At 44.1% G+C, this 72089-nt stretch overlaps 1 protein-coding gene across 1 annotated transcript; it reads right to left on the reverse strand.

Annotated features, from left to right (window-relative positions):
• Positions 1-3792: 3792 nt before the first annotated feature.
• Positions 3793-38534, reverse strand: LOC309558399 (uncharacterized protein; the record flags this gene model as incomplete). Its single annotated transcript, XM_082261473.1, has 4 exons — positions 38204-38534; positions 27098-27224; positions 16720-16793; positions 3793-4208 (listed from the first exon to the last, which is right to left on the reverse strand). The coding sequence occupies exons 1-4, from the start codon at positions 38514-38516 to the stop codon at positions 3793-3795; spliced, it is 930 nt and encodes a 309-aa protein (XP_082117599.1). The 5' UTR covers positions 38517-38534.
• Between the last annotated feature and the right edge of the window lie 33555 nt (positions 38535-72089).

Consider the following 72089-nt stretch of genomic DNA (forward strand, 5'->3'; position numbering starts at 1 on the left):
ATAATTCCACTTTTGTTGAGGAAAAAAACATCCCCCTCTGGGTGATCTCTGTACATTACAAGGGTTTTACTAAACTTTGTTGCAGATTTCTACCTTTTGTTATTCTGAAGAAATCATTGTTTGTTCCTCTGTGCTGAGTGGGTCTAATGGGAGTGGTTTCATAAGTATCTATCAGCTGTGACAGCTGCAGGGCTCTAATGAGGAAAGCTGCTGGGCCTGCATCCCTTTAGACATGTTTCTATTGAGAATATCTCACCAAAAATTACATTTTTGTTGCAGGGGATGCCAGAAATCTGACTTGTATCTTAGTGCAGACTTCTGGGAAAATTGGTGAGCCAATCACACAAGCAGGAAATGATGTTTCTGGGGGTGTGGTCAGTACACATTCTGTGTACAGAACAGCTCCAGGTAGCCATATTGCATTTATTTTCAGAAAATTACAACAGCTGCAAATTGAAAAGGAAAGGTAATTTTTAATAGCATTCAATAACAATATGATTTGTATACACTATATTGTTTTTTCTTTATTTGCTGATATTTTTCCCCTACGAAAGTGGAGTTACCCTTTAATCAGTGACATTGACATCAGGGGCTGGATAGCTGCTTGTAATTCAGGACTGATTCACTTTGACAAATTTCAGTCGGTCAACGGAGTCTGTGGACAGAAGCACTCTTTTATCTGTCACAAGCAGCAGCTCCATTGCATACTGGGAAAGTCCTGGCCAGTGGTCTATTCTCAGTGCATTGTTGACTGGAAAGCTCTGAATGTTGGTTTTCGTTCCTAGAAAAACTTCCACCATATGTTGCAGACGTTGTCGTTGGGATGTGACAGCTGACAGCCATGGGCGCCAAGGAAAAAATGTTGAAATGCATAACTGAGGCAGCCGCCTTCTCCACTGCTCTTTCTGCTCTTTCTTTGATTAATGGAAAACTAGCTTTTCCATGAGACTGTAACCTAGCAGAGTCTTAAAAGGTGTTACATAAACTTCTCCTCAAGTTGTGTTCTAGATATTTCATCCTCTGCTCCCTCAGTGGGGATGGGATGAGTTCCGAGAATTTCCCTTAGTAATGGTGGTCAAGGAGGGTTGCCAACCAATAATGTTCCTTCTCCTTGATGATACGAATTCTCAAGTCCTTTCGCAGACGTTGAACCGTAAAGAAGCCCATGCACCGCAAGTTTGAGAGCAGAGACCTTGGGGTCACTGATTATTACAGTTTCTGGAACTGCCCCCTCCCAGCCACGTACTACTCCCAAGGGTACCGGAGACAGAAAACCATCTGGTCTTAAGGTTTTACGTAGGTCTTCCTCTGCTTCAATGCTGCCAGAATCATCCTTCTCCTTTCCTGCCCTCTCCTTTTGTGTGTTCTGTGGCATCGCAAGAATGGTGTCTGCATAACACATGAAGATGGCTGCGAGTGACGTCACATGACTCCTTTCCATACGTGTTACGTCCTGGGGGCGGTACTTCCTCAGCGGATGTTTAATTTATTTGTTTGTTTAGCGCTGCACCTCTGGAGGAATGCCAAGTTTGTAATAGCACCAGAAGCAGTGAAGGCAGGGACTCACAATAGTGGAAGGCAAGTAAATAACATATGGCTGTATCTAGGGGGGTTCTGGGGTAGGCTGTGCCCCCCCCCCAGATTTCAGTTGTGGCCATCCCCAAAGCCCCTGCCCACAACCTCCCCTCTACCTCCCCATCCAATCCCCTTATCTATTATTTTTTTTAATTCTAGCATTGCTTCCAAATCGCAAAAGAAAACAAAACCCCAAAAAAAGAAAAGTTGCGGAAAAAATTGTTCAAGGAAAATTATTACTCAAATAAGTATATTATCTATATTAGTGACCTGCCCAAATTCTTCTGCTCATCAGCTCTCCTTATTGTTAGTGTATACTCCTTTCCATACATGTTACGTCCTGGGGGCGGAGCTTCCTCAGTGGACGTTTAATTTATTTGTTTGTTTAGCGCTGCACCTCTGGAGGGATGCCAAGTTTGTAATAGCACCAGAAGCAGCGAAGGCAGGGACTCACAATAGTGGCAGGCAAGTAAATACCATATGGCTGTATCTAGGGTGGTTCTGGGGTAGGCTGTGCCCCCCCCCACCACGAATTTCAGTTGTGGCCATCCCCAAAGCCCTCATCCCACAACTTCCCCTCTACCTCCCCATACAGCATATAGTTGAAATCCAATCCCCTTATCTATTATTTTTTTTAATTCTAGCATTGCTTCCAAATCGGAAAAGAAAACAGAACCCCAAAAAAAAGAAAAGTTGCGGATAATATTGTTCAAGGAAAATTATTACTCAAATAAGTATATTATCTATATCAGCGACCTTCCCAAATTCTTCTGCTCATCAGCTCTCCTTATTGTTAGTGTATTTTATGTGCGGCCCAAGACAATACCTCTTCTTCCAGGCCCAGGATGGAAGGTCAGAAGGTTGGACACCCCTTCTCTAGACCTTGCACCATTTTACTTTTTGTAGGACACATGATCACTTTTGCTTTTCAATTTTGATATATATTTATTGCACTTGATATATGTTATATCACATTTATAAGAATTTGGGGCATGTACAGCATTATATGCTTTCAGCACTGTATCATTTTTTGTTTTTATAAATTAGAAAGCAATTTAAGTGAACAGGAAATCTTCAATTTCACCTTAAAATCAGTTTTGACGAAAAAAAAATGAGATCTCTCCTAAATATATGTATAAAGAAAGGGGAGGGGGTTTCTAACCCTGTCCAATCGGGCAGAGGTAGAACCAAAGGGGATTTAAATGTGCCACTGATACAGAAATTTATTCCAAATTAAGTCCTCATTTAAAAGTTAGTAAAAAAGATTTTATTCAACATATATTAAAAACAGACAGACATACATATTAATTGCAGTTTTATATACATATATTGTACACAGAAACAAGTGCTTATATTTCAGCAAGCCCACAAGGGGACTATATGAAACTGCGAAGAGTTGCTGGAACTACGCGTTTCGCTATGAGTGCTTCCTCAGGCTCCAGCTGTTTCAAAATATTCTTAGTATATATAGACAATCTATAGAACAAACAGTATACATATTAGCACATAATACAGATATTGATTGAAATACATACAAAACTCATACTTTAATCTTAATATACTCAAATTTTAAATCATAAAAATCAGAGATAAACAAATAGTTTTTTTTCCTCATATGAATCAAGCAATCGATTGCTTGATTCATATGAGGAAAAAAACGATTTCTTTCTCTCCAATTTTTATGATTTAAAATTATACATACATAAACTATATACACTAAGAATATTTTGAAACAGCTGGAGCCTGAGGAAGCACTCATAGCGAAACGCGTAGTTCCAGCAACTCTTCGCAGTTTCATATAGTCCCCTTGTGGGCTTGCTGAAATATAAGCACTTGTTTCTGTGTACAATATATGTATATAAAACTGCAATTAATATGTATGTCTGTCTGTTTTTAATATATGTTGAATAAAATCTTTTTTACTAACTTTTAAATGAGGACTTAATTTGGAATAAATTTCTGTATCAGTGGCACATTTAAATCCCCTTTGGTTCTACCTCTGCCCGATTGGACAGGGTTAGAAACCCCCTCCCCTTTCTTTATACAAATTTTACAATGGGGAAGGTGCCAATTGACTACTAATGATTAGTAAAGCCAATATCTCCCCCTCCACAACCATTCTCCTAAATATATTTCCTACTATGTAACCTTAATACAGAACATAATTATTATTCATAACTTGATCCCCAAATGTGGTCTTCTTGTTCCAACTGTGACTCACAATATTGGGCACACTCCATTGGCCTCCCTGGCTTGCCGTCTTGCGCGGTTCATTCTTATCTCCATAACTTGTTGCCGTGCATGGTTCATTCTTATCTCAATCACTTGTAGCCTTGCATGGTTCATTCTTATCTCTACCTCTCTTTCATGTGCAAAATCCAGTAAAAATTTCCAGCGATCAGCCCTCTCTTGCTGAGGATTTCTCATCTCCTCCATGCGGCATTCAACATCTTTTAGAACTTCATAGAGGAATCTCAGGATCTCCTCGTGGGTGGCCCGGACTCTATTGTGTTCCTCCCGAGTGTAATTCTCCACGTGGAATATGTAATCTATTCCCATGTCTTCAAATATGTTTCTTATTTGTGTCAATCTCCCCTGAGATGTATGTGTCAGAACCACGAATGGTTTGATTCCTGGAAAGAAAAATAGCAACTGGATTTTTAGGACCTGGCATAGAACTGTGCTGGGCAAAGCAACACAATTTACATTCTCCATACAGCCAGCACTGCCAACACTCTGCTTTTAATTAAAATGAAAGGACCATGCTAAACTGAATTACAGGAGCAATCTTCCCATAATGGACATCTCTGTTTTGTAGATGTTGAAAAGTTAAATTAACTGAAAGTTTGTTCTAAATCATGGGGGCTACATTGGTGAGATCTCTTTCCAGGTCTGTACACCTGCTGTACCCCCTATGAGGGGTTCCCACCATCCCATTCATGGAGTTTTCTGGTTGTTACAGCTGCTGTGCCCATTATAAAGGTTCTCACTATTCCTATGCTAAGTGCCCGGGTCTGTACACCTGCTGTGCCCATTATAAAGGTTCTCACTATTCCTGTGCTAAGTGCCTGGGTCTGTACACCTGCTGTGCCCGTTATGAGGGTTCCACCACTAGTGATGTCGCGAACCTAAAATTCGCCGTTCGCGAACGGCGAACGCGAACATCGGCAAATGTTCGCGAACCGGCGAACCGGGCGAACCTCCATAGAGTTCAAAAGGCAGGCGAATTTTAAAACACACAGGGACTCTTTCTGGCCACAATAGTGATGGAAAAGTTGTTTCAAGGGGACTAACACCTGGACTGTGGCATGCCGGAGGGGGATCCATGGCAAAACTCCCATGGAAAATTACGTAGTTGACGCAGAGTCGGGTTTTGATCCATAAAGGGCAAAAATCACCTAACATTCCTAAATTGTTTGGAATAACGTGCTTTAAAACATCCAGTGTGTGAATACGATCAGGTATGATGTTTTATCGGTCAAGTAGTGTAAGGGTTACGCTCGCTTCACAGTGACAGACCAAACTCTGACAGACCAAACTCCCCGTTTAACAACAGTTAGTCAGTCCATTTGCACAACCGCAAACTCCCCATTTGCACAAGGTTGGATACCAAGCTAGCCATGTCCCGTTCCTTGTCCTCACTGACATCATTGAAGGTCTCTTCCTCCACCCAGCCACGTACAACACCAAGGGTCCCCGAAAGGTGAGAACAAGCCCCCTGGGACGCCTGCTGTGGCTGGTATTCCACCTCCTCAAAGCCACCTTCCTCCTCTGACTTCTCTTCTTCAGACTCCTCTCTCTGCGTTGCCACAGGTCCAGCAATTGACAACGACAAGGCTGCTTCTGGTGGTGATGGGGAGTGGACCACAACTCTTCCTCTTCATGCTCATCTACAGCCTGATCCAGTACTCTTCGCAGGGCACGCTCCAGAAAAAATGCATATGGGATGAGGTCGATGATGTTGCCTTGGGTTCGACTGACCACCAGGGTTGTCACCTCCGCAAAAGGACGCATGAGCCTACAGCCATTGTTCATGAGCATTCAGTAACGCGGCCAAAAAATACCCAGCTCCGCAGAAAGAATGAAAGAAAATGAATGTTTTTTTCTATGAAAAATTATCCTGCGGATCGCTTTTGGTCTGTTCACAATGAAGCAATGACCTTATCATCTGGGGTGTGCCAACACACTCCTAGAGGTGATCGCTTCATTGTGATACGCAAGCCCCTTCACCACGACAAGGTAACGATCACGAAGGGGAATTGACACATGTATGTGCCTTTTTTTTTGTTTTTTTGCAGCCACAGTGTAGCACCAGAGGCCAGAAAAATTAGGCATGTACACATGCATGAAAAAGTAGCTATTGTTGCAGCCGCTGCTGTAGCAGCGGCCTTAAAAATTGAGGTTTTCAAGGCAGAAAGTGCACTAAAACATTGCGGCTTGAACCGTAGTTGGTGGCGGAGATGTCACGTAAGTCATCCGGCATCGGCGGCATGCAGAGAATGATTAAAGACAGCAGCGTGTGGACCATTTTTAGGCCAAGGCATCTCAGTCGTCACCAGGCCTTTTTTAGTCAAATGCATCCCCCACTGTCAGTCCCTTCGGGATCCATGCCTCATTCATCTTAATAAACGTGAGGTAATCAAGACTTTTTTGACCTAGGCGACTTCTCTTCTCAGTGACAATACCTCCTGCTGCGCTGAAGGTCCTTTCTGACAGCACACTTGAAGCGGGGCAGGCCAGAAGTTCAATGGCAAATTGGGATAGCTCAGGCCACAGGTCAAGCCTGCACACCCAGTAGTCAAGGGGTTCATCGCTCCTCAGAGTGTCGATATATGCAGTTAAGGCAAGGTAGTCTGCTACCTGTCGGTCGAGTCGTTCTCTGAGGGTGGACCCCGAAGGGCTGTGGCGATGCATAGGACTAAAAAAGCTCCGCATGTCCTCCATCAACAAGACGTCTGTAAAGCGTCCTGTCCTTGCCGGCGTGGTTGTGGTGGTAGGAGGAGGATTACTTTCACCTCTTCCCCTGTTGGATTCCCGTTGTGCTGTGACATCACCCTTATATGCTGTGTAAAGCATACTTTTCAACTTATTTTGTAGCTGCTGCATCCTTTGCGACTGCCGGTAATTGGGTAACATATCAGAGACTTTCTGCTTATACCGGGGGTCTAGTAGCGTGGCCACCCAGTACAGGTCGTTCTCCTTCAACCTTTTTATACGAGGGTCCCTCAACAGGCATGACAGCATGAAAGACCCCATTTGCACAAGGTTGGATGCCGAGCTACTCATGTCCAATTCCTCGTCCTCACTGATGTCATTGAAGGTGTGTTCTTCCTCCCAGCCACGTACAACACCACGGGTACCAGATAGGTGACAACGAGCACCCTGGGATGCCTGCTGTGGTTGGTGTTCCTCCTCCTCAAAGCCACATTCCTCCTTTGACTCCTCTTCCTCACACTCCTCTTCCAGTGTTGCCGCAGGTCCAGCAAGCGATGGTAAGGCTGTTTCTGGTGGTGGTGATGGTGACCACAACTCTTCCTCTTCACGCTCATCTACGGCCTGATCCAGCACTCTTCGCAGGGCACGCTCCAGGAAAAAAACATATGGGATGATGTCGCTGATGGTGCCTTCGGTGCGACTCACTAGGTTTGTCACCTCCTCAAAAGGACGCATGAGCCTACAGGCATTGCGCATGAGCGTCCAGTAACGTGGCAAAAAAATACCCAGCTCCGCAGAGGCTGTCCTAGCACCCCGGTCATACAAATACTCGTTGACCGCTTTTTCTTGTTGGAGCAGGCGGTCGAACATTAGCAGTGTTGAATTCCAACGTGTCGGGCTGTCGCAAATCAAGCGCCTCACTGGCATGTTGTTTTGCCGCTGAATATCTGCAAAGTGCGCCATGGCCGTATAGGAACGCCTGAAATGGCCACACACCTTCCTGGCCTGCTTGAGGACGTCCTGTAAGCCTGGGTACTTCTGCACAAAACGTTGCACAATCAGATTCAACACATGTGCCATGCACGGCACATGTGTCAACTTGCCCAAATTCAATGCCGCCAACAAATTGCTGCCGTTGTCACACACCACTTTGCCGATCTCCAGTTGGTGCGGGGTAAGCCACTGATTCACCTGTGCGTTCAGGGCGGAAAGTAGTGCTGGTCCGGTGTGACTCTGCTTTCAGGCAAGTCAACCCCAAGACAGCGTGACACTGTCGTATCCGGCATGTGGAATAGCCCCTGGGGAGCTGGGGGGGGTGCAGTTGGTGTGGAGCAAGACGCAACAGCAGAAGAGGACTCAGCCGAGGAGGTTAGCAAAGAGGATGGAGTAGGAGGAGTAGAGGAGGTGGCAGCAGGCCTGCCTGCAAGTCGTGGCGGTGTCACCAACTCCTCTGCAGCAGAGCCACGCATTCCATGCTTGGCAGCCGCCAGCAGGTTTACCCAATGCGCAGTGTAAGTTATATACCTGCCCTGACCGTGCTTTGCAGACCAGCTATCAGTGGTCAGATGGACCCTTGCCCCAACACTGTGTGCCAGACGTGACATGATTTCCTTTTCCACAATAGAGTACAGGTTGGGGATTGCCTTTTGTGAAAAATAATTTCGGCCGGGTACCTTCCACTGCGGTGTCCCAATAGCGACAAATTTTTTGAAGGCCTCAGACTCCACCAGCTTGTATGGTAAAAGCTGGCGGGCTAAGAGTTCCGACAAGCCAGCTGTCAGACGCCGGGCAAGGGGGTGACTCTGTGAGATTGGCTTCTTACGCTCAAACATTTCCTTGACAGACACCTGACTGTGGGCAGGTGACGAGCAGGAACTGCTGAAGGTGAGAGGCGGAGGGGCGGGTTGTTGATAGGGGGCATGGAGGACAGCAGTGGTTGACGTGGCTGAAGATGCTGGACCAGGAGGAGGATGGTGGCTTTGAGTTTGTGTGCTGCTTTTACTCATGTGTTGATCCCATAGGCGTTTGTGATGTGAGATCATGTGCCTTCGCAAAGCAGTTGTACCTAGGTGGGTGTTGGACTTCCCACGACTCAGTTTCTTTTGGCACAGGTTACAAATGGCATCGCTGATATCAGAGGCAGACACACAAAATAAATGCCACACTGCTGAGCTTTGCAAGGACGGCATTCTGGTGGTGGCAACAGCTTGCGTTGATTGGCGTGCTGTCTGGCTGACCCCGGGTGCCGAATCTACATGCTGTCTGACTGCGCCACTAGCTCCTTGCGATGACCTCCTCCCCCTGCTTCCAACTCGTCTCCTCCTCCTCTCTGTCTCCCCATCTGAACTTTCCCCCTCTTCTTCTGCTCTTCGAGCAGGCACCCAGGTGACATCCACAGACACATCGTCATCATCAGCCGCTTCACTTGACAACTCAGCAAAGGCAGCAGCAGCAGGTACAACATCATCATCATCATCATCACAATGTACGTCCATGTGTATAATGCTGCCTGACTGAGACATATCCCCAATATCTACATCCTCTGGCACTAATAGTTGCGCATCACTTATTTCTTCCAACTGATGTGAAAATAACTCCTCTGACGGATCAAGTGAAGCGGCTGTGGTGCTAGTGTTGGTGGTGGTGCCGGCGGGCTGGCGAGTGGTAAATTGAGAGGTGCCCGAAGCTGAGCTGGAGGAGGATGGTGCATTAAGGTTCCGAGCGGAAGCTGTAGACGATTGGGTGTCCTGTGTAAGCCAGTCAACTATGGCCTCAGAATTTTTTGAGTTCAGGGTCTGTGGTGGCCTCTGAACACTGGGCATTATTCTAGGGCCTAAGGAAATCACAGCACCACGACCACGACGGCCCTTGCGGGGTGGCCTGCCTCTGCCTGTCATTTTCTTTTTAATGTGTTGTGTTACTGTTGTACTATGAGTGCAAGGTGCTGTGCCACCCCTATAGGAGTGTTGGGCAGTGGGTACAGTACACTCTGTGGACCTGACAGTCACTGGCAACCAGGCAACTGCAATTAAAAAATATATATTTTTTTTTTACTTTGCAAGCTGCTGTGCCACCTTATATATCAGTGGTGGGTGGGCAGTGGCACAGTACACTCTCTGTGGACCTGACAGCAGTCACTGGCACCCAGGCAACTGCAATTAAAAAATATATATATTTTTTTTTACTTTGCAAGCTGCTGTGCCACCTTATATATCAGTGGTGGGTGGGCACACAGTGGCACTGCAGTGGGCACAGTACACTCTGTGGACCTGACAGTCACTGGCAGCCCAGGCAACTGCAATAATAAAAAATATTTTTTTTTTCAATTTATTGCAACAAGATGCTGTGCCACCGTATATATATCAGTGGTGGGCAGTGCACTGCAGTGGGTACAGTACACTCTGTGGACCTGACACAGCACTCACTGCAATTATGACAGAGGAAAAAAAATATATTTTTTAAAATGCAAGGTACTGTGCCTGTGCCACCCGAAATGAGTGTGGTGTGCACACAGTACAGTCTGTGGTGGGTCTGTGGCCTCTCACACACAGCGGGCAGGCAACTGCAGTGTACAATATATATATATATAGAAAAAACTCTATTACCTTACCAGCCCTTAAAAGGGCTTTTGGGGACACTAGATATATATATATATATATATATATATATATATATATAAAAAATTACACAAATACCAGCCCTTAGAAGGGCTTTTTGGGGTGCTGATATTACAGCAGTAGTGGACCAAGAACACTGCAAGACCAGGAACACTGACTAACTGTCCCTAGCTTAACAGCAGCAGCAGCAGCTCTCTCCCTACTCTCACTACACACACTGCTTCAGAATGATCTAAGATGGATGCTGCCCTGGCTTATTTATAGGAGGTGGGAGGGTGTGGGAGGGAGGTATGCTGATTGGCTGGAAATGTGCCTGCTGACTGTAAAGTTCAGGGTCAAAGTTTGCCTCAATGATGTATTATGGGGGGCGGACCGAACATCGCATATGTTCGCCCGCAGCGGCGAACGCGAACATGCTAAGTTCGCCGGGAACTGTCCGCCGGCGAACAGTTCTATACATCTCTATCCACCACCTCTGTGCAGATTTCCGGGTCTGTACACCTGCTGTGCCCGTTATGAGGGTTCCACCATCTCTGTGCAGATGTTCCATGTCTGTACATCTTCTGTGCCCATTATGAGGGGTTCCCACCATCTCTGTGCTCAATTCCTGGGTCTGTACACCTGCTGTGCTCATTATGAGGGGTTCCCACCATCCCTGTGCTGAGTTCCTGGGTCTGTACACGTGCTGTGCCCAATATGAGGGGTTTCCACTAACCCTGTGCTGAGTTCCTGGGTCTGTACACCTGCAGTGCCCATTATGAGGGGCTCCCACCATCCCTGTGCTCAATTCCTGGGTCTGTACACCTGCTTTGCTCATTATGAGGGGTTCCCACCATCTCTGTGCTGAGTTCCTGGGTCTGTACACCCGCTGTGCCCATTATGAGGGTTCCACCATCTCTGTGCATATGTTCGAAGTCTGTACACCTGCAGTGCCCATTATGAGGGGCTCCCACCATCCCTGTGCTCAATTCCTGGGTCTGTACACCTGCTGTGCTCATTATGAGGGGTTCCCACCATCCCTGTGCTGAGTTCCTGGGTCTGTACACCCACTGTGCCCATTATGAGGGTTCCACCATCTCTGTGCAGATGTTCCAAGTCTGTACACCTGCAGTGCCCATTATGAGGGGCTCCCACCATCCCTGTGCTCAATTCCTGGGTCTGTACACCTGCTGTGCTCATTATGAGGGGTTCCCACCATCCCTGTGCTGAGTGTCTGGGTCTGTACACGTGCTGTGCCCAATATGAGGGGTTCCCACTATCCTTGTGCTGAGTTCCTGGGTCTGTACACCTGCTGGTCCCATTAAAAGGAGTTTCCACCATCCCTGTGCTCAGGGCCGGACTGGCCTACCGGGATAGGCCAGCTGGCCCTGGGGCCGCTTTGAGATGCTGCCACTGTTCCCCTCGAGTGCAACAGGGCACTATGAGGGCTCCTACCATCCCTGTGCTAAGTGCGCAAGTCTGTTCACTTGCTGTGCCCATAATGGGTGCTTCTTATCTCCTCTGCACTGAGTTCCTGGGTCTGTACACCTTTATTTGTCCATTATGGGTGGTTTCCACCATCCCTGCACTGATGCCCTGGGTCTGTACACCTTTATTTGTCCATTATGGGTGGTTTCCACCATCCCTGCACTGATGCCCTGGGTCTGTACACCTTTATTTGTCCATTATGGGTGGTTTCCACCATCCCTGCACTGATGCCCTGGGTCTGTACACCTGCTGTGCCCATTATGAGCATTTCTCACCATCCCTGTAGTTCTAAACTTCTGCTTTGCCTATTATGTGGGATTCCTACCATCCTCATAATTTGGATCTTGGATCTGTACTATTGATCGACCGATATTGTTTTTTTAACGCCGATACAGATATTTTGGTCATCAGATATCGGTATTGGCCGATACTGGCCGATATTTTCGGACATTAAAATTTTTTGATGTCTATAGGTACTCTTGTGGAGGGATCTGGGGGTCTAAAAGACCCCAAACCCCTCCTCAGCACTTAAAAGCATTCAAAAGCCAAGTTTGGCTGTTTTGAATGCTGTACGTTTTTCTGAATTCGGCGCCGCCAGTACCCGGAAGTGATGTGATGTCACTTCCGGGTACTCGGCGTTGCCGAATTAAAAAAAATGGAGACCCAGTCAGACGGCGGCGGTGCAGGTAGGATTCCCGGGGGAGGGGGGATGACGTCCCCTCCCGCTCCTTGTAATGACAGCCGAGCGGCTTCTCAGCGGCATCAGTTGTCATTACAAGTCAGCCGACCGTCGGCTATGGACGCCGGTACCGGGGTGATGCCTCTAGCTGCAGACATCACTCCGGTACAAGCACTTTCCCCAAATATCGGTAACCTCAGGGGCCGATACCGATATATCGGGGAAAGTGCATATTGGCCACTGATATATCGGCTTTGTCGATAATCGGTCGATCACTAATCTGTACACCTGTTGTGTCCTTTGTGAGGGGTTCCCACCATTCTTGTGCTAAGCACTAGTGATGTCGCGAACATAAAATTCGCCGTTCGCGAACGGCGAACGCGAACATCGGCGAATGTTCGCGAACATTGCGAACCGCCATAGACTTTAATAGGCAGGCGAATTTTAAAACCCACAGGGACTCTTTCTGGCCACAATAGTAATGGAAAAGTTGTTTCAAGGGGACAAACACCTGGACTGTGGCATGCCGGAGGGGGATCCATGGCAAAACTCCCATGGAAAATTACGTAGTTGACGCAGAGTCAGGTTTTATTCCATAAAGGGCATAAATCACCTAACATTCCTAAATTGTTTGGAATAACGTGCTTTAAAACATCCAGTGTGTGTATACGATCAGGTATGATGTTGTATCGATCAGGTAGTGTAAGGGTTACGCCCGCTTCACAGTGACAGACCAAACTCCCCGTTTAACGCACCGCAAACAACCGCAAACAGTCCAGAACCGACCAAAATGGGACAGGAACTGGGCTTTAAGGGTTAGGGTTAGGTTTAGTGTTAGGGGCTAGGGTTGGGGTTACGGTGAGATACTTAGGGTTAGAGTTAGTAACCCTACCCCTACGCCTCTAACCCTAACCGTCTAACCCTAAGCACTAAAAATAACCCTAACCCTAGCCCTAACCCTAAACCCTAGCCCTAACCCTAACCCCCAGACACTGAATCACACAAAAAAAGTTCTTAAAAATTGTAATTTTTTGTTAGAGAGCCAATTATTGGAAAAATTAAAAAAAAATAAAAATAAAAAATTTCTTTGGATTTAGCATCTGGGGGGTCTAAAAAGTGTACCTGTGAAGTTTCAGCTCTGTAGCATGTCCAGAACAAGAAAAAAATACGAATTAGGGTTAGGGCTAGGGTTAGGCTTAGGGCTAGGGTTAGGGCTAGGGTTAGGGTTAGGGTTATTTTTATGGCTAGGCTTAGAGGGTTAGGGTTAAGGTTAGAGGGTTATGGTTAGAAGGTTAGGGTTAGGTTTAGTGTTAGGGGCTAGGGTTAGGGTTACGGTGAGATACTTAGGGTTAGAGTTAGTAGCCCTACCCCTCTAACTCTAACCCTCTAACCCTAAGCACTAAAAATAACCCTAACCTTAGCCCTGACCCTAACCCTAACTCTAACCCTAACCCTAATTCTATTTTTTTCTGGTTCTGGACATGCTACAGAGCTGAAACTTCACAGGTACACTTTTTAGACCCCCCCCCCCAGACACTAAATCACACAAAAAAAGTTATTAAAAATTGTCCTTTTTGATAGAGAGCCAATGATTGGAAAAATTAAAAAAAAAAAAATAAATAAAAAATTTATTTGGATTTAGCATCTGGGGGGTCTAAAACGTGTACCTGTGAAGTTTCAGCTCTGTAGCATGCCCGGAACCAGAAAAAATTACGAATTAGGGTTAGGGCTAGGGTTAGGCTTAGGGTTAGGGCTAGGGCTAGGGTTAGGGTTAGGGCTAGGGTTAGGGTTAGGGTTATTTTTATGGCTAGGCTTAGAGGGTTAGGGTTAAGGTTAGAGGGTTAGGGTTATGGTTAAAGGGTTAGGGTTAGGTTTAGTGTTAGGGGCTAGGGTTAGGGTTACGGTGAGATACTTAGGGTTAGAGTTAGTAGCCCTACCCCTACCCCTCTAACTCTAACCCTAAGCACTAAAAAAAACCCTAACCTTAGCCCTGACCCTAACCCTAGCCCTAACCCTAACCCTAACCCTAGCCCTAACCCTAATTCTATTTTTTTTCTGGTTCTGGACATGCTACAGAGCTGAAACTTCACAGGTACACTTTTTAAACCCCCCAGACAATAAATCCAAAGAATTTTTTTTTTTTTTACGTTTTTTTTTTTTTTTAAGTTTTCCAATAATTTTTCCAAAAATGACAATTTTTAAGAACTTTTTTTGTGTGATTTAGTGTCTAGGGGGTCTAAAAAGTGTACCTGTGAAGTTTCAGCTCTGTAGCATGTCCAGAACCAGAAAAAAGATAATTTTTCAGTAGAGCAGGGATGGTGGGAACCCCTTTTACACCTATATGATCTTTTTTTCTGGTTCTGGACATGCTACAGAGCTGAAACTTCACAGGTAAGCTTTTTAGACCCCCCCAGACACTAATCCAAAAAAAGTCATGCCTGCCACCGTATATATCAGTGGTGGGTGGGCAGTGGCACTGCAGTGGGCACAGTACACTCTGTGGACCTGACAGTCACTGGCACCCAGGCAACTGCAATTATAAAAAAAAAATATATATTTTTACTTTGCAAGCTGCTGTGCCACCGTATATATATCTGTGGTGAGTGGGCACGCAGTGGCACTACAGTGGGCACAGTACACTCTGTGGACCTGACAGTCACTGGCAGCCCAGGCAACTGCAATAATAAAAAAATATATTTTTTTTTTCAATTTGCAACAAGATGCTGTGCCACCGTATATATATCAGTGGTGGGTGGGCATGCAGTGGCACTACAGTGGGCACAGTACACTCTGTGGACCTGACAGTCACTGGCAGCCCAGGCAACTGCAATAATAAAAAATATATTTTTTTTTTTCAATTTGCAACAAGATGCTGTGCCACCGTATATATATATATATATGTGGTGGGCAGTGCACTGCAGTGGGTACAGTACACTCTGTGGACCTGACACAGCAATTATGACAGAGGAAAAAAAAAATATTTTTTAAAATGCAAGGTACTGTGCCTGTGCCACCCGAAATGAGTGTGGTGTGCACACAGTACAGTCTGTGGTGGGTCTGTGGCCTCTCACACACAGCGGGCAGGCAACTGCAGTGTACAATATATATATATATATATATAAAGGAAAAACTCAATTACCAGCCCTTAAAAGGGCTTTTGGGGACACTAGATAGATATATATATATATATATATATAAAGAAAAACTCAATTACCAGCCCTTAAAAGGGCTTTTGGGGACACTAGATATATATATATAAAATTACACAAATACCAGCCCTTAGAATGGCTTTTTGGGGTGCTGTCCTTACAGCAGTAGTGGACCAAGAACACTGCAAGACCAGGAACACTGACTAACTGTCCCTAGCTTAACAGCAGCAGCAGCTCTCTCCCTACTCTCACTACACACACTGCTTCAGAATGATCTAAGATGGATGCTGCCCTTGCTTATTTATAGGAGGTGGGAGGGTGTGGGAGGGAGGTATGCTGATTGGCTGGAAATGTGCCTGCTGACTGTGAAGTTCAGGGTCAAAGTTTGCCTCAATGATGTATTATAGTGGGCGGACCGAACATCGCATATGTTCGCCCGCAGCGGCGAACGCGAACATGCTAAGTTCGCCGGGAACTGTCCGTCGGCGAACAGTTCGGTACACCTCTACTAAGCACACATAGCTCTGCAGGAGCTTAATAAAAGCTAGGGACATGGAAGATAGGTAAAGTTGGTCCAGGGAATATCCGATCGCCTCTCAGGTGATCAGGAAGGAATTGTTTCCCCTGCTGTAGCAAATTGGATCATGCTTTGCTGGGGTTTTTTCGCCTTCCTCTGGATCAACTGCGGGTATAGGATTGTGTATATGGGATTGTATGGTTGGGTTTTCTTTTTGTTTTTTATTGGTTGAGCTAGATAGACTTATGTCTTTTATCAACCTGACTATGAAACTTTATAACTATATACAGGCGGTCCCTAGGTTACAAACAAGATAGGGTCTGTAGATTTGTTCTTAAGTTGAATTTGTTTGTATGTCGGAACAGGTAATAAATAATTTTTATGTTTTTTGGATAGCACAGGGAAGGGTTACCACCCCTGTAATGTTTGTTTTTGCTGTCTGTACCCATGTTCAGATGATTTAACCTCACTTTCTGTCCCTATGACAATTGGATTTAGAAAATTTTGGGTTGTTGTGGAAACAAGGATTGGTGATAAAGCTTCAGTGGAGACACCTTTTTCCCATGATAACTCTTACAGGAGTGAATTTCCCTTCCTAGAGGGAGATTTCTCCTCACTTCCTGTTGTCTCCTTACTTTTGTAACTAGGAGTCATTTGTAAGTTGGATGTTTGAAACCCGGGGACCGCCTGTATTGTACAACAACGCTCTGTCTCCTACAAACAATGAAACAAACAGACTCTGCCAAGTATATACATGTGAGATATACAGTACATGAGTACCTGTCAGTTTTTTGGCATTATTCAATATAGTCCTTAGTCCAGGGATATCACCTTCCGTAATGGTCATTGCCGCACTGAGGAAAATAAATAAATCTGTGATGTGAGCGCTGTACACTGCAACTCTAACAAATATAATCTATGTAGTAATAGAAGTCTCACATAATACATATTTAATGGAAATGGTTACATTTGTTTATTTTTATTGTTTTGTAAACCCTCCCTAATAGCCAATCCAGCCTCTCCCACTGACACCAGCATGTAGAAAGTAGAGATGGCATTGCAGTAAACTTTGTGTGTTCGCAAATTCGAGAAAACGCAAACGTTTGCCGATGTTCGCGTTAATGTTCGCCAAGCCATGTACTTTTACATTCTGAAGAACTTTGACCCATGACACATCCATCAGGTGGTACAGGACAGCCAATTGAGACATTTCAGCACATGGACATAACCCCTACCTTATAAATAAACCTGACCTGGCTGCCATTTTACATTCTGCTTTTTGTCAGTGTAGGGAGAGGTTGCTGTGTGGAGCAGGGACAGACTTTTAGTGGTCCACAAAAGTCCTTTTAAGGACTGGTATAGGTGTACTATTCTTTGGTGTGCAGTATATAGGGGTGTAACACACTTATAATATACTTTCTAATATAGAAAGCATTATAGTGGATTTGTATTGTGCAGCATTGTGACTGGTGTGGTTCTGCAGCAATACTACAACTACAAAGAGTGACAAATGTAGATGTGAACCAGGGCTTAGAGAACCAGAGTTTGGAGAACCAGAGTTTGGAGAACCAGGGCTTAGAGAACCAGGGCTTAGAGAACCAGAGTTTGGAGAACCAGGGCTTAGAGAACCAGAGTTTGGAGAACCAGGGCTTAGAGAACCAGGGCTTAGAGAACCAGAGTTTGGAGAACCAGGGCTTAGAGAACCAGGGCTTAGAGAACCAGAGTTTGGAGAACCAGGACTTAGAGAACCAGAGTTTGGAGAACCAGGGCTTAGAGAACCAGGGCTCAGAGAACCAGGGCTTAGAGAACCAGGGCTTAGAGAACCAGAGTTTGGAAAACCAGGGCTTAGAGAACCAGAGTTTGGAGAACCAGGGCTTAGAGAACCAGGGCTTAGAGAACCAGAGTTTGGAGAACCAGGGCTTAGATAACCAGAGTTTGGAGAACCAGGGCTTAGAGAACCAGGGCTTAGAGAACCAGAGTTTGGAGAACCAGGGCTTAGAGAACCAGAGTTTGGAGAACCAGGGCTTAGAGAACCAGAGTTTGGAGAACCAGGGCTTAGAGAACCAGGGCTTAGAGAACCAGAGTTTGGGGAACCAGGGCTTAGAGAACCAGGGCTTAGAGCAGTGGTTCTCAACTCCGGTCCTCGGGACCCACCAACAGGCCAGGTTTGCAAGATAACTAAATTACATCACAGGTGATCTCATTTGCTGCTCAGTGATTGCAGTATTCTAGTCTGCATCCCCCAAGGTAATACTTAAAATCTGGCCTGTTAGTGGGTCCCGAGGACCGGAATTGAGAACCACTGGCTTAGAGAACCAGAGTTTGGAGAACCAGGGCTTAGAGAACCAGGGCTTAGGGAACCAGGGCTTAGAGAACCAGGGCTTAGAGAACCAGAGTTTGGAAAACCAGGGCTTAGAGAACCAGAGTTTGGAGAACCAGGGCTTAGAGAACCAGGGCTTAGAGAACCAGGGCTTAGAGAACCAGAGTTTGGAGAACCAGGGCTTAGAGAACCAGAGTTTGGAGAACCAGGGCTTAGAGAACCAGAGTTTGGAGAACCAGGGCTTAGAGAACCAGGGCTTAGAGAACCAGCGGGGTGATATATATATACTTTCAGAATAGTGTATTTGGGTACTGCAGAATTTTTTTTTTCTGTAACACAAAATATTAGATTATGAGTTTGCAAATGCGCTTAATACTTCTGTTATATCAGTGTCCATGTGGTGGGACTATGTGTGCACAGCTAGGAAGTATTTGGGGGCTGCAAATATGACCTGTGGGTTTTTAAAGTCTGCCTGCCATTAAAGTCAATGGGGTTCGCTGCAAACTTGTGTTTGCGTTTGAGCGTGAGCACGCGAACGCGTTCGCGAACCGCCCTGGGCGGTGTTCGCCCCATCTCTAGTAGAAAGGTTCCCCTCTATTTAGTGAACGTTCCCTTAGTAGATTGTTTTTTTTTTTTTCTTTTGTAGTGGCCCTGCCCCCTCCCTTTATGTGGGAGGAGGATCTGTCTAGCTTTCTTGGGATGCCAGCAGCAGTGGATAAAATGTTCCTGTGGGCAGAGAAGAGCTCCCCCTGGAGCCTGGGGATGGAGGCTCAGGATCAGAGGCCTGGATCTTGAACAGCACGATGTGTTAAAGCCCAACTCTTGGCAAAAAAAATTTACACTATAGGGAACCTGATAGTCTATGTTTTTAGCCTCCTGATAGGGATGGAAGTCTTTCAAGGGGTGTCAGAGGCTTACCCTATGGCTCTTTCGGCTGGGAAGAGGATCAGCAAGGTGACACCAAGAGTAGAGGCCTGGGAAGGCAGCAAACTTTTATTAATTCTTCCAACCCCACTCCAGCTGTAGCATTCAGCAGGCAAGTTTTCTGTCTCAGTTGCTAGAACAGAAGAAGAAATGCTGTTCATTCCCATCCACCTCAATGACCAAAGGCTTAATGCCAGCTTGGCACACTTGCTGGGCTTACAGCTCCTGCCTTTTCAGCTGGTGGATTCAGCTCCTTTTTCTGAACGTGCAGCCCATACTGTACAACAGTGGCAGGTTTTCGGTCAACATTTCTTCAACTGTAAGGCCATCCCTGCCTTCCTTCATCATTGGTGGGCCACATGGTCAACAGGAGGGTCCACCTAACCACAGATATGTGGTCCAGTAAGTATGGGCAAAGATGGAAAGCATCTTTTATGGCCCATTACATGTCCACCTGAAAAAAACTCTTCCTTAACCGTGCTGCAACAGCTGTACAAGCATCAATGGGACATAGTTGAGTACCTGTGGCAAGGACCTGTGGCAAGGATAGGCTCAGGGGGAGCCAGGGTTCTACTTTCTGTGTCAGTGGCTCCAATACAGGACATTTGCGCTGCATTATCAGTATTTCAGGAGGCAACTAGAATGATTATCTGTGATAATACATGCATCAGTGCCACAATCTCTGTTGTCTTCCTGCTGGAGCAGATACTATGTGGCAATCTAGACAGGGCACTGAGGCACAACAGAAAAAGGAAGACTTATTGGTGTCACAGAAGCCACTGTATCCAGGAAACTGTCCCAGTGAGGTCTCGACAGGTAGAGGAGAAATAAAAAGAGGAGGAGTATGGTTGCCCTGACGGCATTTAGGAGGAGGAGGTAGATATGGGGCAGGCTTCCAGGGGTAGGTTTTATCCCTCACACCCCCTGTGAGGTATAAAAGGATAGGGGGGGTAGCTGAAGACAATGTCATCCTCAGCAATCCCAAGGTTCCATCACCTCTGGTAACTTGTGACGGATGGGCTTATTTATGCTCCAGAGTCTGCTAAAAGACCCTAGGATTTATGGTATTATTACTGGTTGGCAATTCCCCTCAATCTACATTACATGGGCAAAGTCACTGAACTCATCCTGTCCTTTCAGAGAGAGCAAAATATGAGAAAACTAGAGGACCCATTAACCCCCTTCCCAGAGGCTGGAAGTATACTTTCTCATGGACAATGTGTCTTAGGGCCTGCTGTCATTGAATGGAGGGGCAGCAGTGGGGTGGTTGCCTAGGCATAGCATTCGAAATAATTTTCTCTACCCAGTGCTGAGGGCTGTCTGTTGCTAGCAGCTATCAACAACAGCTGCATCATATGCTGGGGGAGTAAAAAGGCTCAATGGCTGATGTTGTTGCCTTTCCATCCAATGACCCCATTGATTATTGGGTAATCAAGGTAGATCACTGGCCAGAGCTTGCCCAGTAAGCTATTGAGCTGTTGAGTTTCTGTGCAGCCAATTCCTCTCTTAACACATTAAGCCCTGTGGGGGGCTTGGTCACAGAAAAAATAGTCTGTCTGTTCCAGGCACAATATGCTCGCTCTCTCCCTCAGGAATTGTGACCTATCCAATAACGGCTTCAAAGGTGTGGTGCAAATTATTACCTTTAAAATGTCATCACCTGGGACACAGGTCTAAAGCCCCGTACACACGCATCGATTATTGGCCGGGAATTTTCGGCCAACGTCCGATCGGCCGATTTTCGGCTTGTTAGTATGATGCTTCTGACAACCGACTGCGACTTTTCGCCCGAAAAAAATCTGGTGTGCAGGCAATAAAATTTTGGTTGGCCGTCAACACAACGGCCGATTTTCCGTCAGTCAGTACAGATTTCGGCAGACAAAAATCTGATGAGCAAGACTGGGCATGCTCAGAGAAGAAAAAACACACGTAAAGTAAACCAATACATGACATAACTTCTGAAGTAGATTTTTTGTTGGCCGAGAAAATTTGTGTGCAGCCTAGAGCACATTCCAACCAACAAAACACAACTTGGACAAAAGTCAGACAATCGGTCGGCCGATAATCGTTGCGTGTGTACGAGGCATAAGATGTCTGTCATTCTTGCATGCAGGTCCTTTGGCTGTAATCTCCACTATTATGGAAACTGTATGTTTTTTTATTCAGTTAAGTTAACAACTGAGTCTAGGGTGGATCCACAGTAAGATTAATCAATCAGTGTGTACAATGAACCCTACTAGCAGTAACTGTGCATTTCTAGCAGTGTCAATTTTGTCAACGATAAATTAACACTATTTTAGTCAACTAAAATACAACTAAAACAATTCAGATGACTAAAATATGACTAAATCTAAAATGGCATTTTAGTCAAAGACTAGGACTAAAAATAATTTCAAATTTGAAATCAGAATTATTATGGATTTCTAGCATGTTATTAGAAAAGCAGAGCAATAAGAATGTGCAATGTGTCATAACTAGGGATGAGCCAAACTGTCTTGGGTTTGTTTCTAGCGGGGTTTCAGTGAGTATCAAAGAAGGCAAAATCATGGGAGCCGAACCTTTCAAATCAAAGTGCCCATCTTCTAGCATAATAGGTGAAGGGTCATCAAATAAAAGAATGGGGGTTTGGGGGTGGGAAGTGCCCTGGTGACAGGTAATAATATTAATAAAAAAATAAATAATAATTTGGCTGGGAGAAGTGATTTTTATTTTTTTTAAAGCGGTGACATTTATAAAGAAAACATGTTTTTAATTTGTCAGTTAATGATATTTCCCATCTGGCTTTCATTTAAAAAAATATGTGGGGGACCTTTAGAGTTACATACATAGTTACATAGTAGGTGAGGTTGAATAAAGACAATAGTCAATCCAGTTCCCCCCGTGTAGGTGTGTGTGGCCGTAATCATTTCTCATAACCCTGAATGTTCTGATCCTTGAGATGTATAAGAGTCTTTTGAAAGCCACCATACTTCCCGCAGAAACCACCTCTTGTGGTAGAGAATTCCACAATCTTGTAGCCCTAACAGTAAAGAACCCCCCACATTGCCTGAGGTTAAAACACTTCTCCTCTAATCGCATTGTATGCCCTCGAGTCCTCATGCAATCCCTTCGACTGAATAGCTTTTTTTCTATGCTGAGATCCCCATTGAGGTATTTATACATTGCTATCATGTCCCCTCTCAGGCGTCTCTTCTCCAGGGAGCATAAAAAACAAAACAAGACCACATTGCTCTCAACAGTGGAACCTTCAGATGATTGGAAACGTTCATCAGGTGCACTGTGGTGATCTCTCCAAACACCGTGGAATACAATGTCAAGCAGAAGGACAGCCGGCAACTCTGTAGATCTTCTGATATTTTATTAAGACATCTCAGTGGGTAAAAGACAAGGTGACTAATCTTGTAGCCCTAACAGTAAAGAACCCCCCACTTTGCCTGAGGTTAAAACGCTTCTCCTCTAATCGCATTGTATGTCCTCGAGTCCTCATGGTTTGTGTGAAGGGGGGATGGTAGTGACATCATTGACCGAATATGACAGCAGCAGTTGCTAGGGATGCAGTGGATGCCAGCACCTGCAGCCTCCTTGGGAACCACTGACAGAAGGAAGCTGTCATAAAGAAAAAAGTGGTAGAAATACTGCTTCAATTTATGATTTGGGGTTCCCAGTTTTGGGATCCCACCAAACAGGGGACCAAACAGGCAGAAGTTCAGCCTTTCTTGCAAATCCCCAAACAACCAAATTTCTCTCCAAACTGTTGACTCATCTCTAGTCATAAAGAGACAGCCCCTGCCCCATCTAAAACTGGCCTTCACAGCAAGGAGCACATGGAGGGGCAAACGCATGAAAGACAAAACCAGAGGAAATTCCCAGCTCAACTCACCAACCAGTCTGCTTACCAACCAAATTACCCTGTCCAACAGTATGCATTAAAAACAGGGGTTTCATCATTAGCACACATTTGCTGCAAGGCCACTTCACTGCACCCTGTATTACTTGCAGTCCTAACCCTTCTAAATTTATGAGAGTCTCCACAATGGAAGCACAGACATTCTAATGGATAGATGAGGGGCAGGTGGGCCTGGAGGACATAGCAAAATGTCAGCTAAGGAGTCCAGTGTGTCCCCTCACCAATATTCACATCAGTATACAGGGTGCCGTGGAGGGGCCTTGCAGCTTATATATGCGTGTGCAAATATGTGCTAACTAAACCCCAAGTTAATTTGATTGGTAAGTAGACTGGTTGGTGAGTTGAGCTGAGAATTTTCTCTGGTTATGTCTTTCATGCATTTCCCCGTCCGTGTGCTCCTTGCTGTGAAGGCCAGTTATAGATGGGGGCAGGGGCCATCTCTTTGTTACTGGTGCAAATATTGGTGAGGGGGCCCACTGAACACCTTTGCTGACATTGTGCTATGTGCTGGGTGTCCAGGGTGCCTCTGCACCTTTAGGGAGGTTTGGGCTCCCTCCAGGCCCTCCTGCCCTAAAGGTGCAGAGGCACTCTGGACAGATAATGTCCATTAGAATGTCTGTGCTTCCACTGTGGAGACTCTCATACATTTAAAAGGGTTAGGACTGCAGGTAATACAGGGTGTCATGAAGGGGCCTTGCAGCTTACGCATGTGTTTGCAAATGTGTGCTAACAAAACCCCTGTGTTTAACGCATACTGTTGAACAGGTTAATTCTGTTGGTTAGCAGACTGGTTGGTGAGTTGAGATGGGAATTTTTTCTGGTTTTGTCTTTCATCTCCAGTCATGTTTGGTGACTTTGTTCATCTTTCATTGATCGGCGGAGGATTGGATTAGGAAAATTTGCAATCATTTGTGATTGGTCTGAATATTTTTATGTGAAACTGTAGGTTCTCCCACGGCTTCCAATACCATCTCTACGCTGACGATACCGAAAATCTATTTATCGACCCCTCAGCTCTCTCCCTCAGTCTCCTCACGTATCACTAATTTACTATCAGATATATCGGTCTGGATGTCTCATCACTTCCTCAAACTCAATCCCTCCAAAACCGAGCTTATAATGTTTCCTCCACCACGTGCCCCTTCCCCTGATCTCTCTGTCAACATTGATGGCATTACTATCAGCCCATCCCCGCAGGCCAAGGTCCTAGGTGTTGTCCTGGAATCTTGAACTTTCCTTCAAGCCCTACATCCAATCACTGTCCAAATCTTGCCGCCTCAGCCTCCGCCAAAATCTCCAAAATACGCCCCTTTCTAACCAAAGACACAACAAAGCTCCTAGTTCACTCCCTGGTCATCTCGCGCCTCGACTACTGCAATTCCCTTCTCATTGGCTTACCTCTACATAGGCTCCTCCCCCCTTCAATCCATCATGAATGCTGCCACCAGACTCATCCACCTTACCAATCGCTCAGTGTCCGCCGCTCCTCTCTGTAAAGCCCTCCACTGGCTTCCGCTCACCCAACGAATTCAATTCAAAATACTAACAACATCTTACAAAGCCATCCACAGCTTAGCCCCCCAGTTACATCACTAGCCTAGTCTCAAAATACCAACCCAATAGCTCTCTTCATTCCTCTCAAAACCTCCTGCTCTCTACCCCCCTCGTCACCTCCTCCCATGCTCGCCTCCAGGACTTTACCAGAGCCTCTCCAATCCTATGGAACTCCTTACCCTTATCTGTCCGATTATCTCCCACTCTATTAGCTTTTAGGCGATCTCTGAAAACCCTCCTTTTCAGAGAAGCTTATCCTACCAACACCTAACAAATGTACCTCCATTTCATCCATTTGCCTTCCCCCTTGGTTACTGCCTTTTGTTTCACTAGATCCTCCCTTCTAGATTGTAAGCTCTAACGATCAGGGCCCTCTGATTCCTCCTGTATTGAACTGTACTGTAACTGTATTGTCTTCACCCACATTGTAAAGCGCTGCGCAAAATGTTGGCGCTATATAAATCCTGTATAATAATAATAATCTGTTGGGATTCACATAATTCAGGCTGTGATTCTTTAACCACTTTACCACCGGAGGATTTTCCTGCTAAAAGACCAGGGGGTTTTTTGCGATTTTTTACTGCGTGACTTTAACGGACAATTGCGCGGTCGTGCGACGCTGTACCTAAACGAATTTCACGTCCTTTTTTTCCCACAAACAGAGCTTTCTTTTGGTGGTATTTGATCACCTGTGCGATTTTTTGATCACGCGCTATAAACAAAAAAGAGCGTAATTTTTGCAAAAATAACAATATTTTTCACTTTTTTTTTTATATGAAATTCCCCCCCAAAAAAATGTAAAAATCAAAATTTTTTAACATTTTCGGCCAATTTGTTTTCTGCTACCTATGTTTGGTAAAAAAAAAATCGCAAAAAGCGTATTTTGATTGGTTTGCGCAAAAGTTATCGCATTTACTAACAAAGGGAAAGATTTTTGTCATTTTTGGTGTTTTTTTTTTTAACGAGTAATGGCGGCGATCTGCGATTTTTTTTGCGGTACTGCGACATTGCGGCGGACAGATCGGACCCTTGATTGACATTTTTGACACTTTTGGGGGTACCAGTGACATTACTACAGTAATCAGTGCTATATATATGCACTGTTACTGCAAAAATGACACTGGCAGGGAAGGGGTTAACTTTATTGGACAGGGAGGGGTTAAGTGTGTCCTAGGGGCGTGCTTCTAACTGTAGTGGGACATTCCTATTGGTGTAAAAAAAAAGATCAACGGTTCTACATAGTAGAACCTTCTGATCTTCATTTTTACACAGGGAGAACTGACAGGCGGCTTGTTTACATAAGCTGCTCTGTCTTTCTCCCGCTGTACCGGCGATCGTAGTGTGACCGGCGGACATCGGGTCCGCCAGTCACACTCCCGCACTCCTCCGTGAACGAGCCCCTATTGGCTCTAGAAGGAGTGACAGGCGAGCGATGTAGACCTACGTCACTCTGCCTGGCCGGGGCTGACTGCCGCAGTAAATATACTGTGCGCATTAGGCAAGTGGTTAATTGTAGATTTCTCTGAAGACCTAATAAATCTTCATTTATATTAGCTGGATAAAAATATAAGCTATTGAGCACTTTTCTCAGCCGATTGGCAGCTTGGCTCAGAGGCATAACTAGAACCTTCAGGGCCCCGGTGCAAGAAACCATAAAGGGCCCCCCGGACCCCTGGCTTGGGCCCTTCCTTTTAGGCCTGGGGCTCTTCCCATTGATCCTGGGGTCCTTTACTCTCCTTTATTACGGTCCCGCAACGGGACCCTTTCACAAGTTCTGCAGTGGGCCCCCTTCCTGCCATCTTGGGGCAGGAAGGGGGCCCACTGCTACAAGTTACAAGTGTGACCCACTGCCCACAGTTACAAGTGTGACCTTTGCCATCCTGGAAGTTCTCCCACTGGTGTCAGTAGTTTTTATTTTTTGGTATTTTAATTGTATTATTTTTTTATCATTTTATTTTATTTTTTTACAATGTCACTGACTATGACTCTGTCCATTCGGAAAAGGAAGGAGCTGGTAAATTACATATTTACCGACCCCTTTCTGGTTCTCTATTGTGACACATCCCCTGCAGCAGCCGGCAGGAGAGGGAAGGGAGCACAGTGGCACAGTGGGGGGCAGCACAGTAGGGGGGGGGGACCAGGGGAGCACACAGGGGCACAGAGACAGCAGAACACAAGTGAACTGGATAGGAGGAGTGGCGGGGGCAGCATACAGAGGAACCAATCTCCTCCATTTTCCTCCTGCAGGTACAGGAGGAAGAAGGAGGACGGTGATTTCTCTACATGCTGCCCCTGCCCCCCTCCTATCCAGGTGTACAGGGGAGCCGCACAGGCCCCCTGGAGCATGGGGCCCGGTTGCAATTGCAACCCCTACAACCCCTGTAGTTACGCCCCTGGCTTGGCTTCATTTTTTCTTGCGGCTCATCCAATAAAGGTGAAGGTTAATTTCTTACCTGTATACGAAAACGGGGACAATGAGATCTGCGTTGTTTGGATTCATGTCATTGTCAACTATCCAGTTCATTATTTCGTTGTAATTTTGCGGCCAGTTGATCCACTGGTTCAGAGGCAACAAATTTCCTAGAAGACAAGTCACAAGGTCAGTGCAGAGAATTTATACCAAATGTTGGCATTGGTATCATTTTGTGGTGCTACATAGTGTGTATGGAATTTGTTCATGCTAAAAAGAAAAGCAATAAAATACTGTAGATCCCTTGTAGCCAGCAACAACAGACCTTACCCCTCCCAGCAACAATAGATCCCCCCCAAGCAACAATACACCTTCTAGCAGCCAGCATCAATAGACCCTCCAGCAGACATCCATAGACCTCTACCTCAACATTAGACCCCTTCCGACACAGTAGACCCCCAACAACATAAGACCTACCATGATAATAGATCCCCCGCCAGCCACAAGAGACCTCCCCAGCAACAGTAGATCCCCCAGCAGCCAGAATCCATAGACCGTCCAGCACACCTCAGCACTTCTTGTCATTACCAACATTCAGTACTGGAGGTGCTGGACCTGCATTCTCCCACGTTCCCCATGAAAGAAAGCCCTGCCTCAGCCTTATATTGATCTGCGGAGGCAGCAGCAGGAGCTATTGGTGTCAATCACAGCCTGTGAGAAGAGAGGGGGGGGTTGTGGGGCTAAGCAGTGCCGTGTGTGTCAGTGGAAACACATGGGTGCATCCTTAACATAGCAAAGCTTTAGGGGCATTCAAGAGGGGGAGGAACCTATAGTGCTGGTGGGGGACCCTAGCAGAGGAGTTTTAGGGCGGCTATGTGTAAACCATTACATAGTGCAGGTAAGTATAACATTTTTGTTATTTTAAAAGAATACCTTTTCGATCGCTTTAACCACTTAACGACCACCCACCGCAGTTTTACTGCGGCAGGCGGCTGCTCCTGGGCAAAGTGGCGTAATACTATGTCGCTCGCTCGGGAGTTTCTAGGGGGCGAGCACGCACTGCCGGTGGCGCACTCCCGCCCCCGCTCATTCCCTGGGGAGCCAGCGCGTGTGACTCGCGATCTCCCACAGCTGAGGGAGAAGGACAGACGGCTGATGTAAACACAACCGTCTGTCATTCTCCCTGAAGTGATCACAGAGGCAATGTGATCCTGCTATATAGGATCACAAGTCTCTGTAATTAATTCACAAGCCACGCCCCCTAACAGTAAGAATCATGCCCCTAGGGACACATTTAACCCCTTAATCACCAATAAAGTTAACCCCTTCCCTGACAGTGTCCTTTTTACAGTAACAGGGCATATTTTTAGCACTGATTACTGTAGTAATGTCACTGGTACCCCTAAAAGTGTCAAAAATGTCAGTTAGGGGTCCGATCTGTCCGCCGCAATGTCACAGTCCCACAAAAAATTGCAGATCGCCGCCATTACTAGTAAAAAAAACAATAAAAATCACATAAATCTTTCCCGTATTTAGTAAACGCGATAACTTTTGCGCAAACCATTCAAAATACGCTTTTTGCGATTTTTTTTACCAAACATATGTAACAGAAAACAAATTAGCTTAAAATGTTAAAAAAATATTGATTTTTACATTTTTTTTTGGGGGGGGGGGGAAATTCATATATAAAAAAATGTGAAAAATATTGTTATTTTTGCAAAATTGACGCTCTTTTTTTGTTTATAGCGCAAAAAGTAAAAATCGCGCAGGTGATCAAATACCACCAAAAGAAAGCTCTGTTTGTGGGAAAAAAGGGCGTAAATTTCGTTTAGGTACAGCGTCGCATGACTGCGCAATTGTCCGTTAAAGTCACGCAGTGCCAAATCGCAAAATAGGGCCTGGTCAGGAAAGGGGTAAAATCTTCCGGGGCTTAAGTGGCTAAGATAAAAAGATTTCTGTGCGCAGCAGCCGCCCTCAGCACCCCCTCATACTTACCTGAGCCCCATCTCTGTTCAACGATGTCGACGAGTCATACGGCTGTCCTGGGACTCTCCTTCCTGATTGGCTGAGATATACCCGGGCGCCATTGGCTCCTGCGGCTGTCAATTAAAGCCAGTAAGCCAATCAGGAGAGAGAGGGGGGCGGGGCAGAATGGCAGTTCCTTGTCTAAATGGACACATGAAGCTGCAGCTTGGTTCGGGTGCCCTCCTAGTAAGCTGCTTGTTGTGGGGGCACTTCATAGGAGGGAGGGGCCAGGAGCAGGAACGATGGACCCAAAAAGAGGAGGATCCGAGCTGCCCTGTACAAAACCAACTGCACAGAGGAGGGAAGTATAATGTGTTTATTTATGAAGACTTTACAATCACTTAAACATTTGGCTGAATTGCAGTATAGTTTAATAGCACAGTAAAACCCTGGAACGGAAGTTATTTACACGTCTCATTGCATCACATGTCCCAAATAGCGATGACCTGAGCTGCCCTGGGTTTGGTTTGGCAGGGGTTCAGCAAACCAGTTTATAGCTGAGAAGAAGCTCTGTGTATTTTTACATCCTGAGGAAGGCTGTGATAGACATATAAGGTTCATTTCAGAGCTGTCCTGGATGACCAGAAGCTCAATAAATAAATAAATGAATAAATAGATGTAGCACCCTCCTAGATAGGTGCTAGGTAGATTGAGTAGTTTTGGCTCTGTCTGCTTAACAGCAGAGTAGCAGGCTAAATGTATGTGCTCCCCAGGGGCGTACCTAGAGCATTTGGCACCCGGGGCGGATCCTATATCTGGCACCCCCAGGCGACGAACTGCCCATTGACGTGTCACGTGTAAAATGTATGGAGACCCCCTTTTACATTACACAGCCCCGTACCCCTGGACCCCTTTACATTACACAGCCCCAGTACCCCTGGACCCCTTTACATTACACAGCCCCCGTACCCCTGGACCCCTTTACATTACACAGCCCCCTTACACCTGGACCCCTTTACATTACACAGCCCCCGTACCCCTGGACCCCTTTACATTACACAGCCCCCTTACCCCTGGACCCCTTTACATTACACAGCCCCCCATTGGAACCCTTTACATTACACAGCCCCCATCCCCCCATGGAACCCTTTACATTACACAGCTCCCACCCCCCCATGGAACCCTTTACATTACACAGCTCCCCAATACAACCCTTTACATTACACAGCCCCCCAATAGAACCCTTTACATTACACAGCCCCATCCCCCATACAACCCTTTACATTACACAGCCCCCCAATATAACCCCTTTACAATACAACCCCCCCCTCCAAAGAACCCCTTTATACAACCCCCCCTCCAAAGAACCCCTTTATACAACCCCCCCCCTCCAAAGAACCCCTTTACAATACAACCCCCCCCTCCCTCCTTCCCTACCTCCCTACCTTTTTAGGAGGAGAGCGGAGGAGGAGGAACTGTTTAAAGCAGAGGATGTGAGAGAGACTCACTGTCACTCCCGAGCCCTGAATACACAGCGGTCGGCGCCTCGGCGGGAACTGCAGAAGTTACTGTGCTAGTTAATGAGCAGGTGATTGGTTGATAGGCGGTCCTAGTAACCAATTGCATTCTCATTAACTAGCACAATTAACTCCAGCAGCGCCCGCCGATCGCTGTGTATTCAGGGCTCGGGAGTGACAGTGAGTCTCTCTCACATCCTCTGCTTTAAACAGTTCCTCCTCCTCCGCGGCGGAAGCAGTCTGGCGGCCGGCCCCGGGTGTCACCCTGGTCTTCCTTGACACCCCCCTAATGTGTGGCACCCGGGGCGGACCGCCCCCCCGCCTGGTGCTCCCTGCGTGATTCGGGAGTGAGGCCTGCTCAATGTGCTCAGTGTGTATTCATCTGGTCCCAGGGGAGTGTCCCTTAGCAGATCCAATGGCGAGGTACGTTGGATGCTGTGGGAAACCTGGCCAATGATAAAAAGGCTTTTGTAACTGTCCCAGTGGGTTGGCACAGAAAGTGGTGCATTCTGGGTCAGAATATAAAAGCCATGGGCACAGGAGGCAGGGGGTCTTTGGGCGGGAAGCCAGGTCCCAGAAGAAGGGTGGTGGCTGCCTCCTCTTCTGCAACAGGTGGTGACGGTCACAGGCGGTCGGCCTGGTGAGCCAGTGCAAGGAGGCTAAACCCAGAGGTCGAGGAGAAGCTGACTGCAGGAGTTAGGGCAATAGTGATTCTGGAAAAACAGTGTCCGTGAGTACAGAAGAACTTGCCCAGGGGTCTGCCCAGGAAGGGGACACAGTGTAGAGTCAGTGGATGGGTGTCAGCTAGCACAGAGAGAAAAGGGGGTACCAAGTTAGAACCCTGAAGAAATCATATATACAGTATCTCACAAAAGTTAGTACATCCCTCACATTTTTTAACTATTTTATTCTATCTTTTCATGTGACAACACTGAAGAAATGACACTTTGCTACAATGTAAAGTAGTGAGTGTACAGCTTGTATAACAGTGTATATTTGCTGTCCCCTCAAAATAACTCAACACACAGCCATTAATGTCTAAACCGCTGGCAACAAAAGTGAGTGCACCCCTATGTCAAAAAAAGTCCAAATTGGGCCCAAAGTGTGAATATTTTGTGTGGCCACCATTATTTTCCAGCACTGCCTTAACCCTCTTGGGCATGGAGTTCACCAGAGCTTCACAGGTTGCCACTGGAGTCCTCTTCCACTCCTCCATGATGACATCACAGAGCTGGTGGATGTTAGAGACCTTGCTCTTCTTCACCTTCCCCTTGAGGATGCCCCGAAGATGCTCAATAGGGTTTAGGTCTGGAGACATGCTTGGCCAGTCCATCACCTTCACCCTCAGCTTCTTTAGTAAGGCAGTGGTGGTCTTGGAGATGTGTTTGGGGTCGTTGTGTTGGAATACTGCCCTGCGGCCCAGTCTCTGAAGGGAGGGGATCATGCTCTGCTTCAGTATGTCACAGTACATGTTGGCATTCATGGTTCCCTCAATGAACTGTAGCTCCCCAGTGCCGGCAGCACTCATGCAGCCTCAGACCATGACACTTCCACCACCATGCTTGACTGTAGGCAAGACACACTTGTCTTTGTACTCCTCACCTAGTTGCCGCCACACACGCTTGATACCATCTGAACCAAATAAGTTTATCTTGGTCTGATCAGACCACAGGACATGGTTTGAGTAATCAGCATACTGTTTGGGAGCTTTCTTGTGCATCATCTTTAGAAGAGGCTCCTTCTGGGATGACAGCCATGCAGACCAATTTGATGCAGTGTGCGGCGTATGGTCTGAGCACAGACAGGCTGCCCCCCCCCCCACCCCTTCAACCTCTGCAGCAATGCTGACAGCACTCATACGTTTATTTCCAAAAAGACAACCTCTAGATATGACGCCGAGCACGTGCACTCAACTTCTTTATGGTCTTGGCCACTGTGCTGCAGCTCAGTTTCAGGGTTTGGCAATCTTCTTATAGCCTAGGCCATCTTTATGTAGAGCAACAATTCTTTTTTTCAGATCCTCAGAGAGTTCTTTGCCATGAGGTGCCATGTTGAAGTTACAGTGATCAGTATGAGGGAGTGAGAGCGATAACACCAAATTTTACACACCTGCTCCCCATTCACATCTGAGACCTTGTAACACTAACGAGTCACATGACACCAGGGAGACAAAATGGCTAATTGCGCCCAATTTGGACATTGTCACTTAGGGGTGTACTCACTTTTGTTGCCAGCGGTTTAGACATTAATGGCTGTGTGTTGAGTTATTTTGAGGAGACAACACATTTACACTGTTATACAAGCTGTACACTCACTACTTTACATTGTAGCAAAGTGTCATTTCTTCAGTGTTGTCACATTACAAAAATGTGAGGGGTGTACTTACTATTGTGAGATACTGTACATTCCTTGTGACAGCAATACAAGTGATCAGATTTTTCAGTGCAGTGAAATAAAAATAAAATAAATAGAAAAAAAAGAACAAAAAGAAAATGCATATGTAAATCGCGCCCGCAAATGTAAACAGTGTTCAAACCATGCATGTGAGGTATCACCGCGATCGTCAGAGCGAGAGCAATAATTCTAGCACAAGAGCTTTTCTGTAACTCTAAATTGGTAACTGTTAAAATTTTGAAAGCGTCGCTTATGGAGATTTTTAAGTACCGTAATTTGTCACCATTCCATGTTTTAAACCGTAATATGTTAGGTATCCTTTCACTCAACGTGACATCATCTTTCACAATATACAAAAAAATTGGCTACTGTTTAGTTTTTTTTTTTTATTTAGTAAGTATATTTATATATATATACTGTATATATATATATATATGTATATATATATATATATATATATATATATATATATATATATATATACAGTCCCTTGCAAAAGTATTCGGCCCCCTTAAACTTTGCAACCTTTTGCCACATTTCAGGCTTCAAACATAAAGATATAAAACTGTAATTTTTTGTGAAGAATCAACAACAAGTGGGACACAATCATGAAGTGGAACGAAATTTATTGGATATTTAAAACTTTTTTAACAAATAAAAAACAGAAAAATTGGGCATGCAAAATTATTCAGCCCCTTTACTTTCAGTGCAGCAAACTCTCTCCAGAAGTTCAGTGAGGATCTCTGAATGATCCAATGTTGACCTAAATGACTAATGATGATAAATAGAATCCACCTGTGTGTTATCAAGTCTCCGTATAAATGCACCTGCACTGTGATAGTCTCAGAGGTCTGTTTAAAGCGCAGAGAGCATCATGAAGAACAAGGAACACACCAGGCAGGTCCGAGATACTGTTGTGGAGAAGTTTAAAGCTGGATTTGGATACAAAAAGATTTCCCAAGCTTTAAACATCCCAAGGAGCACTGTGCAAGCGATAATATTGAAATGGAAGGAGTATCAGACCAATGCAAATCTACGAAGACCTGGCCGTCCCTCTAAACTTTCAGCTCATACAAGGAGAAGACTGATCAGAGATGCAGCCAAGAGGCCCATGATCACTCTGGATGAACTGCAGAGATCTACAGCTGAGGTGGGAGACTCTGTCCATAGGACAACAATCAGTCGTATACTGCACAAATCTGCCCTTTATGGAAGAGTGGCAAGAAGAAAGACATTTCTTAAAGATATCCATAAAAAGTGTTGTTTAAAGTTTGCCACAAGCCACCTGGGAGACACCAAACATGTGGAAGAAGGTGCTCTGGTCAGATGAAACCAAAATCAAACTTTTTGGCAACAATGCAAAACGTTATGTTTGGTGTAAAAGCAACACAGCTCATCACCCTGAACACACCATCCCCACTGTCACACATGGTGGTGGCAGCATCATGGTTTGGGCCTGCTTTTCTTCAGCAGGGACAGGGAAGATGGTTAAAATTGATGAGAAGATGGATGGAGCCAAATACAGGACCATTCTGGAAGAAAACCTGATGGAGTCTGCAAAAGACCTGAGACTGGGACAGAGATTTGTCTTCCAACAAGACAATGATCCAAAACATAAAGCAAAATCTACAATGGAATGGTTCACAAATAAACATATCCAGGTGTTAGAATGGCCAAGTCAAAGTCCAGACCTGAATCCAATCGAGAATCTGTGGAAAGAACTGAAAACTGCTGTTCACAAACACTCTCCATCCATCCTCACTGAGCTCGAGCTGTTTTGCAAGGAGGAATGGGCAAACATTTCAGTCTCTCGATGTGCAAAACTGATAGAGACATACCCCAAGCGACTTACAGCTGTAATCGCAGCAAAAGGTGGCGCTACAAAGTATTAACTTAGGGGGGCTGAATAATTTTGCACGCCCAATTTTTCAGTTTTTTATTTGTTAAAAAAGTTTGAAATATCCAATAAATTTCGTTCCACTTCATGATTGTGTCCCACTTGTTGTTGATTCTTCACAAAAAAATTACAGTTTTATATCTTTATGTTTGAAGCCTGAAATGTGGCAAAAGGTCGCAAAGTTCAAGGGGGCCGAATACTTTCGCAAGGCACTGTATATATAGATAGATAGATAGATAGATAGATAGATAGATAGATAGATAGATAGATAGATAGATAGATAGATAGATAGATAGATAGATAGATAGATAGATAGATAGATAGATAGATAGATAGATAGATAGATAAAATGTTTGGGGGTTCTAAGTAAATTTTCTAGCAAAAAAATACTGATTTCAACTTGTAAGCAACAAGTGTCAGAAATAGGCCCGTTCCTTAAAGCGGAGTTTCACCCTGGGAATTTTTTTTTTTATAAAAATCCCCCCGGGACAGTCAGGGTTAGTGCATTCCACAATGGCTAGCCTCTGATCTGTCCCGGGTTGCACTTACCTTTTAGAAGAAATACTTACCTTGAAAATGTATTGTCCAGCGCTGCCATCTCAGGTGTGGGCAGCTTGAAGCCAGCGCGATCCTCTTCTGCGTCCTCTTCCGTTTTCTTCGGTCCCACGATGCACTGCACCGACCCCGCCGTCACTTCCGGTGCCGCAGCGTCATCCCTGCACAGCTTCTGAGCATGCCCAGAAGCTGTTTAGCAAGGTATGACGGCGCTTGCACCGTAACTGACGTCGGGGCCGGTGCAGACGCATTGATTCCTGGGAGCGATGACGTTCAGCTCCCAGGAATCATTGCAAAGCCAGGAAGTGACGAATCGCCGTTCCCGCCGAGGGGAGGAAGAGGAAGTAAGGTAAGTATATTATCTTCTAAATGAGGTAAGTAAAAAAAAAAAAAATTGCAATTATCCATTTGTTTTTCAGGTGACCCGGAGCGAGAAGATGGAGGTAAGTTTAATTTTAGGGTGGAACTCCGCTTTAAGTGGTAAATAAATTTGAGTATACTAGCATTAAATGCATTTTACATAATTACATTAGTATTTTCCCAAAGAGATATTAAACCCAAAACCAAAAATTTAATATATTGCAGATTAAGTACAATAATAACATAGCGCTAATCAATAAAAATAAATGATAAATAAAACATCATAGTGAATGACCACCAATAAAGAGTCCAAAGTATGAAGTAAAAAAAATTGTGCATAGGCAAGTCCCAAAAACAAGTGAATTTAGGGATTCCAAAACAAAAGTGTTATCCAGGTGTTACATAGTATACATTCTTCTTGTGACACCGCGGGAAAGTGCAAGTAAGGGACACCACAAAGTGAAGGTAATGGGAGGGAGCTTATCAAAGCGCCGTGGTCACTCAAAATAATGAGATGACCTCACCAGGCATATAGGTAAAACAGATGGACTCCAGTCGCAGAGGACGAGCAATAGTCAGGAAGGTCCAGTCTCCACATCAGATGTATTCAATGGATTACGGGCATGTGTAAAATATATATAATAAAGACCATAGCGTGATATTGTATGTACTAAAAATGAGGATTTATTAAAAAAACTACTCACAATACAGGCGAATAAACAGGCGCATCAAGGAAAATAGGCTGGAAGAGTCCAATCGCGGCATACCGCGTGTTCCCAACAGCAAAACTAGAGATGAGGCCGGCACGCATGGGGGGCGTGTGTACGTTGCGTCTGGTGCTGCCGACGCGTTTCGTCATCAAAAGACGTCTATTATATATTGCAGCTTACTGATCATTAGATGCAGTGGCTGCATTCATTTTTATTTCTAGGCTTTTCCCCCTCTGTTATTTATCTGGTGATCACCGGGGGATAAGTTTAAGAAGCAGCGGGAGAAGTGCCCCCTCCTGCTGCTTCCCGGTGGTTCCTGGGCTTAAGTTACCGATTGCTCAGCCCAGGAACAACCTGGCTCTGGCAATGTCTTGCCATAGAGATAAGCAATGGCAAGATGGCCACCACTCATTTCTATGCCCGGGGAGGACCGGAGCGACGTCACAACACCACTTTTTTTTTTATTTCCCATGTAAATATATATATATATTTTTTCTCTTAAAGCAAAAAATAAAATCGTTTTTTTTTTTTTTTTAATCTTTTGCTTTTAAGGGTAGCGGAAAGATATGGGGTTTTTCAGACCCCAGATCTCTCCATAAAGATGACCTGTCATGCTGTATTGTTATCACAAGGGACGTATACATTCCTTACGATAACAGTGATCAATTTTTTTTTTCTTTAAAGGGACAGTGACATTTAAAAAAAAAAAATGTAATAAAATAAATAAATAATAATAAAAACGTTTTAAAGTGCCCACGTGCTCACGCGCATTAGTGAATACATATGTAGGTCATGCCCACATATGTAAACGGTGTTCGCAGTGATACCCCACATTTGTGGTGCAAACGTCTGAGCAAGAGCAATACTTTTAGCACTAGACCTCGTCTGTAATTCTAAGGATGTGCAATTTTAAAAGATTACATGTTAGGTATCTATTTACCCAACATAACATCATGTTTCATATTATACAAAAAATTGGGGTATATCTTATGTTTTTTTTTTGTTTTTTTTTTTATTCATTAAGGTGTATTTTTTCCAAAAAAATATATATATATTTTTTTTAATTTTATTCATTAAGGCATATTTTCTCCAAAAAAAAAACATCTGAAAAACCTCTGTACAAAAAAATGTGTGACATTAAAAATTGCAACAACCGCCAACTTATTCTCTAGGGTCTCTTCTAAAAAATATATCACGTTTGGGGGTTCTAAGTAATTTTCTAGCAAAAAATACTGAAAAAAGTCTGGTCCTCAATACCTGTGCTTGGGGGGGTTAAGGGGTTTCACACTGAACTGGTGGAAGGGACTCAGGGAGTTCTAATGGTTCATGGGTTAGGGCAGTGGTCCTCAACTCCAGTCCTCAGGGCACACTAACAGGCCAGATTTTAAGTATTACCTTGGGGAGATTCAGGCTAGAGTACTGCAATCACTGAGCAGCAAATTATATTACCTGGGATGTATTTCAGTTATCTTGCAAACCTGGCCTGTTAGTGGGCCCTGAGGACCAGGGTTGAGGACCACTGGGTTAGGGCATAGTTGCCTTGCCCCATGAGCTGGCAACCCACACTTTGCCACTGACAGGGGGTATAGGGTTAGGGTCAGTGTCAAGGGTCACCTGCAATCATTAGTAATACAGTCCTGGATTTGTGTTATCTGCACATGCACACATTTCCATAATTGGACCCCTTCCACCCCCCATCTACTATCGCTATTGTCATAGCACTGTTTCTGATAATACATTTTCTCCCTTACCCAGCTGGGCGTAGATCAGTCCGAGCTCATGCCAGTCTGCTGTAGCTAACCCTCGATTATCCACCAAGACAATGCCATCGGTCAGTCTATACGATCTTCTTACCATTGTAAATCCACCAAAGTCATCTCTCTGGTTAGCATGAATCCTGAAGTCTCCTTCGAGGACGTACTTACAGGAGTTGATGAAAGCTGACTTCCCATGACCCGTATATCCAAAGAGCTGAATGAGGACCCGGTTGTAGCCCTGGTTCCCCCATCTACAATTATCTAGGCTGAAGTTTTCTACAAAAACCTTCTTCTGCTCAGGAGTCATGATGTCGCTTTCTAATCCGAATTCTCTACTGAAGATTAAGGAACAATGTTTGATAAAATGAAAGTAAAAGAGTGATGATTTATTATTTAGAAATAGTTCCTGTAAGAGATGTTTACTTAGGTTGTACTCAATGTACAATCAATGTACGTAATGGGAATTTCCATTGGACACATGCCAAGGATAACATGGGTGCTGCTGGCTTAAAACCACAAAAAGTTTTGAACTGGCCCTGAATGGTAAAGTTGCACGTAAGGCACAGCCACAGATCTCCTCAATTGTGATCACCCAAACTGCTCTGGGTTCGGTTTGAGCAGGATGTCAAACTGGAACCCCACTGAAATCACTAGGAGCTGAATCGGTCAGATTTAAAATGACAATATTCTGGGCTAATAGGCAAGGGGGTTTTAAGAGAGGCTTCATGGTTCTCTGGTTTTGGTGCCAAAGCACAAATCCGTACCCCAGCCCCAGCCCTGCTAGAACACTGTCCCTCCTGTTGAGGCTGAACCCTCCACAATCTTGTGCCCTTCTCCATGCCTTACTCCTCCTCAATGATCTCCCCCCCCCGCCCCATTGATCTCCCCCTCCCCATTGATCCTCCCCCATAGGCCTTTAAATTAAAAGGAAGGAGTGTCCAAACAATCAATAACTTCACTGAACTTTACTGGTGTTGTTCAGGGAATAGCAGGACAATCACATCATAAGCAGGATGTCAAATTGTCACTTGGAACCTCACTAGGAGCTGAATCGGTCAGATTTAAAATGACAATTTTCTGGGCTAATAGGCAAGGGGGCTTTAAGAGAGGCTTCATGGTTCTCTGGTTTTGGTGCCAAAGCACAAATCCCTACCCCCGCTCCAGGCCTGCTAGAAAACTAATAATAAAAAAGCGTAGCGCTAAAAATAACATGGATAAATGTTACACTGATAAGAAGTCATCATCTAAAGCAGGGGTGGGGAACCCTTTTTCTGCCAAGGGCCATTTGGGTATTTATAAAACCATTCGGGGGCCATACAAACTTATCAACTTAAAAATGTCCCTGTTATATTTGGTCAACATTTTAATTAACTCACCCCTAATGTTATGGCTGCAACTGCTTCTCTTTGGTGAGGTTTGTGATGTTAGCTGGTATTGATGATGTTGCTACTCGCAACTGGTTTTCCAGGTTTGCGTCGGTCAGTCTGGAGCGCAGTCGACTCTTTGTGGTGGTAAGTTTTGAAAAGAACTGCTGGCTGGTACTGCTGTGGGTACTGCTGGCTCAGGCTGGTACTGCTGGCTTGTACTATGCTGTTGGTACTGCTGGCTGGTACTGCTGATTCAGGCTGGTAGGTGCTGTAGGTACTGCCTAGAGTACAGCTGGCTCAGGCTGGTACTGCTGGCTGGTACTGCTGTGGGTACTGCGCTGTAGGTACTGCTGGCTGGTACTGTTGTGGGTACTGATGACTCTGGCTGGTACTGCTGTGGGTACTGCTGGTTCTGCTGTGGGTAATGCTGGCTCTGGCTGGTACGGCTAGCAGCGGCGCCACGCTGGAGGAAAAAGGCAATGTTTCCTGTATTGGTCACTCCTCCTGTGGCATTTGATAGAACTATACAGGAAGCATTGGCGCCATTCTGACAGATCAGCTGAGAGACACAGACTCAGCTGCACGGGGGGCCGGACCAAATGACTTTGAGGGCCGCATACGGCCCTGGGGACGTAGGTTCCCCACCCCTGATCTAAAGGGATGAAAGAAATGTCCAAGGGAATTATGGTGAATAAAGTCCCAAAAAAGATTACAGTAATGGTGAAAGTCCAAAAAAAAATATCAAGTGAAAATACTGTGAAAGCAATCCTTCCCGTGACACCCAAGGAATGTGTGGGATGGAGACACCTCGGTGCACAAGTAATAAGAGCAGCTTACCAGAACGCCATGGCTACTCAAATGAATGAGAGAGCCTCACCAAGCAAAGTGATGTTTTCACTTAAATTCAATGGATCCAAGGAAAAATGGATAGTACCATGGAAAGATCAATCCATCTTAGTCACTCCGTGATGGTCAAATGAATGTATGGAGGAAAGTAAACAAAGGACCATAGCGTAATCCCGTAAACACATATGTATAATTTTATTAAAAAAACTACTCACAATAGTTCGGACATAAGCAGGCACATAGATATGACACCTGAAGATCCAACCACGGCGTCCCGCGTGTATGCAATCAGAGTAGAAAACAGTACCAACGCCCAGACGACGTCTTTTGATGACGAAACGTTGGCGACTCCAGACGTAACGTCCACACGCCCCCTTACTGAGCCAGCCTACTGCTTTTGTACTGTTTTCTACGCTGATTGGATACACGCGGGATGCCGCGGTCGGATCTTCAGCTGTCATATCTATGTGCCTGCTTATGTCCGTACTATTGTGTGTAGTCTTTTAATAAAATTATACATATGTGTTTACGGGATTACGCTATGGTCCTTTGTTTACTTTCCTCCAAACATTCATTTGACCATCACGGAGTGACTAAGAGGGATTGAGCGTTCCATGGTACTATCCATTTTTCCTTGGATCCATTGAATTTAAGTGAAAACATCACTTTGCTTGGTGAGGCTCTCTCATTCATTTGAGTAGCCATGGCGTTCTGGTAAGCTGCTCTTATTACTTGTGCACCGAGGTGTCCCCATCCCACACATTCCTTGGGTGTCACGGGAAGGATTGCTTTCACAGTATTTTCACTTGATATTTTTTTGGACTTTCACCATTACTATAATCTTTTTTGGGACTTTATTCACCATAATTCCCTTGGACATTTCTTTCATCCCTTTAGATGATGATTTCTTATCAGTGTAACATTTATCCATGTTATTTTTAGCGCTACACTTTTTTATTATTATTGTACCACTGATCACTGTCTGTTGATTTTGTGTTAGCTGCTTTTTTCACTTGCTATCAATTTTTCATATGTTGATTCATCACTCTTATGGCGCAGACACACCCCTTTGCTATTTATCTGCTAGAACACTGTCCCTCCTGTTGAGGCTGAACCCTCCACAATCTTGTGCCCTTCTCCATGCCTCCATGCCATGCCTCATATCACACAGGTACTTGTAGATAAATGAGTGGATAGATAGGTAGCTCCCCTGGGGTCCCGGAGTGGCAGTGAGGTGATAGGCAGTGAGGCAGGGCATGAAGTGACAGTGTCCGGCGGGGTCAGAGACTCAGAAGCAGGGAAGTGGCGGGTCAGGGAAGGCAAGCCAAGGCAGTACAAGTTACACTTACATGAAACATCTCCTCGTGATGCCAGGACCTGCGGCGAATGGATTGGACGGTCAGTGGCCAGCATGGTGCCCAGCACGGCTCAGCCCGCACGGATAGGTAGGTGACCCCTCCATAGCTCACGTCAATCGCCCCCTTTGGTGAGCGGATGAAGGTCAGGCTGTGTCCGGTGTGGGATGGACGAGGTTCGGTCCAGGTGTGTCTCCTCCAGTCCCGGCTTCATCACAGAGCCGATCGGGGAGGAGGGGGGGAGGGCTGCTCATGTGACCTCGCTTCTCTTTTCCTGCCTGTGCTGCGGCCGGCGGGAAAACGTAAATGACAGCGGAGGGGCAGGAGCGGAGGCAGAGGCGGGCCGTTGCACTCGTCCAACGATAACTCGGGGATCTCCGGAACTGTGTGCCGCGCATGCGCAGTTCTGACCTTGCCGCCGCCGCCGTAGATTTACTGCCACTTTTCTCCTGCTACGGGCATTTACGGGCAGGAGAAAAGTGCCCTGTTTTAATGGGCTGTCCATAAATCTACGGGCTGTTGGCAACACTGTTACCTTGCCTTCTTGATGGCAGCTATCTTGGACATGTGCAGACTGCTGGCTCTTATAAACTCTGTTTGCATCATCACTTGTCTGCTGCCTGGCCGTCGCTCAGTGATGATGTTGCACACCTGACTATATATATCACCTGATGGCTTTCAGACCTCGCCCTTGCGTTTGTGCTCCAAGGTGCATCACTGTTAGAAGACCTCTGGTCTCTGTGGTTTCTCTGTGCAATGACTTGGCTTGGCTGACGACCTTCCTGGCTCTGGATTCCGCATCGGCAGACGATCCCGCATCAGACGACGACCCGGCTTCGGCAGACTACCCGCTTCTGGACTCTATCTCGGCTTGGATGACTACCTGTTCCTGGACTGTATCTCGGCTTGGATGACTACCTGTTCCTGGACTGTATCTCGGCTTGGATGACTACCTGTTCCTGGACTGTATCTCGGCTTGGATGACTACCTGTTCCTGGACTGTATCTTGGCTTGGATGACTACCTGTTCCTGGACTCTATCTCGGCTTGGATGACTACCTGTTCCTGGACTGTATCTCGGCTTGGATGACTACCTGTTCCTGGACTGTATCTCGGCTTGGATGACTAGCCGCTTCCGAACTTGACCCAGGCTGTTCTTGATTTTGCTCCTCTCTCTTGCTTGTTGCTTCATTTTACTTGCATCTTCCTGTGGTCTGGTATCCTGGCACCCTGACACACGTCCCATGAGGCATTTACAGACATGGCTAGGCATGATGGGAATTGTAGTTTCTGAACAACTGGAGGGCCATAGTTTGAAGAACTCCGATCTAAATGGTCAAAATAGTCCTCACTGTGCTTAAGTAAATGTTGACACCATTCACACCATTTGGTTGATAGCCAGAAGCATATACCTGGTAACTGTCTAAGCACCAACCACCACCTGCCTTGAAGTTACCTCATACCTGAAGCCATTGCCCAGCCGGAAGTGATGTCATAGCTTGTTCTGTGACTAATAAATTACTCTACTCTGAGCGTGAGAGATTCCGGTGAGACCCCACCATACAAATAATGGGCAATCCCTCCAAACAAAGAACTGATGGAAGCTATGACAGAGCTATGAACAAAAGTGAGATAACAAGTTACTGTATGTGACCAGCTGAGGTACTTTTTATTGTTCTCTAGTATAAAAGAACATTTCTCTGCTGATAAGCAGTTTCATTCCTCTAAGAATGTATTCTGTTATCACTGCCTGTTGCCACCACAACGAGAGAACGATTGTAAATATAACCTACATTTATTCCATGTTGTTCTTAATGTGGCCACTGCTAGGTGTTTGTATTGGCTAGTGTCCTACTGACATTGGCTCAGGATATGCAACTCAATAAAAAAAAAAAAAAAACAATACTCCAGACTTTTTTTTTCTTTTTGTAAATGCAACTAATCAAAGACATTTAGAAATTTATAAAATTTTCATGAAAAAAACATTGCTTTCCTTGTGCATTTTAGTACATGAGGTCCTTCAAAGAACGAAAACCAGAGAAAACTTGCATTTACTTGCTACAAAGTTAAGTCTTATCATTGGGGGAGAGGAGACTGGGGATATGCTTTCTCTTGTCTGTCTTATAGAACAATGCAATACAAAGAATTCCTGATCACACTTAACCAGTCAGCACACAAACAAAGTCTAAATTGTTACAGCATTTTGCGTTAAAACAGAGGCCTGGCCACAGTGATTACCAAAAACTGAAAATATGGGTTATTATCTCCACTGTCTATACAAAAGCAATACAAATATATTTTGGGTGGGTAGGTAAGGATCTGCTTGTCTCTTTGCCTATTTGGGTTCCATCCTGGAAAGTCACATGGACTGGAGTAGTGCACAGTGGGGGCAGTTTGGCCTCAAACATATTTGTATGCAGTGGTGGGATTAAAAAATTTTAGTAACCAGTTCCGACTTTCAGTAAAGGTGTCCGATCTGTCCGCCGCAATGTTGCAGTCCCACTAAAAATCGCAGATCGCCGCCATTACTAGTAAAAAATAAATAAAAATGACATAGATCTTTCCCCCAGTTTGTAGACGTGAAAACTTTTGGCAAACCGATCAAAATACGCTTATTGGGATTTTTTTACCAAAAAGATTTAGCAGAAAACAAATTGGCCTAAAATGATAAAAAAAATTGATTTGTGTGAATTTCACCTCAGGGGTCTCATCATCCCCGTCGGGCAGCAGTAGGTCCCCCGAGACTCCCTGTAGGGAAAGAGCCCCTGGTGGGAGATAGCCATGGAGAAGCCTTAAGGTTAGAAGGGGTCCCTGTCTCCAAGGGAGAAGGAGTCCCTGTCCCCAGGGGAGATGGGGTCCCTGTCCCCAGGAAAGATGGAGTCCCTGTCCCCAGGAAAGAAGGAGTCCCTGTCCCCAGAGGAGAAGGGGTCCCTGTCCCCAGGGGAGAAGGAGTCCCTGTCCCCAGGGGAGAAGGAGTCCCTGTCCCCAGGAAAGAAGGAGTCCCTGTCCCCAGGAAAGAAGGAGTCCCTGTCCCCAGGGGAGAAGGGATCCCTGTCCCCAGGGGAGAAGGAGTCCCTGTTCCCAGGGGAGAAGGAGTCCCTGTCCTCAGGTGAGATGGGGGTCCCTGTCCCCAGGGGAGAAGGGGTCCCTGTCCTTGGGTGAGATGGGGGTCCCTGTCCCCAAGTGACATAGTGTGGGGTATGGGATGGTGGGGATATGGGGTCATCTCACTCACCTTGACCAAGCTGCAGGATACTCATCCATAGTCACCTGGGCTCCCTCCAGCAGCAGCACGGATGAGCGAACAGCAAATCACTCCGAGGCCGACCTGTGTGTGACAGGGGGAAGGAGGGAGGGTGGCCTTGCAGACAACCCTGCTGTGTCCTCCTGCTCTCCTAGTGCACCTGTGTGCTTAAAGTTCATTTGCGTGGGAGCTGACTGGGGGGGGGGGGGGGTCGGGGCTCTGGCTGGGGAGGAGACTGTGCCTGGAGGAGAAAGTGGTGACGTCACTGGTTGCTAGCCTAGAGCCGCTTGGCGTCTAGCAACCAGTTGCTAGACGCCAAGCGGCTCTAGGCTAGCAACCAGTGCTGTGTGTTGGCTCCGGCTGCCTCCCTGCAGCAGAGAGAGAGAGAGATCGCTGCAGCCACAGGCAGAGAGAGAGGCAGAGAGAGAGCCAGAGTGGATGATCGATTCCAGATGGTCACAGTAAGTCAGCGGTTCAGCGAACTTCCAAATTATTAGTAACAGGTTCTGTGGAACCGGTGCGAACTGGCTGAATCCCTCCACTGTTTTTATGTACATGCAACATAGACTTCTATTTGTAATCTGAAAAGTATAACCAATTTTTAGTTATTAATTTCTGAAAAGAAAGTCTAAAGTTTTATAATTTAATTTTATTTTAATTTAAATATACAATTTAGTTTAGTTAGCATCATTTTGGTCATCAAGTAAGTCCATCATTAGTAAAGCTTATAAAGCTAATTATTGTCCAACTTCTTATATAATGTTTCTAAGAAATTATCTACACAGTTCAATACAATATTGTAAGAGCTGTTTTGCATCTTCTGATTCAGAAGTTTTATCTGCTTTAGTAGCATTAGTCTTTTATGATGTCATGTTGTTGCATCATGGATTTGAGTCTGTTAGAACAATTGATTGTCTTGGTGTAGTTTAACGTTTCTTGCGGATCAGAATTGATGTGATATCCTCAGGGTGAGAGTTTTAGCCTGGAAATTAGAGGTGACATCTTCAGGGTCAAGTGTTTCAGTCTGGAGACGTGACATCACAACAATAAAGTCAAGACTAGTTCCGGTCTAGGGATCAGAGGTGACATCTTTAGGACGAAGAGTTCTAGTCAGGGGATCAGAGGTAACATCTTCAGAACCAAGTTTTTCAGTCTGAAGACCTGAAGTCACTTCAATGGGGTCAAGACCAGTTCTGGTCTGGGGATCAGAAGTGACATCTTCGGGCAAAGTGTTCCAGTATGGAGACCAGAGGTGACATCTTTAGGGTGAAGAGTTCTAGTCAGGGGATGAGAGGTAGCATCTTCAGGACCAATTGTCTGGAGACCTTAGGTAACATCTTTAGGGTCAAGAGATCCAGTCCGGGTATCAGAAGTGACATCTTTAGGGCCAAATGTTCCACTCTGGGTATCAGAGGTGACACCTTCAGGGCTACGTGTTCTTAAAGCATTTATTGTGATTCCTTGAAGTGTTATAGCAGTCTCTTTGTTTTCAGCTCCTGGGTTGGGTGTTGGTGTTATTATCAAAGAATTTGTCTTTCTCAGGACAGGTAAGAATTGCTTTATATGTGGTGCTGTCTTTCACAGATGGTGGAAGTAATGTAGTCATTATAGAATCAGATATGGCAGCATTTGAGCTTACATGTTTTGAAGATAACGTGGGAGGTTAAGCATTGGTGGGTATATTTTCTATAGAACTGTACTGTGGATTTGGTGAAGTGGAAGTTACTGTAACATAGTAATCTTACAACTAACTATGATTGTAGATGGGTTTTTGTGTTCTGAAGTGGGCCTTTCAGAACTGCCTGTTGCATGAGAACTACTTACATATTCCAGCACTATTTTTTTAGTTTCAGTAGGTATGCTAGAATTTTCTAAACTATTTTGAATCATATTTGAAGAAGCAATCAAGGTAAGAATCACCGATAGTATGATTGCTGTAACAATAGCTTATTGTATAGGAGCTGACAGTGGAGGTTCAGAACTTGTAAACATTTTTGATGGTGTCTGGTAATGGAGATTGTCCCACTTTTGCTGATGTGTGTTTCTCTGAACCTGCTATGGGAGATACCTGCCCAGAATCTAAAGCCCAGTACACACGCGTCGAAAATTGGCAGGGAATTTTCGGCCAACGTCCGATCTGCCGATTTTCGGCTTGTTAGTATGATGCTTCCGACAACCAACTCCGACTTTTTGGCCGAAAAAAATCTGGTGTGCAGACTATAAAATTTTTGTTGGCCGTCGACACAACGGCCGATTTTCGTGCAGTCAGTACAGATTTCGACAGGGAAAAATCTGATGAGCAAGTCTGGGCATGCTCAGTGAAGAAAGAATACAAAGAAAGCAACCCAACACATGACATCACTTCTGAAGTAGAATTTTGTCGTGCGGGAAAATTCGTGTGCAGTCTAGGCACATTCCAACCAACAAAACACAACTCTGGACAAAAGACGGACGACCAGTCGGCCGATAATCATTGCATGTGTACGGGGCTTTAGATTAAGGTTCTTGGTACAGTATTTTTCTTTCCAATGCTAGTTAGCCCTACACTTGATTATGTATCTTTTGCAATAGGTGTAATTTTTGTTCTGCAATCCTAACTCCAGGCAAAAACTACAAAGGAATTGACGGTGGAGGCTCAGAACTAGGACTCTGGATTTATGGTGGTGTCCATTAATGGAGATGTTCCTCCTGGAACTTATGTTGGGACTTCTGAACCAGTTATTCTGGTTAAATGTCCTGGATGTTGGTTGGAGATGGTGGGAAAGTGGTGATGTTCTTAGCAGTAGTTGTACTTCGGAGCTTGTTTGTAAAATTGTAATTGGGGCAGCAGGAAAGGATGAAGGATGAAGGCAGTCCTGTTTTTCAGGATTAGTTAACAATATTTCCTAGGTGGTATAGTTGAGGTTGTGGCGATGTCAGTGGCATCTTAAGAGCATTATAGGCCTCTGGGCAATGCAGTGCACTTGGGCCCTGCCTATACAATCACCCATGAGAATATAAATGTAAATTATCGATAAGACGATATTTATTGGTATAGCAGTGCCAGGCTAATGACACCTTCCAAGTTCAGTGGCTGGGTCTGGTGAACACACACACATGGACAGGAGTCAGACTCAACTGTCCTGTGTGTGCCTGTTCCGGTGGAGGCGTACAGGCATTCTTGCAGTTGTGGGCTCCCCCTCCACGGCCCAAGTGGCCTGACAGCTGTGCAGGGCGGACAGGCACTTGCCACCCGCTAAGTTCGGTGGCGGGATGCACACGGGAATCTTAACTAATGCTTGGTTGGGGCTGGGTCACTGGGCAGGTGGGGCCACCCCAGGCAAATGCCCAGTGTGCCCATTCGGTAAGATGGCCCTGGACGATGTATTTCCTGGAATTAGGGTTGATATGTTAGAACTGGTCACACCTGGAGTGAATGTTCTAGGTGTTGTAACCTTGGTAAAGTTACCTGGAGTAGTGATAATATGTGTGCTGTAATCAATTGTGTCATTTGTTGGCATTGTGGTATTCTGGGTTGCATATACAGAATGAGAGGTGGTACTTTTATCTATGTATGTTGTTTCCCTAATGTTGCATTGGTGGTGTCTTCTGGATAGTTAGTAGAGATTCCTGGACTCATGGTTGTGTTTGAAAGAGTAGTTGTGTTAGATGTTAGTGTTGTGATAGTGTTTGTGACATTATTGCTAGTGTAGACTCCTGTCATTGTGGCATTATATGTTGTATACCCTGTAGTATATTTGCTTGGCATTGTGGCATTCTGTGTTGTACGTACAGACATGAAGGTAAAGCTTACATTTATGTTATTCCCTAATGTTGCATTGGTTGTGTCTTATGGATAATCAGTAGAGATTCCGGGGCTTGTTGGGGTCATGGTTGGGAGTGGTTGTGTTAGTTGTTAGTGTTGTGATAATGTTTCTGACTTTATCACTAGTGTAACCTCTTGTCTTTCTGTCGTTATCTGTAGTATAGTCTGTATAATAGTTCCTTGGTGTTGTGGCATTCTGTGTTGTATGTACCAAAGGGGAGATGGTACTCTCACTTATGCTGCTCCCCAATGTTATATTGGTGGTGTCTTCTGGATATCCGGAAGAGATGCCTGGACTTGTTGTGGTTGTGTTTTGACGAGTTGTGCTAGATGTTAGTCCTGTGATAATGTTTGTGACTTTATCACTAGTGGAGCCTCCTGTCATTGCGGCATTATTTGTTGTAAATTCCGTAGTATAATTGTTTAATGTCGTGATATTCTGTGTTGTGCGTAAAGAAGAGGAGGTGGCACTTTTATCTATGTTGTTCCCTAATGTTGCACTGGTAATGTCTTTTGGATAGTCAGTACATAATCCTGAGCTGGTGGTTGTGTTTAGATGAGTAGTTGTGTTTGTTGTTGGTGCTGTGATAATGTTTGTGACTTTATCGATAGTGTATCCTCTTGTTGTCATGGCATGATATGTTGTATACTCCGTACTATAATTTCTTGATGTTGTAACATTCTGTGTTGTTTGGACAGACGTGGAGGTAGAACTTTCATTTATGTTATTCCCCAATGTTGTATTGGTTGTGTCTTCAGGATAGTCGGTAGTGATTCCTGGGCTTGTTGTGGTCATGGTCGGAAGAGTAGTTATGTTAGGTGCTAGTGTTGTGGTAATGTTTACAACAATATCACTAGTTATTGTGGTTGTTGTGGTTGTTGTTGGGTACTCTGTAATATAATTGCTTTGTGTTGTGGTATTCTGTGTTGTATGTACAGAAGGGGAAGTGGTACTTTCATTCACGTTGTTCCCTAATGTTGCACTGGTAGTGTCTTTTGGATACTCAGTAGAGATTCCTGGACTTGTGGTTGTGTTTAGAAGTGTAGTTGTGTTCGTGGCTTGCGTCCTGATTATGTTTGGAACCTTATCACTAGTGTAGCCCCCTGTGGTTGTGACAATATATGTTGTATACTTTGTAGTATAATTATTTGGTGTTGTATTTTCAGAAGGAGTGGTATTACTTTCATTTATGCTGCTCCCCAATGTTGTATTGGAGGTGTGTTCTGGATAGTCAGTAGAGATTCCTTTACTTGTTGTGGTCATGGGTGGAAGAGTATTTGTGTTAGCCGTTAGTGCTGTTGTGAGATTATCACTAGTGTAACCTCCTGCTGTTGTGACATTATATGTTGTATACTCTGTAGTATAATTCTTTGGTGTTGTATCTACAGAAGGAAAGGTGCTACTTTCATTTTTGATGCCCCCCAATGTTGTATTGATTGTATCTTTTGGATAGTCAGTAGAGAATCTCAGACTTGTTGGGATCATGGTTGGAGGAGTTGTGTTAGTTGTTAGTGCTGTGGTAATGTTTGTGACATTATCACTAGTGTAACCTCTTGTGGTTGTGACATTATATGTTGTATACTCTGTAGTATGATTCTTTAGTGTATCTAAAGAAGAGGAGGTGGTACTTTCATTTATGCTGATCCCTAATGTTGTATTGGTGGTGTCTTTTGGATAGTCAGTAGATGTTCCTGGGCTTATGGTGGTTGTGGTTAGAAGAGTATTTATGTTAGCTATTAGTGCTGTGGTAAAGCTTGTGAGATTATCACTAGTGTAGCCTCCTGCGGTTGTGACATTATATGTTGTATACTCTGTAGTATAATTCTTTAGTGTATCTACAGAAGGAGGGGTGCTACTTTCATTTATGCTGCTCCCCAATGTTGTATTGGTGGTGTCTTTTTGAATGTCAGTAGTGATTCCTGGTCTTGTTGTGGTCATGGCTGGAAGAGTAGTTGTGTTAGTGGTTGGTGTTGTACTGTTTGTGACATTATCACTAGTGTAGCCGCCTGCGGTTGTGACATTATATGTTGTATACTCTGTAGTATAATTCTTTGGTGTATCTACAGAAGGAAAAGTGCTACTTTCATTTTTTTTGCCCCCCAATGTTGTATTGATTGTATCTCCTGGATGGTCAGTAGAGATTCCCAGACTTGTTGGGATCATGGTTGGAGGAGTTGTGTTAGTTGTTAGTGCTGTGGTAATGTGTGTGACATTATCACTAGTGTAGCCTCCTGTGGTTGTGACATTATATGTTGTAAACTCTGTAGTATAATTCTTTAGTGTTGTATCTACAGAAGGAGGGGTGCTACTTTCATGTATGCTGCTCCCCAATGTTGTATTGGTGGTGTCTCTTGGATAGCCAGTAGTGATTCCTGGGCTTGTTGTGGTCATGGCTGGAAGAGTAGTTGTGTTAGTGGTTGGTGTTGTACTTTTTGTGACATTATCACTATATCCTCCTGTGGTTGTGACATTATATGTTGTAAACTCTGTAGTATAATTCTTTAGTGTTGTATCTACAGAAGGAGGGGTGCTACTTTCATTTATGCTGCTCCCCAATGTTGTATTGGTGGTGTCTCTTGGAATGTCAGTAGTGATTACTGGGCTTGTTGTGGTCATGGCTGGAAGAGTAGTTGTGTTAATGGTTGGTGTTGTGTTAATGTTTGTGACATTATCACTATATCCTCCTGTGGTTGTGACATTATATGTTGTATGCTCTGTAGTATAAGTTGTTGGTGGTGTATGTACTGAAGGGGAGGTGGTACTATCATTTACGCTGCTCCCCAATGTTACATTGGTGGTGTCTTCTGGATAATCAGTAGAGATTCCTGGGCTTGTTGTGGTCATGGCTGGAAGAGTAGTTGTTTTAGTGGTTGGTGTTGTGCTAATGTTTGTGACATTATCACTATATCCGCCTGTGGTTGTGACATTATATGTTTTATGCTCTGTAGTATAAGTTGTTGGTGTTGTATGTACTGAAGGGGAGGTGGTACTTTCATTTACGCTGCTCCCCAATGTTGCATTGGTGGCGTCTTCTGGATAGTCCGTAGAGATCCCTGGGCTCATTGTGGTTGTGGTTAGAAGAGTAGTTGTGTTAGTTGTTAATGCCGTTGTAATATTTGTGACATAATCAGTAGTGTAACCTTTTGTCGTCGTGGTACTCGGTGTATATTCTGTAATATAATTCCTTGACGGTGTGGCACTTTGCGTTGTATTTACAGAAAGAGGCGTAGTAGTTTTGGTCATAACATCCCCTGAAGTTGCCATGGTGGAGTTTTCTGGGAAATAGGTGACATTTTCCGGGGTGACTGTGGTGTTTTTTCGATTTAGTCTGTTTACTTCATTTACTCCCAGTCCCGTGATAAGGATCATAATACTGAAAATAACTAAGACAGTTATCCAATAGAAGTATTTCTGAAAAACATAAAAGGCATTTGATGGATCTGTTAAACATGGATGATGGAATTCCTCATCGTGTAATACTAGGAGACCATTATAAGAACACAAAAGATCAGTAAAATTGAGAACTTCCCTGAAATGTAAGCAAAATATTGCAGCATTTTGGCAAAATTCAAGTCAATGAGGAGGGTTTAGGTAAAGTAATTTTGGTGTTTTTTAGGGATGCCATGTCCTATTGATCGCTCCTTAGGGTAATGGCAGGTACACATGGGCCAAATGTTGTCTGGAAATGGACAGTTTGTCAGGAACCGACTTTCGCCCCATGTGTTCAGATCCTTGTCCAACACAAGCTGGATTTATGACCAACTTCTGTTGAACGGGCATGCTGGAAAATCAGCATATGATCAGCACTGACAGCCAATGGCTGCCAGCACTAACCTATTTGCTTTGACATGGTGGGGGGTTCTCCCTGTCAGAACACAATAGCACAGCAACGGAAATTGCTGTACTAACTTTGCTTGTGTTAGTACAGAGATCTGTCTGTTTTGTTTTTTGTTTGAACTAAAAAAAAAAAAAAACCTAAAGTGTGTACCAGGCTTTAGGAAGACTCCTTTCGGCTATGCCAGACCAGATTTTGTGCCAAACAAGAACAAAGAGTAAAGAGAGCCTATAAGTGCTGCAGTATGCCTGTGTAACAGACTCACTCAGGACAGGGGCTTTTGGAGGGGACTGCAGGCTGCCTATTGACTATGGGCCCTGACTTGTGAGGGAATACTGCTCTTTGTGGGTGTATGCTGGGGGGGACCCTTGGAGTAATGTTACTTTGGATTCAAGTCCACATATCCCCAAGACACACAGACTTTGGGACTTTAGGTCTAGGATCCATGTTAAAGGCCTAGCTGCCTATTGCCAATAGGGGACTGCTCAGAGCAGTCATACTCATTGCAGATGCTAATGTCATCAGCTCAACCACCTGTCTTTCACACATTGTTGATTGTTGTGATTAACTCACCTATTGTCTACTGCGGAGATGTGTTTACACTTATAATAATGTGTATTTTACTTCATGAGCTTGATGATGGAAAGTCTGCTAGTTAATTAACTCAAGTTAATTAAATCACTGTCATTTATTAGTTGTTAGTGGGAAAGTGGAATACCGTTTGTGTTGGTTGTTCCTTAGCTATGTTAACTATAATTCTGTACACAATTTCATCTGCATATGATAATGTATTCAAGCACCTGACCTGGTGGGGTATATATTCGGTGTGAGTTTGTTCAATAGATATTCAAGATCTTATACAAGCTATTCTAGTCTAGTTTTGTATGGGGTGGCTAGAATATCTGATATCTATGTTCAAGACTGAAGGAAGCCGTATTCTGATGGAAGCACACAAGCGCATTATGGGGTCGCGGTTCTGTTACAACCTGACAAAGGAGTGCGCATGCTCCAAGACAGCATAACACATGCTCCAAAAATATGTTACATTGCATTCTGGTCTTCGGTGACGTCATCCCACCTATGGCACGCTCCAAGCTGCGGTCCACAGAGTACTAAGGGGACACAGGCTTCCTCTTTCCTGGTGCACCAACAGTGGAACCCCTGGCGGTCCTCTCCTGGATTTCTGTCACCCCTGACCTTCGCATTCATGTAAGCTTGCTTTTAACAATGAAAATGTGAGTGGCCCCCATTTGGTTTTATTAAATGTATTGATCCTACTGCATTTAGAGGAGCTTTTTCTGGTATTCTTATCTACCCCAGAGTCTGCTTCAGCTCTTGGACCAGCTTGCCCTAGTGACAGACTTTTTCTGGACCTTTTTTTGGACTTCTTATTATTAACAATATAATCATACTGTAGTTGCTTATCTCACAGAGAGACCCTGCCTTTGCGCCTACTATTCCTCTTTTCATGCCAAAAAAGCCTGTCAATAAACAGGAACTTGAGATAAAATGTTACCGAACACAGAATGCTTAAAGCTAAACCTATAGCTAGCCCTCAATCTAACACTTACCTATATGTCTTTGTTAATAAGCAAAGGGTTGAGGTTGACAATGGCATTAAGGTTGACCTTAGAGTTTGCATTAGGCCCCTTTCACATGGGGCGGTTCCGGGGCAGATCCTGGGGGTCACTGTGCAGAGACGGACCTGTCAGAGTCCCGCACTCCTCTATGGGGGGACCTCCTGTCCGTTTTTATCCAATCCGCCTGACAGATGGAAAATCGGACCAGCATCTATCTGGATTTGAAGGACATCAGCGGGTGTTAGAGGACATGTCACCGCTGACGTCCAGCTGCTTTATAGGGGTGAATGGATGGTCATATCAGGTCTGCCTGAAAAACTGTGGGGGACCTGAATTTAAAGCCCATGTGAAAGGGTCCTTAGGGTTGGCTTTGTTTATTAACAAAGTCACTGATCACTATGCAAAGATCAGCATGATAAAAACACAATCCACCACTGTACAATAAACTTGATAACATATCATATAAAGTATATATCTGGATTAACCTACACGAACCTCCAGTAGCTGCGCCCAGAGCTCATTCATTTAGTGGCGATATTACTAAAGCCAGTAAAGGACAGGTTCCTGCCCGCCTGCTTGTTTCACATTGTGAGCAAGGCAGTGGAGATTCCACAGAAGGATTGACCATATACTCTATGATCAATGGCAGCAGCCCCTTTTCCAACAGTAGTATTGGTGGGGGAGGTTAGCCATAGCAGTGGTCCTCATGTCTGTGGGTCATTGGGGAGTCACTCATCAGGATAATGGATCTACATCACTCAGCAGCGTCATTGACATTACACTTGAGTAGTGTATGTTGGTCATTTTGAAGTTTTTTTGCACATGTGTAATGTCCACACAAGAGCTTCTTTGGGGAAGGGCCATACATTTTTGGCCCCAGGGTGGCCAGGAAACCCCTCAAAAATGCACATAATGCACACTTTTGTCTATTTTTTCCCACTCCCCTTGAAGTGAATAGGGCCAAAAATTCCTTGTTATTCTTCTAAAGTAATTTGTGTACCTTATCGAGTTTTAGGCTACGCTCACATCTCAGCGTAGTGATCGCGGGCAGAATCACCGCGATCTGGAAATCATTGCAAATTGCGGGACACCTGTGCGTTGCCCATGATTTGCAATAGCACCCCAAACGCTGTGCGATGTTGACTAATCGCGGTAACATCGCGCAAAAAAAATTGCGGGACGCATGACGCCCCAAAGAAGCTCTTGTACCTTTTTTGGGCGTCATGCGTTCCGCGATTTTTTTGTGCAATGTTACTGCGATTCGGCAGGCGGAAATCGCGGCAACATCGCAAATCGTTTGGGGTGCTATTGCAAATCACAGGCAACGCACAGGCGTCCCGCGATTTGCAATGATTTCTGGATCGCGGGCGGAATCGCTACGCTGACATGTGAACGTAGCCTTAGGCATTGAGCGACAGATATTTATTTAATTTTTTTATGTATTTGCTAAATGAATTTTACAACAGTGTCTCTGTGTTTATGTACTATGATTTTTTTTATTTTATGAACAGGTAACAAGGACTAATATGTAACCAAATGCCTTGACCGGGCTATCACCAAGAGATATAGACAATAATTCATAATGCATCACAATGAATAAATATGTCTTCAAAAAATGAATCCAAAATATGTTGTGTCAATTCATCAAAGTCTCGTAATAACTATTACAAAAGATATAATCAATAAATAAATATATTGTCCAATACATAATGTGCAAATTTTAAAGGTGCAAGCTAAAGTGCAAAATTAAATTAAAGTGTCCCGTGCAATAGATACATTATATTGCCAAAAGTATTGGGACGCCTGCCTTTTCACGCACATGAACTTTAATGGCATCCCAGTCTTAGTCCATAGGGTTTAATATTAAGTTGGCCCACCCTTTGTAGCTATAACTTGCTTAATTCACTGGTCCAAATCATTTGGTGGAGGGGGGATTATGCTGCGGGGGTTGTTTTTCAGGGGTTGGGCTTGGCGCCCTTTAGTTCCAGTGAAGGGAACTCTTAATGCGTCAGCATACCAAGACATTTTGGACAATTTCCTGCTCTCAACTTTGTGGGAACAGTTTAGGGATGGCCCCATCCAGTTCCAACATGACTGCGCACCAGTCCACAAAGCAAGGTCCATAAAGACATGAATGAGCGAGTTTGGGGTGGAGGAACTTGACTGTCCTGCACAGAGTCCTGACCTCAACCCAATAGAACACCTTTGGGATAAATTAAAGCGGAGACTGTGAGCCAGGCGTTCTTGTCTAACATCAGTGCCTGACCTCACAAATGCTAATCTGGAAGAATGGTCAAACATTCCCATAGACACTCCTAAACCTTGTGGACAGCCTTCCCAGAAGAGTTGAAGCTGTTATAGATGCAAAGGGTGGGACAACTCAATATTGAACCCTACGGACTAAGACTGGGATGCCATTAAAGTTCATGTGTGTGACAATATAGAGTAAATTTCTGCAAAAGTCCCAGGTAATTGTGCTAAAGAAAACGTCTTTATGCCAGTATGAATTTTCACTCATAACAGTGTCCAGTGCAGAAAACTGAAAACTTTAAATCATTGAAAAGTGCATCGGCTCCCTCCATCCACAAATGATTTCAGTGCCCACCACAGATGTGCCATCCAACACCAATCAATCTAATAACTCACCAGCATTATTTGCTGGCAACATGGGACACCAACTAAAGAGCATCACAAAAAACTGCACTGGAATAGTCAATTATTGGAACGTCTATTGCCTTCTGAAGAGCTTCACAACCTCACAGCAGCAACCTCAGTGCATGCTCACAGTGCATCATATTACTGTGTCTCAAACGACACTAAAAAACAGGCGGTATCTCTATAACCAAATTGGCTTCAGCTGCACATCCTAGCTGCGAGCTTGGACCTGGCATGTGTGGTGACGTCATATTCACACAAGCTCTTACGCGTTTTGTCTCCCAACACCTTCAAAGGGCATCTTTGGAATTCACTCATTATGTATTGGATACTTTATTTACTTATTGATTATATGTGTTATAATATTTATTAAAATACTTTGATGAACTGACACAACATATTTTAGGTGGATTTTTAGAAGAAGTATTATTTATTAGTTGTGATATATATGTAAGTATTGTATACACTGCCTGGCCAAAAAAAAAAATAAATATCCATTAAAAAAAAGGTCACACACTCTAATATTTTGTTGGCTTTGATTACGGCACACATTCAATGTGGCATTGCTTCGATAAGCTTCTGCAATGTCACAAGATTTATTTCCCTCCAGTGTTGCATTCATTTGTCACCAAGATCTTGTATTGATGGTGAAAGAGTCGGAGCACTGCGCAAAGCCTTCTCCCGCATATCCCAAAGATTCTCAATGGGGGGTAAGTTCTGGGCTCTGTGGTGGCCGATCTATGTGTGACAATGAAGTCTCATCCTCCCTGAACCACTCTTTCACAAATTGAGCCCCGATGAATCCTGGCATTGTCATCTTGGAATATTCCCGTGCCATCAGGGAAGAAAAAATCCATTGATGGAATAACCTGATCATTCCGTATATTCAGGGAGTCAGCTGACCTCATTCTTTGGGCACATCCAGTAATTATCCAATAGGAGAGTCACTGCATGCTTAGTTTAGTTAGTTGCTTAGTTATTTCCAAGTGGCAACTTTTTTTTTTTGGCCAGGCAGTGTATATCTCTTAGTGATAGCACTGTCTAGACATTTGGATAATCTTGTGCGTTTTTCATACATCTTACTGATAGCAGTTGTACCCTTATACACACCGTGTAGTATTAGATAATAGTAGCAGTAAGTATAGAGCTGTCCGTGGTGCAGGTTATTTTTATGTTGCATGGACTAATATGTATCCTTTACTCAGATTAGGGGACTATCAGATATCTGAAGTCCCGTTGATTCTTAAGGGAGTTTCCAGATTTTAATAACCCCCCACAGACTACAATATTCATGGGGCCAGCGATATGGGAAAGAGGTCCTTGTCCCATCAAAATGGGGACAAAGTGTCATGCTGGGAAGGGGGGGGGGGAGGGTATGGATTTTGAAGGGAACTCATGCCATTTTTTTTTTTTTTTTTGTGTAAGGTTCCCTCAAGGTTAAGGGTCTGCTAAAGATCATGGGGGGCACACCTTTTTGGTAATTTCTATGGGGGATCCTCAAAACCAAACCAGATCATTTTCTTGACATGCAGCCTTAGTGGCCAGGAAAAGAGGGGAGAGGAGTGAACCCCCCTCCTGAACTATACCAGACCTAAAGATCATGGGGGGCACACGTTTTTGTTCATTTCTATGGTGGATCCCCAAAACTATACCAGACCCTTTTCTATACATGCAGCCTTAGTGGCCAGGAAATGAAGGAGGAGGAGTGAACCCCCCTCCTGAACTATACCAGACCTAAAGATCATTTGGGGGGCACACTTTTTTGTTCATTTCTATGGGAGATACACAAAACTATACCAGACCCTTTTCTATACATGCAGCCTTAGTGGCCAGGAAAGGAGGGGAGAGGAGTAAACCCCCTTCCTGAACTATACCAGACCTAAAGATCATTGGGGGGGCACACTTTTTTGTTCATTTCTATGGGGATCCCCAAAACTATACCAGACCCTTTTCTATACATGCAGCCTTAGTGGCCAGGAAAGGAGGGGAGTGAACCCCCCTTCTGAGCTATACCAGACCACATACCTTAAAGAAAAACAAGAAAAAAAAGGTCTTGAACAGGGTCTGGTAAGGATTTTGAGAGGGACCACGGGCTAAAAAAAAAAAAAGTGTCATGGGGTCCCTCCCAAGTCCATACTAGACAACACTACACGGGTAAGCCTGGAATAGGGCTTTACATGTCCATTGCCTGACCACTGTTCTAATATGGGACTGAATATTCATGTACTACATCACAACTGGGGGATCACCAACCTGGAAAGTACTCTTCTTGCGGGTATCCTCAAAAAAGCTTTCAATGTCCTCCTGTCAAATACAACATAAGTGTCAGGAGCTGTAAAGGATCAATTTTCAGTTTAAATAAAAGGAAATAAAAAATAAAAAATGAATTACAGATTTAATCATTGTTGATTCATTTATTTTATTCTGCCCCCTCCCATCTGGCTCTGCCCTCTATATTTTCAGTAGATCCTTCTGATATTTTGAAATAATTTTCAGGTTGTTCCTTTTTTGCTGTCTTTCCAAAATACAAAAAAAATATTCCTTGTCATCTGTAGATTCTAGATTTTTATAGTGGACTTCAATTAATTTAGCTTATCTCATGGATTTAAACATTTGTATGTATATATATATATATATATATATATATATATATATATATATATATATATATGGTTGTATATATATATATATGTGTGTGTATGTATATTTTTGGAGTTATTATTGGTGCATACACTCGCAATTATATTTTCTGCACCTTTAACATTTTATTTCCTATCACGTAATTTATCAGCTTTAGTTTAACCTCTTCTGAACCGCCCGCCGCAGATATACTGCGGCAGGCAGCCCCTCCTGCGTGAACCAACGTAGCCCTACGTCGGTCGCGTGCCTGCTGCTAGGGGGCCTCCCGCCCCCACTCAGCAGCGGGGACTCTGATGCATGGGGTCAGCGGCTCGCTCCCCGCTGAGGGAAGGACGGTCAGCTGTTGTAAACACAGCTGACCGTTCTTCTCTCTGGAATGATCACAGAGCGCCTGTGATCCTTCTATATAGGATCACAGGTCTCTGTGATCATTTCACAAGCCACGCCCCATACAGTTATAAAACACCCCCTAGGCTCACATTTAACTCCTTGATCACCTACTGTGTTAACCCCTTCTCTGCCAGTGTCATTATTACAGTGACAGTACATATTCTTAGCACTGATTACTGTAGTAATGTCACTGGTCCCCCCAAAAGTGTCAAAAATATCAGTTAGGGGTCCGATCTGTCCACTGCAATGTCGCAGTCCCACTAAAAATCACAGATCGCCGCCATTACTAGTAAAAAAAATAAAAAAAAAACAATAAAAATGACATAAATCTTTTCCCTAGTTAGTAGATGAAAAAACTTTTGCGCAAACCAATCAAAATACACTTATTGCGATTTTTTTTTTTTACCAAAAATATGTAGAAAAATACAAATTGGCCTAAAATGTTAAAAAAAAATGTGATTGTTAATTTTTTTTCTTTGGGAATGTTATATAGCAGAATGTGAAAAATGTTGTTTTTTTTTCAGAATTGTCGCTCTTTTTTTGTTTATAGCTCAAAAAATAAAAATCGCACAGGTGATCAAATACCACCAAAAGAAAGCTCTGTTTGTGGGAAAATAAGGACATTCTTTTTTATTTGGGTACAGCGTCACATGACCGCGCAATTGTTTGTTAAAATAACGCAGTGCCAAATCGCAAAAAAATGGCCTGGTCATGAAGGGGGTAAGTCCTTCCGGTCCAGAACTGGTTAATTTCTGATAGGTTCACATCCTACTTGCCCTCAGGCAGCGCCACATATTATTCTTTGTTCTCCTGTGAATTTTGGTTCTTCCGATACCCAATAGGCACACCTCCCAACTTTTTGAGATGGGAATGAGGGACACCTATTAGCAAAAATATGTAGGCATAGAACACACCCCCTGCCACGCCCCCTTAAAGAAGAATAATTTAAAAAAAGATTAGTTAAACCAAAAAATGCTTTTTTTCCCCCACTTATATTCCATTATACTGGGATTTGAAATTTACAAATGCAGCAATTTAGAAATTGGATGGAAGGTTTAGCGCTGGGGAACACTTTTTGAAAGATAAAATGTGAATTTTATATACAACTTTACAGATCGGATCAACATGAGGGACAAAGGAGGAGGAAAGAAGGACAGAGGGACTCTGTCCAAATTTAGGGAACAGTCCCTCTAAATCCGGGACAGTCCCTTCAAGTCAGGGACAGTCCCTCCAAATTCGGGACAGTTGGAAGCTATGCCAATAGGTTATTGTGATAAAAACCACTAACAGCATTTTTATTTGCTGGTTCAAACCAATAAAGCGGAATTAAAATAAGTTATAGAAAGCGTTCTGAGTGGGGCACGTTTAGCCATTGATGGGGAATAGTAATGTAAAGCATTCATAGGATGGTAGCAGAGGTCAGAAAACTGAACATATATGATAGTTACATTGTTTGTGGTGCTGTCAGGGCTCCCCCTGCTGCTCCATATTGTCTGGATATCTCCTGATGAACTTGAAGTAGCTTCAGCATCACCTGTCAAGAGAAATAGAAATCAAACTACGACCTGATGTTAACAAGCAGGACTGCTGTTATAAATCACGGGGCCTCATACAGTCAACCTCACAGGTCCCCCCTCCTACAAAAAAACACGGTTTACTATGCTTCAGTTATAAATGAACACAGTGAGTGATCAGTACAGATCACTCATTGTGTTCATTCAGCAAAAAAGAGGGGCTGGTGAATATGACTTATTTACCAGACCCTTCCTCCACTTTCCATCCTTAAGGATCTTTTGTGTGGTTACAGCTGCCAGCAGGAAGGAGAGGGGGGAATCCAGCAGCTCCGCAGGGATGGGGGGCACACAGGGGGGCCTGGACAGCAGGGGGAAACTTTTGGTTCATAAGGAGGGGGATCATTGCGGCAGAGGGGGCAATTATGGGAAATAATCTCCTGTATGGCTCTCTTTGCAGCAGCTGAAAGCTGGTGGGAGAAAGCGGAGAAGAAGCTAGCTTTCAGCTGCTGCAGAGAGAGCCATACAGGGGATTATTGCCAGTAATTGCCCCCCTGCCATGCTGGTTACCCTCCCTGCCCACATCCGATTAAACCTGCTGCCTGATCCCTAGTCTGCGTCTGGGGCTGATCACTCACATCTGAGGGCTGATCACTCACATCTGATCATTACATGATAGATTTACACAGGGCTTTTTTTTTTAGCGGGAATGCAGGGGAATGCCGTTTCGGCACCTCCAGCACTGAATGTATACAGGGCCGGCCCTACCATGGGTCTTACAGGGTCAATTGGACCCAGGCCACACTAAGAGGGGCAGCAAATTGACTCCCAGGATTTATTTTCCGGCAGTTTTGTGTCTCATCAGTTTGCAGTGTGTTACAGGCGGCATTTCCCCATCTCATACTGCCGCCCGTAGTGGAAACTGATGAGTTTGAGGAGGCGGAGCGTCTCCTCCTGGGAACGTCCCTCGCGTGATCATGGTGTGCGCAATGACATCAGACATCAGCGCACCCCATCTCACACAGGGCAGGCTGGATCTTCTAGGGCGATGGCCGCAGAAGACACAGGAGTGATAGGAGGACAGACAGCTTGTGTTTGGTGGACCGGTCTGGTGGTGAGTTATAGAAGATGATAAGAGTATATATAATATTTTCTAAATTTTATATTTAGCCAAAATAATAGATGGGGGGGCCTTTTGGTGGGCGTGATTTTTTTGGGGGGATGGGGGGCAGCATTTCATTCTTGGACCCAGGCAGCATAATGCCTTGGGGCAGTTCTGAATGTATGTAATGGCAAGGAGTGCTGGGGTGTGCTGAAGGGTCCATTGAAGCTGGCTGCTGAGGGATCTATTGTTTCTGGAGGAGATATACGCTGCCTGGCCAAAAAAAAAAGTCACCACCTGGTATTAACTAAGCAACTAACTAAACTAAGCATGCAGTGACTCTCCTATTGGATATTACTGGATGTGCCCAAAAAATTATGTCAGCTGAATACCTGAATATACGGAATGATCAGGTTATTCCATCAATTAATTTTTTCTTCCCTGATGGCACGGGAATATTCCAAGATGACAATGCCAGGATTCATTGGGCTCATATTGTGTGTGAGTGGTTCAGGGAGGATGAGACATCATTGTCACACATGGATTGGCCACCACAGAGTCCAGAACTTACCCCCCATTGAGAATCTTTGGGATATGATGGAGAAGGCTTTGCGCAGCGCTCCGACTCTCCCACCATCAATACAAGATGTTGGTGAAAAATGAATGCAACACTGGAGGGAAATAAATCTTGTGACATTGCAGATGGTTATCGAAACAATGCCACAGTGAATGCGTGCCGTAATCAAAGCCAACAAATTAGAGTGTGTGACATTGTTTTTGGTGGCGACTTTTTTTTTGGCCAGGCAGTATATTTTTGCATGGTGATCTATTGTTGCTGGGGGGGTCTATTGTTGCTAGTGGGGGAATCATTTGTTTCTGGGGGGAGCTTATGTTGCTAGGGGCAGGGCCGGCGCTGCTGGAAAAAGTATGGGAATGAAAGAGTGTGCTGCAAGTATAGCGGAAAGTACGAGGAATGCATGTAGTGTACTGCGAGTATAGGGGGTGTATGGGGAATGCATGGAGTGTACTGCGAGTATAGGGGGTGTATGGGGAATGCATGGAGTGTACTGCGAGTATAGGGGGTGTATGGGGAATGCATGGAGTATACTTCGAGTATAGGGGGTGTATGGGGAATGCATGGAATTTTTGGGAAATTTTGAAGTTTTATTAATTTATTTATTCATTTTTATTTGGGGGGGGGGCGCAAGTAGCTGGTCTTGCCTAGGGCGCAGAATAGTCTAGCACCAGTTCTGGTTGTACATGTCTACTACAGACCTTTTAAAACAGAATCCATATCACCCACATCTTCCTTTAACGATCCATTTGGGATTTGTAATCCGGACAGATCTGTGTTTTGCAGATCGGTTGTCGGTATCCCATTACAGTGCTTTGAATCAAGGGGAGACGTTTTGTCTTGTCCGGTGAATTGGACAAGTTCTTGCCTCCATTGGCTATAGCTGTCCTGGTTCTGGAGGTTCTGGATCTTCTCCTCAGAGGTGCTCCTCTCTGGCTCATCGGCCACCATCAGAATATTTTTCTTTCCTAGAAGTGGGTCAAGAAATAACTTTTATCAGTTTTAGGATGTACATATGTGTACTCTTTATTCACATCCTTGTCTGCTCAATAGCCAAATTACTAAAGTGAGCCCCGCTAACCATCAGGAAGTAGAGTAAAGCCTGCAAGGCTCAAGATTCAATCATGAAAAAAATAGCACTTGAAGAAACCTATTTATGAAGGTCAAAAGAAGCTATACGGGGGCCCCCATAGCAAGAGGAGGGCCAGGACCACCAGTGGGAGGCCCAAAAAGAGGAGGATCGGGGCTGCTCTGTGCAAAACCATTGTACAGAGCAGGTAAGTATACCATGTTTGTTATTTTTTATTTTTTATTTCCTTTAGAATCACTTAAACTACAGAAAAATTAAATATATATGCATAATTAAATTCAAAATACTAACCATAACATACAAAGCCATTCACAACTCTGCCCCGAGCTTCATCACCAATCTTGTCTCCAAATATCACCCAAACCGTCCTCTCCGCTCCTCTCAAGACCTCCTACTCTCAAGCTCCCTTGTCTCCTCCTCCCATGCTCGTCTCCAGGATTTCTCCAGGGCCTCTCCCATCCTCTGGAATGCTCTACCTCAACCTGTACGGCCATCTCCTATTTTAGCTGCTTTCAGGCGATCCCTGAAAACTCATCTCTTCAGGGAAGCCTATCACACCGCCAACTAATCTTCCATCAGCTCATTCCCTACTGTTATAACCTCTTGTACCACCTGCCCCACCCTATTAGATTGTAAGCTTTTCTGAGCAGGGCCCTCCTAATCCTCTTGTATTTTATTGTATTGTAACCAGGCCCGTCGCGTCAAGGCAGGCAAAACAAGCAATTGCTTGGGGCCCCGAGCTGGCCTGGGGCCCCAAGACCCAAGACACAGACTGACATTATCCCAAAAACCCAAAACACAAACGCTGCGGCCGCACGCCGTGCCTCACACACACAGGCCGGCCTCACAACACACAGGCGGCCTGTGACAGGCCGGCGGGCGCGCGGGCGCACATCGGAGGAGCGGCATGTCACGCGGCGCCGGCTCGCTAGGGGGAGAGTGTGCAGCGGTGGCGCGCATCTGCGCAGTGCGCACCAGCCCAGCCTAGGCGGCCTAAAGCGTGCGTGGGAGTGGGGCCACCCCACCAGGCCCGCAAACTTTGCCAGAGAGAGACACACCACGAGTCATCACATTCTCCTCACACACGTGGACCGGACCAGGCCAGCGACAGGTATGATCACACTGACAGTCTGTCACTCCATTTTTTCATGCAAAAATTGGAACATTTGTCCAACTGGGAACAATACCTACCTGTTAACAGACAGCTGGATAGTCCCATAGCATAAGAAAAAAGTCCCCCTGGTATCATCTAGGGCACATGGTGGGGGAACGGGAGGGGCGATATCTGGCAACTTGTTGTATAGGGGTCACTTAAGTTTTTAATGAAAAATATAAAGCTGTATAAGATGATCAGAGATCTTAGTGGATACCAGTCTGCCTTGCCTTCTACTGCCCTCCTTCATAGCCCTCCATTTCTATATCAGTGCCTGCCTCAATTACTGCATTCCCTCCCTCATTGCCCCAAATCTGCATGTGTGCGGGGGGGCCTCCGTGTCCATTTTGCTTGGGGCCCCCAAATTCCTTCAAATGGCCCTGATTGTAACTGTATTGTCTCCCTCTAACACTGTAAAGCGCTGGGTAAACTGCTGGCGCTATAGAAATCCTGAATAATAATAAAAAAAATAATAATTAGTAGAAATAAGTGATTGGTCGGAGTTTAGAACTGAATAAAAGAAAACGTGGAACATTGGTGTACGAGGAATGTTTCATTCTAAGCTAGTATGTCCTTCTTTTATCCTACCTATCATGTCTGAAACAAGCGTCAGATCTTCAGTATACGGTGGCCGAGTCTCAGCAAACGTAACAATGTCCTGTCCACTCCACCGTTCCTCTTCTCTGCTCTCCTCTTCCATGTGCTTTGGTGTGTAGAAAACCACAAAATCGTACTGAGAAACTTCCTCTCTGAAGTGTGAGGAGTTCTTCCCAGGAAGGTGAGTGCAGAGAACATCTTTCACTTCTGGTAGAGATGAGAGAAAAGTGGTCAACCACTGGTAGGATTCTGGGTGTTCTCTAGAAAGTATCCCAACTACCGGCTTCACAGACACCATTTCCCAAGGGCAGGATCTTAAAACAGATAAAAAAAAATGATTTTAAAATTACAACATAAATTGATAAATCATTGTCTGCAAGCTGACTACAACAAATTTTTAGAGACATTTGGAAAAAATATATTCAAGCCTTTTTTTTTAAATTAAATATTAGTATAAAAACACGGGGAAGGGGTGATTTTCTCACGTACATTTGAGGTAAGTTTCCATTTCCAAACATTAAAAAAAAAAAAGAAAAAAGGCTTTGAACAAAAAATTCCAAAATCATTCAGCATATAAAATCCATTAGATTAAAAATAATTATTTAACTAATTGGGGTTTTTTTTCTAGTGTGCAGTCATGTACAGAGCATGAAGAACATCTCATACCACTCTCTGTAACAGGATGGAGCTCCCAATCTCATGTTCCTACATGCTCTGTACTATGGTAGGAACATGAGATTGGGAGTTCCTTCTTGGGATGGAGACTGGTGTGAGATGTTCTACATGCTCTGTACTATGGTAGGAACACCTCACACCAGTCTCCATCCCAAGAAGGAACTCCTAATCTCATGTTCCCACCACAGAACAGAGCATATAGAACATCTCCCATTAGTCTCTTCCCCTTGAAGGAGCCCCCAATTTCATGTTCCCAGCACAATTAAGAGCATGTTGAATATTTTACACCAGTCTCTGCCCCATGAAGGAGCTGCAGATCTCAGGTTCCCCCTACAATTCAGAGCATGTAGAACATCTTGCATGTCTGTCCCATGAAGGAGCTTTCAGTTTCAAGTTCCAACCACTGTACAGAGCATGTAATACACCTCACACCAGTCTCTGCCCCATGTAGGAGCTCCAGATCTCATGTTCCCACCACAATAAAGCATGTAGAACATCTTGCATGACTGTCCCATAAAGGAGCTTCCGATTTTAAGTTCCAACCACAGTACAGAGCATATAGTACATCTCACACCAGTCTCTGTCCCAAGAAGGAGCCCCCAATTGCATGTTCCCAGCACAATAAAGAGCATGTAGAATAGTTCACACCAGTCTCTGTCCCAAGAAGAAGCTCTGATTTCCTACAACAGTACAGAACATATAAAACATCTCACATCTTTGTCTCACAACGGAGCTTCTACTCTCATGTTCTGACCACATTACAGAGCATGTAGAATATTTCACACCAGTATCTGTCCCAGGATGGATAGCCAGATCCTATGTTCCTACCACAGTACAGAGCATGTAGAATATTTCGCCCCAGTCTCTACCTCAAGAAGCAGCTCCCAATCTCATGTTTCTACCATAGAACAGAGCATGCAGAACATCTCACACCAATCTCTGCCCCATGAAGGAACTCAAAATCTCATGTTCCCAGCACAGAATAGAGCATGTAGGAACATCTCAGACAAATCTCTGCCCCAAGATAGAGCTCCAGATCTTATGTTCCCACCACAAAACTGAGCATGTATGACATCTCCTGCCTCTGTCCCATAAAAGAGCCCCAAGTGTCATGTTTTGACCACAGTAGAACATCTCACATCAGTATCAGTCCCAGGATGAAGCTGCCAATCTCATGTCTCTTCCACATTACAGAGCATGTAGAACATCTCCCACCAGTCTCTGTCCCATGAGGGAGCTACCAATCTCATGTTCCCACCACAGAACACAGCATGCATAATATTTCACAGTTGTCTCTGTCCCAAGAAGGAGCTCCCAATCTCATGTTCCTACTACAGTACAGAGCATGTAGAACATCTCACATTCCTGTCCCATGAAGGAGCTTCCAATTTCATGTTCTGATTACAGTACAGAGCATGTAGAACATCTTACATACTTTGAGACAAATATTCCTAATGTTAGGGCTATCTACAGCACTTGCTAAAAATATATATATAAAAGTGTGACAAACTAAATTTGTGTGAATAATATATAGGTATAATAAAAGTGCCAATGTGCAAATAAGCATACAAATCAATTACTCAATATTTCAATTCCTTTGACAGCCTTTGAGAACGTCACCGGATGTGACGAAACGCATCAGACCGTGGACCGCACAACGTAAGTCACGTGACTATTGGAACGCAAGCCGTATTCACCTCTGCTCGCCACTCTGCATACTTTGCATTTGAATGTCACGGACACCAGCACTTTAGCTCCTTGCCGGAGCCTGCTATAAGACGTTGTAAAACCGTTTGATTTCTTTGGATTAAACCTGAATCTTAAACAATATTACACCATCTGGAGTTTTTCTTCTTCCTAATTTTCACCGGAGCTGCCTCATAAAAACGCTGAGGAGAGAGACCACGGCACAGGAGGAGCCTAAAGGGGACTTACCACTAAGCGTGATTGGTCTCAATATTATAAGATATGTGAGACCCACTCCATCTGGTAAGTTACCCATCGTATAAATTACTGCACGGGAAGAAGGCTTTGAAGCACCTGCACTTTATCAGTCACCATATTATAAGCATAATTAAGAGCACGCTGCACATTAATTCAAGGAAACATTATTTGCACAAAAGTTTTTTCTTATGAAATCATTTTTTTGGACTTTTTTTTTAACTTTTTCTGAATTTTCTTATATATATTTTATTGCACATAAGTAATTCCCTATTGATTCATGCATGGACTTGAAATATTGAGTAATTGATTTGTATGCTTATTTGCACATTGGCACTTTTATTATACCTATATATTATTCACACAAATTTAGTTTGTCACACTTTTATAGATATATTTTTAGCAAGCGCTGTAGATAGCCCTAACATTAGGACTATTTGTCTCAAATTTCTCCATTTTATACTACTGCTGCTGCTATTTCTTACAATTTTATTTTTTTATATATTTTCACACATTTTTCACATATTTAAAGGTAATTGATACATTTTAACACACATCAACTCCTAGGCGCGGGGAGTATAACTTTTTTTTAGAAAAATTATACTTATTTTTCATCTTACATACTTGTCCCATGAAGGAGCTTCCAATCTCATGTTCTGATTACAGTACTGAGTATGTAGAACATCTCACACCAGTCTCTGTTCCAGGATGGAGCTCCAGATCTTATGTTCCCACCACAATACTGAGCATGTAGAACATCTCCTGTCTCTGTCACATGAAAGAGATTCTAATCTCATGTTTTGACCACAGTATAGACCATGTAGAACATTTTACATACTTGTCCCATGAAGGAGCTTCCAATCTCATGTTCTGATTACAGTACTGAGTATGTAGAACATCTCACATCAGTCTCTGTCCCATGAAGGATCCCCCAATATTATGTTTCCACCACAGAAAAGAGCATGTAGAACATCTCACACCTGTTTTTGGGGGTCACACGTGGTCCTCTCCCTCCCTCTGGTCCCCTTGTGGCCCTCGGGCAGCTTTAAGTGAAATTCAATTCTCAAATAAAAAATTTGCAAACAGGTAGTCTCTTTTTCGCATGCAATGTTTCTTCTTCAAAAAGATAAACCAACCTACTTGTTTGCCGTTTTCTGTAGAATGTACACCGAGCTGCACATGCCTTTGTGCCAGGATGACTAAACTCCTGCACATCACGATGGCTGCCGACCAGCACCCAAAAAGAGACTGAGAAGAAGATGGCAGTGCTGGCGAGGGACATCACTATTGCAACTGAGGCAAGTATTGCGGACTTTGGTTCCACTTTAAGAATTTTAAATGAAAGTACCTTTCCTCCAGCTGAGAAAAGTTCCCTCTTATTTACTATTACTTCCTTATTACTTCCTTATCATCTTGAAAGTGATTAATTTAGAATGTTTTTTGTTTTCGTAGTGAATAAATATTGATAGTTTTGGTTATTAGTATTATTAGTATTATTTATCAGAGTGCTATCAATATTTCCTGGAATTAGGTAGGTGAGGCACTGTAATTTATTTCACTCATTTATGACCCAGTATTTCATTTTACTTTATTACTGTATGTCTAATTAAGGACCAGGCGTATTTCTGACACATGTTTTTTTACAAGCTAAAATCAGTATTTTTTGCTAGAAAATTATATATTATATATATATATATATATATATGGAAGGTGTGCTCTCACTGTGTCCTTAGATATGAGTGCCACATCCCGATATGATATATATATATATATTTTTAGCAAAGACTCTGGAGAATGGCAGATGTTGCGTCACTACACACATGACTTTCTATCCTATTTTTTTTTTTCTTCCTATTTATTTTATTTTTTATTTTAAACACTGTTCCTTAAAAAAAAATCTGATCACTTTTATTGCACTTATATTGTGAAAGATGATGTCATGCCGAGTAAATAGATACCTAACATGTTACGGTTTGAAATTCCGCACACTCGAGGAATAGTGACAAAACTAGGGTACATAAAAATCTCCATAGGTGACGTATTAAAATTTTTAACGGTTACCAATTTAGAGTTACAGAGGAGGTCTTTTGCTAGAATTGTTGCTCTCGCTCTGATGATCGCGGCGATACCTCACATGTGTGATTTGAACATTGTTTACAATTTCAAGTGCGACTTACATTTGCAGATCTTTGGTGCACGAGCTCACGGGGACGGGGGGGGGGGGGGGGGGTACTTTAACATTTTTTTTTCTTGCTATTTATTTTATTTTATTTTTTATTTTTAACACTGTTCCTTAAAAAAAAAAAAATCTGATCACTTTTATTGCACTTATATTGTGAAAGATGATGTCACGCCGAGTAAATAGATACCTACAATGTTACGGTTTGAAATTGCGCACACTCGAGGAATGGTGACAAACTACAGTACTTAAAAATCTCCATAGGTGACGATTTAAAATTGTTTACCGGTTACCAGTTTAGAGTTACAGAGGAGGTCTTTTGCTAGAATTATTGCTCTCGCTCTGATGATCGCGGCGATACCTCACATGTGTGATTTGAACATTGTTTACAATTTCGAGCGCGACTTACGTATGCAGATCTTTGGTGTGCAAGTTCAAAGATACGGGGGAGCGTTAACATATTTTTTTCTTCCTATTTATTTTATTTATTTTTTATTTTTAACACTGTACCTTAAAAAAAAAAAAAATCTGATCACTTTTATTGCACTTATACTGTGAAAGATGATGTCACGCCGAGTAAATAGATACCTAACATGTTACAGTTTGAAATTACGCACACTCGAGAAATGACGACAAACTACTTAAAAATCTTTATGGGCGACGTTTTAAAAATGGTTACCAGTTTAGAGTTACAGAGGAGGTCTTTTGCTAGAATTGTTGCTCTTGCTCTGACGATCGCGGCGATACCTCACATGTGTGATTTGAACATTGTTTACAATTTCAAGTGCGACTTACGTATGCAGATCTTTGGTGTGCAAAGGGGGGGGGGGGGGGCGTTAACATTTTTTTTTTCTTCCTATTTATTTTATTTATTTATTTTAACACTGTACATACAAAAAAAAAAAAAAGAATCTGATCACTTTTATTGCACTTATATTGTGAAAGATGATGTCACGCCGAGTAAATAGATACCTAACATGTTACGGTTTGAAATTGCGCACACTCGAGGAATAGTGAAAAATGACGGTACTTAAAAATCTCCATAGGTGACATTTTAAAAATGTTTAACAGTTACTAATTTAGAGTTACAGATGAAGTCTTTTGCAAGAAATTATTGCTCTCGCTCTGACAATCGCGGCGATACCTCACATGCGTGATTTGAACATTGTTTACAATTTTGAGTGCAACTTACACATGCAGATCTTTGGTGCGCAAGCTCACGGGGACGGGGGGGGGGTACTTTAACTTTTTTTTTCTTCCTATTTATTTTATTTTATTTTTTATTTTTAACACCGTTCCTTAAAAAAAAAAAACTCTGATCACTTTTGTTGCATTTATATT

This window comes from Pelophylax lessonae (assembly GCF_965119305.1).
Source record: "Pelophylax lessonae genome assembly, chromosome: 6".
Classification (NCBI taxonomy): Eukaryota; Metazoa; Chordata; class Amphibia; order Anura; family Ranidae; genus Pelophylax; species Pelophylax lessonae.